The 71,485-nt window shown below is 46.1% G+C and overlaps 1 protein-coding gene across 3 annotated transcripts; it reads left to right on the top strand.

Moving 5' to 3' along the window:
• The first annotated feature begins 13,744 nt into the window (after window positions 1–13,744).
• On the top strand, window positions 13,745–59,341 carry CLIC6 (chloride intracellular channel 6). 3 transcript variants are annotated; one of them, XM_041734708.1, is made up of 6 exons: window positions 13,745–15,112; window positions 48,500–48,609; window positions 49,276–49,401; window positions 49,997–50,103; window positions 50,628–50,809; window positions 57,054–59,341. In XM_041734708.1, the coding sequence occupies exons 1-6, from the start codon at window positions 14,180–14,182 to the stop codon at window positions 57,213–57,215; spliced, it is 1,620 nt and encodes a 539-aa protein (XP_041590642.1). In that variant the 5' UTR covers window positions 13,745–14,179; the 3' UTR covers window positions 57,216–59,341. The 3 variants fall into 3 exon arrangements, with proteins under 3 accessions (XP_041590642.1, XP_041590644.1, XP_041590643.1); XM_041734710.1 differs by having other exon boundaries at window positions 13,752–13,872; XM_041734709.1 differs by lacking the exon at window positions 13,745–15,112 and adding an exon at window positions 48,250–48,376.
• The last annotated feature ends 12,144 nt before the right edge of the window (window positions 59,342–71,485 follow it).

The following is a 71,485-nucleotide window of genomic DNA, read 5'->3' as shown; positions in this document are numbered from 1 at the left end:
GCTTTTTGAGTCTAGCTTCCTCCATTTTTCTTTTTCTTTTTTTCCCTCCATTTTTCATAATGCATTTGAGATTCATCGATGTTGTTGTACGTATCAATAGCCGGACCTTTTGATTACTGAGGGGTATTTCCTCTGTACGGATAGAGCACAGTTTGTCTATCCACGTCTTGGTGCAAGCGCATTTAGATGGTTTTCATTAATGGTATAATTTTGACAAATAAATATACCTGTGTAACTGGTACCCCTCTTAAAATACACATATGTGGCTTATTTAAAATACCACCGAGAAATTCTAGTTCAAGGGTTCTTGACCTTTTCTGTGAGCGATGGATCCCTTTGCTAGCCTGGTGAGCTCTCTTTGAATGATTTCAATGCCTAAGATAAAAACGCATAGGATCTCAAAGGAAGCCAATTAAACTGAAATGGAATGAGCAGACAGCAAGAAGAAATGTGTGATTAAGAAGAAATATAAGAAGAAATGAAGGAGCAATACAGGCATTTCTTTATGAACCCATTACATGAACTCCAGAGGCAGGTCTGATAACTACTGAAATTTCGAAGTAGTGAGGAATGGAAATGACACTTTAAAATAGCTCACGTCTGGAATGAGTTACAAAAATGTCTCTGATTTGTGTTGGGGATAAAGCCACAGCTATAATTATTGCAATAGTTTCTTCCTTACATTCACCATGGAAGGAATTGGCAAATTTGAGTTTTGTGCATATAAAAATATGATTTTTCCCCCCAGCAACCTCCCAAATTCTGTCCGTGTGCCCTTTGGGGACTTCGATTATGGTGCCTTGTTGTAATTAGAATATTCAGCTCATGTGGTTGCTACAACCCTAAAAAGAGGATGGCTGATCAATTTTATTTTTTTTCTGACTTCCATATTCACAGAGACAGGGCCCAGGTCTGTCTCTCCGCTGGCTCCCAGCTGTTGTTGAGTGCATACGCTGCCTATTTCAGGCAGGTGCCTGGTCGTGAGCTGCTTCTGTGACTTCAGAAAGTGCTCAGCTTACAGCAGTGCAACAATTATGCCTTCAAATCCCATGAAAGAAAATTTGAACAAAGCCCCCAAAGTCCTTGGAGAGGTGAAACATCTCCTCATTTCAACCTAGGGGAACTGCCACCTGAATTTATAGCAGTGCACACACACTTAAAGCAAAAGAAAAAAAAAGGGAAGAATCGGTTAGCGAGGGGTAGAGAAATACACCCGGAACCCGTATTTTGTGAGCTTGGAGTTTCTGTTGAAACATGAGCCAGTGTGATTCTGGGAAAATTCAACTTCCTGGTTTAAAGACAAGCTTATAAAACAGCTTTCAAGTTTTGTGTGTATCGAATGCTCCTGCACTCACCCAACTGGATTTTTTCAGGTGTAATGCACATAAGTGCACCAGAGACATGCAGACCAGTAATGCCTTGTAAACCACTTAGATTTATAAGGAAGAATAATTACATCCAAAAAATGCAAAGTCTTCTCCAAATAGGGTTGCTTTGAAATCTAGCAGTTCACCCCTTTTCTCACTCTTACAAATAATCCAGAATTTCCTCCCTCTCTGACTGCCACGTGTCCAACAATGCTTTCACACGTACCAGGTTCCTTACTTATTTCTTCACTATAAACACCCAGATGGCCAAAATATACCTTCCTTTTATTCTTTCTTTTTTTTAAATTTTTTAAAACTTTTTAAAAAAATTTATTTATGATAGTCACAGAGAGAGAGAGAGAGAGGCAGAGACATAGGCAGAGGGAGAAGCAGGCTCCATGCACTGGGAGCCCAACGTGGGATTCAATCCTGGGTCTCCAGGATCGCGCCCTGGGCCAAAGGCAGGCGCCAAACCGCTGCACCACCCAGGGATCCCTCTTTTATTCTTTCATTGAAGGTCCCAGGTGGGTTAACTTCAGGGAACTGTCAGATTGTCTACCTGAAAATGTCACTTGCTCTTGGGTGCCTTAACATCTTCATGGGCGTGGAGCTTTTATTTCCCAAATAGAGGTAGGGACCTGAAGTGTAAATGTTCCTTGGAGTGGTAGCTCATTGACCCAGGTTCACACAAAGGTGTAGATGTGTGATCCCAGGGCATTCTTCCCAAACCCAAAAGAACATGAGACAACGAACAGAACAGACATCAGGGCCTCCAGTCTGACCCATTGGATAAATCATTTCTGGAGACAGAGCCAGGGGGCCTTTCATTTTGGCACACTCCCTCGGCACCCCTGTCATTGTGAGGCACAGCTGGGGTTGGATACCATTGCCTGTGACCACTACTAGACTGATGCAGATGACTTACCCAAATTTTGTTCACACAGACTTCTTGTTTGGCCCCAAATAACCTTGTAATTTGTGAGAGCAGGGCAGGGGTCACTTCCCAGTTGTAAGGCTGGGCAACTTGTCCAAAGACACCCAGAAGCCAAGTGCAAGTGAAAAAGGGAGAAGGAAAGGCTGGTCTGCCCTGGACTTATTCTGAAATTTTGTTTAAAGACAATCCTGTAAATAAATGCCATGAATGTCATCTGTGAAATCAGAGACTTAAATATGAAATGGAGTTTTGAAAAAAAGCTGGTTTCCATTTACAAATGTAGTCAGGAGCCTTCCAGAGGGAATCTTCTAGATGGATGATAAGGATGTATTTCTTTTTTTTTTTTTTTTCTTGGTGAGAAAATTGCTATCCCTGTTTCAGTAGAAAAAGGGCTGGTGAATTGTCGGACTAACTTGATTTTTGGGTTATAAATATTCACAAGTACAAATAGGGCTGCAAATGTATACAAATAAAGTTTTACCATGTATTTAAATCCTCAAATAATGAGGATCGGTGATACTTTGTACACATTGACTCATAACATCCCTAGTAGGAGGACCCATACCATGGAAGGGGAAAGCACATAGGCTAACTTGCCCCAAGTAACTTGCCCCAGGTCCTAGTAAGAAGGAAGTCAGGACTATACACCTGTTGACAGTGCTCTCCAGAACCCACCTGCTGCTTTTGGACATGTTAAGAGTTCCAGGTGCCATGGAGATCTCCATGTCACTTGGTGTTTTTCAAATTCCTCTGCCAAGAACACCTTTGGCACTGGGATCTTTCCAGAATATTTTATTGTTTTAGGGCTACAGTATAGGGTCTGAGGAAGGTACTTGTGCCTCTCATCACTGCTTCTGGTGGAGCAATTGTTTATAAGCTAAGGAACAGGGAGGACCTCAGATTCTGGGGCACTAATAGGCCCCATTTTTAAGGGAAAATAAATAAACAAGAGAAAAGAGAACAAAACCTAGCAGCAGTGTTCACAAGGCTGGCAGGGATAGGAGTGGGATTTGGGCAGCACTCTTCCTGGTGAGCCTGCAGGATGGAGGCTGTGGGCCAAAGCCAGCCGCCTGCACACGAGGGAGGCAAGGTCCCCTAATAGAGTTCTACATAAAAGCAGAGCACAACCTCACTTCTATGTAGAATCTGCAAAACCTGAACTCACAGGAACAGAGAATACACTGGTGCTCTCTGGGGGCTGGGGGTGAGGAAATGGGGAGATACTGATCCAAGGGTACAAATTTCCAGTGGTTGGATCAGTAAGTTCTGTGCAGCTAATGTACAGCCAGGTGATTACAGTTAACAGTCCTGAAATATACTTGAAAATATCCTTGAAGTGTACTTAAAAGTTGCTAAGAGGGCAGATCTGAAACGCTGATCATCACACCAAAAAATGGTAATTACGTGAGGTGTTAAGTAACCTTATTGTGGTGATCGCGTCGCAATATATATGTGTGTCAAATCATCATGTTGTACGTCTTAAATCTCACACAATGTGGTGCTTCAATTATATCTCAATAAAGCTGGGAAAAAAGTGGGGCACAACAATCTTATTTTATGACCATCAGGGATGGTTATTATGATTGTTACTTTTATACAAGGCCTGAAAGTGATCAAGTCATCCTCAGGGGAAATATTTCAGAAAAAAATCATGTGAAAGAGTCAAATCTACAACTCATAATTTAATCCAGTTCAATTCCATGTTGTTTCAGTGGGTGGCATCCTCTATTTCTACTTCAGGACAGTGACCACCTCCCGGGGGTTTTGAGATAATTAAATGGTTTAAAAAATATATAAAAGTGTATAAAAATGCTCCAAATAGTGGAAGAATGCATAATATTCTCTTTATAAGAGGGAAATGGACAGAAAAAATTTTAAGGTCTTTGATTTTGCTCCCAGTAACCATACCTGCAATAGAATTATGGAAGAATTTTAAACCTAATTTAGGTTGTCATAAAGGAAGTATAAAGGGCGGAAATTACTGTGTCATGTAAATTTCTAGTTAAATTTCTAATTGGTACTATAATGCTTTACATTCTAGAAGGATAATTATAATATATGCTAAGTAGTTATATATAATTTATTTATATAAAATCACTGTACCCGAAATATTTACATATGGGATTTTGTCCCGATAATGCCATTAATAAATAAATATAATAAAATATATTCCGTTTAATAAATAAATATAATAAAATATAACCAAACATCCACATTGTTTTTTTTCCACCCAGTACACACAACCACCAGCCTGCTTTTGAGATTTTGGTTCATTATTCTGTACTATGTGCCACGCATATAAGGGTCTTCCTTCCTTCCTTTCTTTCCTCCCTTCGTCTCTCTCTCCTTCCTCCTCTCCCTCTTTCCCTCTTCCCTCCCGTGTTCCTTGGGTTCCTCTTTTCTTTTTTTCAATTAAAAAGTCATTTTCTTGGTTCATTTGAAATAAGGAAGCCAACCTCATGGCTAGCTGAAACTTAAAACTGTAAGCATTCTTTTGCTTTTCATTTAAGGATTTTGTTTTCATGAAGATGACTGTTTCAGCCTTCCTTTTGTGCTGTTTCTGATGTGTTCTGGATCAAGACACCAGAAAATAGGTTAGATTGAATTTAGGATAGAGTCATGGGCTTGGTATGAGAGCTCAGTTGCTCATCCTTGGGGAAAAACACTCACACTTTAGGAGGCAAACTCAGTTATATTGTTTTTGGCTCAGGGACACCTTTTCTGCTCACTTCCTGATTCTGAGCTTTGTTCCGCTCTGATTAGTGATTTCCAAATATATGAGATGTGAGATCATAGGTTATAGAATTGGAGTGCTGAAGGAACCCCACAATCATCTGATTTGAGAGCCTCATTCAGGGTGATGTCCCATCAAGTGACAGGAACTCCCCAAGGTCACTGAGTTCACCACTTTCCTGATCACACATATGCACCTCCAGGGGGAATGTGCCGACAGAGCTGAGACCCTGGTAGACCATCCTTCAAAGCCTTTATCTCCTTCTGGTCCAATCAAATTAAACTCAACCAAATTAAAGAGGAAAGCTCAAATGTTAGTAAGATTTGGGGGGGGGGGCGGGTAAAAGTCATGAGCTAAATGATTTCATTCTAAGTGTGCTAAATACATGAACAAAAATACATTTCAAACAATTGGCTCCAAGTTTTTTTTTTATTTTATTATTTATGATAGTCACAGAGAGAGAGAGAGAGAGAGAGAGAGAGAGAGAGAGGCAGAGGCATAGGCAGAGGGAGAAGCAGGCTCCATGCACCGGGAGCCTGATGTGGGATTCGATCCCTAGTCTCCAGGATCGCGCCCTGGGCCAAAGGCAGGCGCCAAATCGCTGCGCCACCCAGGGATCCCGGCTCCAAGTTTTAAAGAAGTGTGTTTCAAAATATGAGCAGCAAAAATATTTTTACAAAACAGGGCCTTGGCATATTTGAGTTTATAGACTGTGGTTAAACATCTTCAAAATAAACAAATGCATAATCAAAGTTACTGATGAAGCATGGCTTGAAACATCAGCAATGAACAAGTTCAGTAAGGTTTTTCCACAGTAGGGTGGGACCCTTGTTCCAGTTGTGTTTATTTCTCCAACACTAGCTGAGTCTGTGTCACAGAAAAAGGTCCTCAGAAAAAGTTTGTAGTGTGGTGGATGATGGATGGATGGAAGGATGATAGTTGGATGAATGGAAGGAGATGGATGGATGGATGGATGGATGTGTGGAAGGATGATGGATGAATAGAAGGGTGATGGATGGATGCATTGGATGATGGATGTATAGGTAGGTCTTCTCAATGCTGTGCGTAGAATAGAAATGGTTTTTCTAAAGGACAGTCTCATGACTATATTATATAGAGGTGATAACTGAATTTTGTGATGTGGTGCTCACTTTTTCACGAACCTATAGTTAGGTAAAATGATAAAAACAAAAGTTTTGAAAGTCTCAAATCTGGCCAGCTGAGGCTTCTCTTAGCCACTCAGAGCTTATCTGGCTTCCCGCAGATGAGGGGTATTTTCCGGATGTGTAGGAACAAGCCATGCTCTAGTATCATCTTTTCTCTTTAGCTCCATCTTTTTTCATTCTGGCAGATAACTTTTTCCCCCAGTGTTTCCTGTAAGGAATAGAAGTTTAGAAAATTGAATTTTCTAAGCCCTTAAGTGTCAATGAATGCCCAGGGCTGGCATTTTGACAAGTATCAAGGGATTAATATTTTAGATAAATGTCCTGTGTTATAGAAGAGGTCCATTCCAATATCTAGACAGTGAAAAACAATAGGACCAGTCAATTGGATCACCACCTGAAAGCAAAGCAATATCACTTGGTGATTGTACAGAAACATCCAGGTTTACAAAATGCTGTAGACATTTTCTCTTTCAATGCTCAGAGAAACCTAGGGCAGTAGGTTTGTCACCAAGAAGTGGCTTGCACAATATAATACAGCCAGTTAGCAGCAGAATTAGGAGCTGGGCCTAGACTTCTAGATTCAAATCTCATAATCTATCATTTTAAAGAGCTTCTCATCAAGATTCATTAGTAATCTGTGAGGAGAAGTTTTGAGGAGTGACAACCCCCAGACACAACACAACATGCCCTCCTCTACTACCCCATGCCCCTAGAACTGTCAATATATGAGATTAAGTCATTTTTTATAGAAATCCTTGTAATCAGGGGGCTGGAGGGAGGCTAGCCTGCCTCTCACCCAACAATTGACATTAAGAGCTGGTTAATTCTCCAGGCTGAGAGGGAGGAGGTGTAGTAGCACACCTGGCCTCTACTCACTAGATGCCAGTGGCAGTGTCCAGTCATACAACCAAAAAGTGTGTTCAGACATTACCAGATGTCCCATGAGAGACATAACTGCCCCTATTTGAAGCTCAGTGTTCACATACACCTCCATCAATCTATTGCTAAGGATTTCAGGACTCTGGAGGACTAGAGGGAGGAGAGAAAAAACTTGGGAATTTAGAATTAAAAGAAAAGTGAGATTCTACAACATATACAGAGGAAATACAAAAGACTGGACAGTTTGAGAAAAATACCAAAATGCTTTGAAAAAACTTTATAGATAGAAGTTGAAGGTTTAAAACTGGCTTTCAAAAAAAAAAAAAACTGGCTTTCAGTCTTGAGTTTTCTTATTGTTTTTATCCGCAGCAGGATTGTTACTGCTCTTCCTGGGGTCAGAGTGAAGGTGATGTGAGAATAAGAGGCTAGAACTGGGGGGCCCAGGAGCCTGCTTGGCATGGGTGTCCACACCTTCCACCCCTATCCTTCTCTCTCTACTGACCATGAGCCCTGCAACATGACTTTGTCTTTGCCTTCCAGACTGTAGGCTGCCTTTCCAGAGGGGCTTTCAGCAAGTGGTTTGTAATATAATTTTGGCGACTTCTCCTCTTCCCTTCCCCCTCCTCCTTTCCCCCTCTCTCCCCATCTTTGTCAAAAATCTCTTCTCTCATCCAACAGGTATTTGTTCCATAACCAGTTTGTTTTGAGAACAGTGCAAGATCATGTGGAAGGAAAACAGAAAAGATTTTCACTAGCTAGGTGAGTTCATGGTAGGGTGACCATATGATTCATTGTCCAAACTAAGGCATATTTGTGAGTGGGATGCAGGGGGTGCTTTTATGGTTATGCTCCTGAGTCAACAGGATAACCCAGGACTGTCATGGGCTAAGTAGGATGAAGTGTCATGGCTTTTCCAACACTTTAATACACTGTTCTGTCAAGATGTGTCCTCCGGGACAATACTAACAATGAGGTCACAATGTCAACAAGTGCTGTGCTGCGTATGATATGTACATTCTCTGACTTACAATGGCCATGGTCCTATTACAATGTCTTCTGTTCTAGATAAAAACCTTAGTCAGGATCCCACAGTTAACACAAGATAAAGTGGGATTTAAATCAGGCAACAGTTTGATCTGAGAACCCACCATGGCATTATTCATGTTGATTTGTGTAATGCCCTTATTGACTTGTAAGATGGTGTATCTGCGCCTCAAACCCTGCCTTCTGGTTTAGGCAGTTTCTTCAGCAATAGCCCTCTCCTTCTTCTTCTTCTTCTCCTCCTCCTCCTCCTTCTTTTAAGATTTTACTTTTTAGAGTAATCTCTACACCCAATGTGGGGCTTTAACTCACAATCCTGACATCAAGAGTCCATGCTCCTCCGTGGCACTCCAGCCATAGTCTTCTTTTTTTCTTTTTTCAGATTTTTAAAGATTCATATATTTTTTTAGATTTTATATATATATTTTAAAGATTTATATATTTTATATATATAAATATATAAAGATTTATATATTTATTTTATAGATTTTTTTTTAAAGATTTATATATTTATTCATGAGAGACACAGAGAGAAGGCAGAGACACAAGCAGAAAAAGAAGCAGACTCCTCATAGGAGACCGATATGGGACTCAATCCTGGAACTCCAGGATCACTCCCTGAGCTAAAGGCAGACACTCAACCACTGAGCCACCCAGGCATCCCCATAGTCTTCTTTTATCTGAAATATACCTTTACAATGAACTGAGTAAAGCCAGAGACATCAAGGCAGGTTTGGGGCCTATCTTAGGGGAGGCAGAGCTGCTGTTTGAAGGGAAATCAGTGCAAGGGGACTTCCATTCAGTCATAATGCATCCTGTGATCTCAATGTTATACATACATTGAAATCCCAAGGGTCTTTCCCAAAGGAACAGACACCTGCTAGAGAAAGAGGAGATCTCTATGGAAATGAGTCCATTCATTCTGGAAAAACAGCAAAACAACAAATCTTTAAGTTGTTCTGTTACAAGCCCTTGAGTTTTTCCTCGTTCATCCCTGTGTTATCCTGCTGCACGAATGCTCATAATCTATGGTAGGAAAGCGCTGTAATTACTAAAAGCTACTTAATTACCAGTACTTTTGCCTCTTGCCCCCCAGCCTGGAATCTGTCACCTCTGTCTAACCCCCCCCTTGGTATTTAAATAGCTAATCTGGTGCTGGCTGCCGAGGTAACGATGTGCAAACCTCTAAGCAACTTCATCTCGACCTTCACGATTCTGTTTATTTGGTATTTCCTTCTGCGTTTCTGTGTATGAACTGACTTGGCCTTTGCTAATAATTAAAAGTATCTGCTGAAGTATTCACCAAAGTCAGTAGATAAGAATTCCTGTGAACAGTGTGTCTTGTGACATTCACTTGTCCCCTGAAGTATAAAACCAACTGAGGCAAGTATTTTTGAAAACCCGTTTGAGTTGATACATATATATTTGTAAGCCTGCGTGTAATTCGCTTATTCAGTATTTATTAAGCTTCTACGATGTGCCCAGTCCTGTTCCAGGCAGTGACAAACAGAATCCCCTGGCTGCATGGCACCACCATGTCCTGGTGGGGTGGGATGGAGGACACAGATATTAAATAAGCAAAATACATGATATGTCATATGGAGATAACTGCTATGGGAAACGTAAGACTGAAAAGGCTGACAGGGAGTAGGAATTGAGCTTTAAAATAAATTATCCATGATCACTGCGGCACTACTCACAATAGTCAAGCGATGGAAACAACGTCAATATCCTTGGATGGATGAATGGATAAACAAAACGTGGTGTGTACACACAATGGAATATCATTCAGTCTTCAAAAAGAAGGGAAACCTGCCATTTGTGACAACGTGGACAAACCCACAGGGCCTTCTAAGTGAAATAAGCCAGAGGCAGAAAGGCAAACAACACATGATCCCGCTTATATGTGGAATCTTAATAGTCAAACTCATATAAACAGAGAGTAGAATGGTGGTTACCAAAGGCTGCAGGGGAAGGGGAAAATAGGAAGATGTTGGTCAAGGGCACAAAGTTCCAGTGATGCAAGATGAATATGTCCCTGAGACCTAATGTACCCCAATGTCACCGTAGTTAACACTATCAGACTGTATATTGCTAAGAGGATGGACCCTAAGTGTCATCACCACAAAAATAAGATAATAAAATAAAATAGGGTGCTTAGAGAAAATAGCTTATGAAAAATCTCAACAAGTTAAGGGGTGAGCTACAAGGACGTAGGCAAGCATCCAGGCAGACGAATGACCAGCAAATTCTGGCAACAGAGAAAGGCTGGCGTGTAAGAAGCCAACTGAGGCCAGAAAGAGATTAGGGTGCCTGATTTTATAGGATGCATACTTGATACACAAGGAGTTGACTTTTTCTTGGTGTGAGACAGGAAGCCTTTGAAAGGTTTCAAGCATAGGGATGCCTGGCTGGCTCAGTGGGTAGAACATGTGACTCTTGATCTCAGGGTTGTGAGTTTGAGCCCCATGCTGGGTGTAGAGATTTCTTAGAAACAAAATCTTAAAAAATAAATTAAAAAATTGTTTTCAAAAAAGGAAAGGATTCAAGCATAAAAGTGGCCTGGTGGACTTGTGATTTCAAAGAGGGGGCCATCTGGCTATGGGGTGGAGAACAGACTGGAAATGCAAGGGAAAACCAGGGGACCTGACTGGAGGTAATGGTGGCTTGGTCCAGTGGGGTAGCAAGTGGGGGTAAAGAGAAGAGGTTGGATTCTGGATATGTTTTGGAAAGCAGAGATAATAGGATTTATTGGTAGGTTGGATGAGGGGTGTGAGTGAAAGGAGTTAAGGTTTTCAGTATGTGTATGTGTGTGTGCACGCACATGAGTATAAGAGTGTAAGTCTAGATAAAGCTTAACATTATGCAAGGGTGTCTGGCTTAATTGCCTACTTATTTCTTTTTTGCTCCATCCTAAAACCCTGCAAGGGAGGGGAACTTCTCAGTTTTATATATTTCTCTATACCCAGTGTCTAGAACAGTCTCTCTCTCTCTCAAAAATGAAAAAAGTATTTATTATGAGTAATGAGATTACAGAAAATTGTCAAGAGCTCTGTTATTCTCTGTCATCTCTATTTTTAGCTTTGAGCCGGTATTCATTTAAAAATAATGCATTTGTTTAATTCTAGAAAATAAATTTGCCGAATTATGTGATGTAAACTTTTAATGATTGTTTATTAAAACTATTTTTAAAATGTGAAAGAGTCGACAGTCTACAGATGGCATGATGTTATTTTGAAAGCCAATGTCAACGTGGGGAAATGAATCCAAGCAGTATGCAAAAATAAATCCTAATCCTATAGAATAAAACCACTTTGTGGATATGCAGGATCAGTTGCTAGGACGGGATAGACTTTATTAATGTTGTTTTTCTACAAGGACACTACCTGGGGCTAGCTTTCAGCCAGTCAGTCAACTGTAGTGTTTGCATTCATGAGTTAATCATGTCTTGGCTTGTTCAAAAGGAGGGTTTTTTTTTTAAGAGATGCCAGCCTTCCTATAACCAAAACATTTCTGTAATCTTTGTTTGAATTAAGGTTCATGGAACATTGTTACTCACATACATATGTGCCTTGAATTTGGTTCTTTGTGGAAACAGAGCATTGGAGACAGTTGGTTTGTTATTAAGAAGAAACTTAGAGATGGAACTAATCTCGGCTGTTTCCAAGTAGAGCAAATAAACCTAGAGCCCTTCAGTGGGTCACAGGACCACAATACATGTATACATTCTGACATCCAAAAAACTCTGAAAACTGCAAGCTTTGGGGGGACGTCATCTGGAAGCAAAGGCCAGACTGGCCAGAACTCATTTGGGGCTGAACTTGAACTAGGGTCCCTAAAGCTATGTGTGGTCTCTATATATTCCATCTAATGTGGATGCTCGCTGGTGTCATTCAGAAATATTAATGTGTCTGATCACAGGGCGGGGTACCGTGTTATGAAATAAACACTGTAAACACTCAATCATCTTTCTAAGAATTCTGTTTTCCGAAACACATGTGGCTTCACAGGGTTTGCGTAGGTCCTGTCCTGTGTTTGCTGCTGGGGGCTGACTGTGCTGGCTTTGTCCTTCCCTAAGAAATAAGGCTGATGGCTGTCTTGCCCAGTGGATGTTGCGGGACTCCCTTTCCAGGCGACTGAAGCTTTTGCAGAGCAGAGTCTCTGTCCCATGTGTCTAGCTCACAGGGTTCAGTGCCGTGCTTTTTTTTTTTTTTTTTAAAGATTTATTTATTTATTTATTTATTTATTTATTTATTTATTTATGAGAGACAGAGAGAGAGAGAGTGAGAGCCAGAGAGAGAGAGAGAGAGGCAGAGACATAGGCAGAGGGAGAAGCAGGCTCCATGCCGGAAACCTGACACGGGACTCGATCCCAGGACTCCAGGATCGCACCCTGGGCCAAAGGCAGGCGCCAAACCACTGAGCCACCCAGGGATCCCCCAGTGCCGTGCTTTGAGCAGACGTGCCATGCTTTGTGGTGACGAAGCTTCTGGCCCCTTCCTTTCCAGGTAGGGCGCAACCTTGGAGAAAGGTAGGGTGAAGCTAGGTGACATTGGGCTCCTGTTTTGTCACTGTGTGTGGTGATGGGCAATAAGGATTAGGAGATGTCATCCTGGTGATTGGCCAAACGGCGATTCCAAGCCACAACAAGGATACCATCTGATCTTTTAGTGATGACACAACCCTCTGCGGACGCGATGGACTGACGTGTCTTAGGGCAGCGTCAAAGCCACTAAGAGCTGACAACTCGAATCAGTCTTGAGTTGGGCTCCCCACTGCACCACACTTAGACTGGGCCATCCTTGGCAGCAAGGTCCTCTCTGTAACCCACACGATTCGGCTTAGCTCATAATCAACTTACCACATAATTTTCACCATAACTTCCTTTCTTGGGGAAAAGGTGTCCACTCTGTGATTCCCGGAGATTCCTAACCCGCTGAATTCCACAGCACCCCTTCTTCAAATCCTGTATTGTCACCTCCCCACCTCCCCAAGCCCTGAACACATAACTCAGGCTAAAGCAGCGGCCGTGGGTTTAGAAAATTTAGGAGACTGCAAGATAGACTCTTAGAGTGTTCAGGAAACAGGGAAATGAAGGATCTAACCTTTCCCCACTGCAAGGCCCCCACACTTGTCATACCTTGAGGAGGGGTCCCCTCATACACAACAGAGCCCATCTCTGGTCAGAGCAGCTCAGTTGGCTCCTCTTACTCCCATTTGGGGGCCTCAGGAACTTCTCAGGAAGGGCCTGCAGAAATTGGAAGGTGGTCTCCCTGTTTCCTTTCTTCCAAAATTTACCACCCTTGCTCTTGGACAATGAGGCAGGACAGGAGCATTTGCATTGGGTACCAACTGAGAAGCTTAATGCCCGGCTCCCTGGGGGAAAGCGGAGATTAGGTATTTGGGTGTCCAGTGTGGGGTGTTCGGGGGGGGGGGGTGTGATTTAAATGGCTCTGGAACTTGATGCCGTTACCGAAAACACCCCAAGCTGCCAGTAGAACCGGGATCTTTTCACCGAAATCCACAAGGGCCGTGAGAAAGGTTGTCATTGGCCAGGCTCCCAGGCTGCCGAACAGGGGGAGAGGATGGGGTGCAAACCCCGCCCAAGCCCCAGGGGGATGGAGTTGGCACCGTTGACTTCTGGGCAGCCCCGGACGGCAGGCCAGGCATTTCAAAGGGTGCAGGAGCTAAGAGGCCTTCCCCAGCCGGGTTCGGCTCCTCCGTGGCCCGCGCGCCTCCAGGGGGCCCCAGGTCAGAATTAGAGTCTGGGTGGGAAGCAGACGTGCAACCGGGGAGCCGAAGTCGCGGTGGAGGAGACACCAGAGAGCGTAAATCCGGGAGGGGGGCGCGGTGTCTTGGGGTCTCGTCACTCTGCCCCGCAGGTGCAGGTCCGGGCTCCTCGCAGAGCGCCCTAGGAGGGGGCGCAGCGGCCGCGGGGCACCTGCTCCACCGCAGGGTCGAGGAGGCTCCCCAGGGGCGACAGGGCGCAGCGGCCGCGGGGCACCTGCTCCACCGCAGGGTCGAGGAGGCTCCCCGGGGGCGACAAGGCGCTGCGGCCATGGCCGAGGCCGCGGAGCTGGAGGGGACCCCCCCAGGGCCCCCGGGGCCGCCTGAGGTCCCCGCGCCAACGGCGGAGAAGGCGGGCGCGGAGGCGGGGCGGGCGGAGGCCGGCGAGGGCGCCGCGGGGGCGCCGCGGGGCGAGGGGGCGGGCGCAGCCGCCACGGCCGCCCTGAGCCCCCCGGGAGGCGCCCGTCCGGACGCGGGGCGCAAGGGCGAGCGGGGCTCGGGCGCCCACGGTGACCCGGGGGCCGAGGCGCGGGACGCGGGCGCAGCACCGGGCGAGGCGGGCGCCGAGGAGGGCGCCCCGGGGTGCGCCGAGGTCCCCCGGGGAGAGGAGGGCGAGGCCTCGGGGGAGCTGCGGGGGGACCCCGAGGAGCCCGAGGCCCCCGACGCGAAGGAGACAGCGGAGCAGGGGCCGGAGGGAGCGGGCGGCGGCAGTCCGGGGGCGCAGGGGGCGCAGGGGGCGAGCATGGCAGCCGCGGAGCAGGCGGGAGGGGCGCACGGGCCCCAGGGGGAGCCCGGGGACGGAGGGGACCTCGGCCCCCAGCCCACTGAGGGGGCCCCCGGGGGGCTTGCAGGGGAGCCTCGGGGTGCAGCGGGGACGGAGGAAGCGGGGGACGCGAGGGCGGCAGCCGTGGAGGACCTGGGGGGACCCCAGGAGGGGACGGAGGAGCAGGAGAGGCGAGAGCGCGGCCCGGGGGCGCCGGGCGGGGGCGAGGAGGAGCCCCCCGACGGCAGCGCGCAGGTGGAGGAGCCGGGGGAGCCGGGGGAGCCGGGGGAGCCGGAGGCCGAGCTCGGCAACCACCTGGCGGAGGAGGGCAGCGTGCAGGGCGCGGACGAGGCGGCGCGGGTGAACGGCGGCGGGGAGGACGGCGAGGCGTCGGAGGAGGGCGCCCCGCGGCAGGAGCACGACATCACCCTCTTCGTGAAGGTACCCGGAGTCCGCGGCCCCTCGCGCCCCCTGAGTCGGGGCTTCCAGGGGCGCTGGTCGTGGCTCTGTTCGCGGGAGGGAGGGGGGGGAGGGAGGGAGGCGGCCTGGCCCGGTCACCCGGAGCTTGCGGGGCGCTTGGGGAGACGCAGGGGTTTGGAAACAAAGAGGTTGGGCGGGGGTAGTGGGGGGGGGAGTCGGGGTGCGGGCCCAGCATCCCACTGTCCTTTGTTCTGAAAATCCTAACTGGCCCTTCTAGTCTGGAGATTATTGGAGAATAAATTAAAAAAAAGAAAAAAAAGAAAAAGCGAGCCCTATTGATGTTCAAAGCATTTCATCCCGAAGGAAAGCTCTAATAGTTGAAATGGAAAAAAAAAAAAAAAAAGCTAACAGGTTGTAAGGTGAGAAGTATCCCCAGGACTCAAATTTCAGAGGCACCGAGCTGGCCAACGTTTTCAGTTCCAAAAAAGGTATCTCCCTCTTTGGTATGTAGAATCCATGAGGTGCATTTGGAAGGGAAGTGGAGATTTATTTAAATATTAAATTGTTTGTTGAGCGTTTTAGCATTTGTTTTGGAGGAATACAAGGTGCCGGTGACTTGAACCTCATCTGCCTTTATATTTCATATTTCAGTCTTGCTTCAAATGTGAAGGGAGCGATGATTTTGTTAAAGAATCTATAGGACATGACTGAGAAAGTTTTGAGTTTAGGCATTTCTACAAGGCATCGGAAATATGGGGCAAGGTCTGGCAGTAGCTCACACACGTCCTGATCTTTGTTAGAAAGAAAGAAAGAAAGAAAGAGGAAGAAAGAAAGAAAGAAAGAAAGAAAGAAAGAAAGAAAGAAAGAAAGAAAGAGAAAAGGAAAGGAAAAAAAAAAAAAAAAGAAAGCCCTTTCTGGAGACCTTTGGCCAGACCAGGAAAGCAGCAGATAATAAGGTCAAGAATGTGCATTGCATGTTGAATCGTAATCCTTCCAAAATACTTTCAGGCTTATAGAAGCCAGTGAGGACCTAAAGCTCCTTGACGGGAATGTAAGCAAATTCTAATAAGCAAAAAGAGAAATGTTTCCAAAGTGATTAACATCAGAATTTGAAGAATTGCCTAGGTGGCAAGGGGGTTGGGGAAGTCAGGGCATGTGTTTCTTCACTAGTGGGAAGGTGCTGTTCTGAGCATTTTTGAAGATCCTGGAGCATTTTAAGATTAAGTGTTGGGATATAACCTAAGGGCACAGCCCCTAGGAAGGCCACTGGGAGCTGGGAGTCTGCAGGGAAGGGGAAGGGGGAGGGAAGGGGGAGAGCTGAACACAATGCTGCTGTGTGTGCCTCAAATCTGCTCTTCATTTAAGACATTTCCCCGTTGCTCCATCTTATTGCCAATCTGCTTCCAGCGCATCTTTCCAGTTTCTTGTTACAATTTTGAAATACAGTAACGTCTTCCTAAGACTGTCTTCCATGCTCCGAGCTCTCCAGTCTAGGCCTTTGGGGATAGCCAGTGAGCTAGGAAATGAGATCTGGTCACTTTGTTTCTGCAGCTAAAATTCTCCAGTTATTTGTTGTAGACTTTCAGATGAGTCCACACTCCTTAGCCAGGCCACAGGCCACTCCTGATGTCATTCCTGCCTCTTCGGTATTGCCTGGGTGTCCCCCGACTTTGTCACCCATGGTACCACCATGCCAGCCATATTGAACTGGTTCCATTCCTTGAGAGAACCACATTCTTTCCCGCCTGGAAATTTTGCAGGTGTTGTACCCTCTGCCAGAATCAAGTTTCTCCCCCCTCATCCCTCTCCCTGGTTATCTGCTGTGTGTCTAGATCCAGCACGGGCATCATCGCAGTGTGGGTTGGATATCCCTCTGTTGAAAGTCCACTCACACACTGTAGATTTTGTCTCTTTCCTTGACTGCATACATTTTATCTTCTATCCTCCATGTGGAGCACAGATCTGGAGCATGATGAAGGTTTGAATGGGTGGTTTCCTGCACGAGATAGTGTACTTTGGTGATCAGTAGCATGGACTTTAGAGCCAGTGGGATCAAATCCTGGCTCTGCTTCTTTCTTGCAGTGTGCATCCATTGATTTTGCACAGAAACAATCCCCTGCCCATTATATCCCTGTCCCCCTCCTCTTCTAAAGGAAAATCTCTCTAGATACCTAATTATCTCCATTCTCTGGGGATAAGAATTTTATGAAAAATAAAAATAAGTTGTGTGGGGATTTTTGTTTTGTTTGCTTTTTTTTTTTTTTTTTTTTTTTTTTTTTTGCTTCTGCTCAGGAGTAATTTGTGTGGGCAGAGGCAAGGGGCTAGTCATAGACAGCTTATCCAGAATGTTTTATTCTGACGTGATCAGCTTGTGATCAGTTGCTCCTGCTACTTTTTTTTTTTTCTTTAAGAAAACAGATCTCCAAATAAGGGGATTGTTGTTGTTGTTTTTTTTTTTTCCTTCAGGTGATTGGTTTTTAAGCAACTACTACTTGATATAAATTCTGAGAGTCACTGAAGAGGTGTCTCGTAGGATTGTTAAGGCATCTCATTTTCTTTTTATCCTACAAATGATTCTCCTTAAAAGCAAAAAAGACCCCAGAGTGAAATCCATCAAAAATTCTTTAGACGTTTATATCTTTCGTGTTTTGTGATACTTGATTTAAAATCCTTAAATTAGTTTAAAAGAGGATTTCTTTGCCAGATTTAGCCTTCTTGAGTTCCTTCTTTGGACTCCACTTATTTGCACTGTAATCCATGTACAGTAGCAGTAGACATCTGACCTCCTGGGTTTTATAAACATGTCAAATTTTTCTGTGCCATCGCTGGAGTGCAGAATTCAGATTTGTTCTTTAAGGGGAAGTACGGTAAACATTCCAAACATTCCCCTTGCCTTCATCTGACAGCCCAATAAATACCATTGTAATTAATTAGCCCATATTTTATTTGTCAGTTTTTAACTTTTACACTTTCCCCCTATTTTAAAAAATATATTGGTTGCAAATATACTGCAAAGTAATGACATACGACTCAGTAACAGGTGCAAATACTTTTAGCCACCTGGTGGTTTATCGTCTCCATCTTTGGAATTGCCATCTTACTAATTTGCCATTTTGTTTTATTCCATAAGTATGCAAGAATGTACTCTTGTAAAAGAGCCGAGAACATATATAGAACAGGCTGGAGAAAGCTTCCCTGAATTATTGTATGGTAAATTAATTGCTGATCATGCTAATTCTTACTTTTGTTTTTTACAAAGAAGTATTAATTATTTGTCATCAAATTATAGGGTAACCCTGCAGTATATTTAGTAAGAAATATTCTTTTCTTCTTTACTCATAACAAAGAGTAACAACATAATAACATACCAACATAACAATAACAAACGACAAATAAAATACTGACAACAAAGGATAAGGTAGGGACCTCACCAGCTGTGGGGATTTAGTCACTAGGGAAGTCTTACTTACAGATTTGGTGCTTCTAATCCAGCGTGTATACTTTGAGGCAAGGTCTAGGGGTCGGATAATCTGAGATATGGATTTCCGGGCGAATTTCACAAGACTTAAAACACTTCAATGTGACCAATGAATAGTCTTGGGCCAGAGTCTATGAATTTCTTAAACTAGACTTTGGACACCATATATTTAACCATTAACATGCAGCTGCTGTGGAGCTCAAAAACTTGCATTTGCCATCACATTTGGGTGATGTCTCTAGACAGGTGGAATTGGTGATGGAACAAGTCCAACGCAAGGAAGATATGACCTCTGAATAGGCATTGTCATTGAGAACTGTCCCCCAACATACATACATATATGAATGAGTGAATGAAGCCAGCCAAGCAGTGCCACACCACATGGTCATGGCAGGATGGGAAGGTTAGATATGTGTCTAGGAGCTGCAGCTGAGTGACTCCTGGTAGACCAGTTCACTGTACTGATCCATGCACCTTTCTCCAGGAGAGAGCACAGTGAGACCATTCTGTGGGGGCTTGGTGTCCAAGGAGCTTAAGGGGGAGGTGGGATTCTCATAACTATATGTGGACTATGACCATGTGCTCTAAAGGGAAATGAACACAGATGCACTTCTTTGACTTTATCCCCCCAAAATGGCATTTTTGTTATTTGTTTTTTGAGTGTCTTATATAGCTTGCTTGCAAACACATTTATGAAATTAGTAGAGTTAGCAGGGGTGGAAACCTCTGACACATGTGTGTGCACACGTGCACACTGGGGGTAGTGGTTCCTTTCCCCGCGCTGAGTGAGATCCACCTTCTAATTACTTCTCCACATCATGTCCTCCTCACCTCATGTAGTGGTGGGCTTGTTGTAAGCTCTGAGTCAGTGCTTTTTTGTAATGATAGGGAAATAGCGGATGGATGCATACTCAGTCTAAGGTGAGTGAGCAGCTAGTGAGCAGCTGGACACAGACCTGTTTCTCATTGTCCCAGTCCAGTGTCTCTTCTGAAAGGGCCAGAGCCACTCTTCTCCATGAAGACATTTTGGCAGCAGGGCTGCAAGATGATGGAATTTCCTCAGGGCTATGGGAATTTGTGGCTCTGCTTTGCTGGTTGCACATAGGCCACAGTTCCTGCCACTCACTGGGCTGATGCCTCATGTGCTCTGGACTCATGGAAGTAAGTGAGCAATCATTCTTTACCCTCAGCATGAACTCCTCCTCCTCCTCACAGTGGGTCTCCTTAATAGCCTTGGTTTCTCATGGTCAGCTCTTCTCCATTAGGCCATTCCATATCCTAACTCCCTGTGTATCTGAAGATCTGTAAGATACCTTCAGAAACACCACCCTGGATCTGTCGAACATGCAAATTTACCCTTTAGTTTCATATACATAGAAAAACAAAACCTAGACTTTGGAGGAATGTATAAAGTTCAAGTGGGTGAGAGTGATACAGATTAATCTCTTAGCACATGTGGATTTATCACCTCCTATATGTTAGTCAACATGTGGATTTATCACCTCCTATATGTTAGTCATTGTGCTAGAGTTGGGGACCCAAGGTCAAGCAAGAGTGACAAGGTCCCTGCCCTCACAGAGTTTACCATCTAGCACAGAGGCGAGAGACTGAGCACTGAAAACATGTGGTAGCAGGAACTACATCGATGTGCTCACTGTTGTCCTTCTAAACCCTAGCACAGGTCTAGCCCATAGTAGGCTCCAAGTTAACGCTGGCAGGAAGGGGAGGAGGGAACAAAGATGAGTAGGAGCCTGTAGGAGTAGATAGTAGAAGGACCTATAGATACAGTGGGGATCACTGAGTTGTTATCAATTTGATTGTATTTGGGGAGATGCAGAGACTAGGACCCTCTGATAGTCCCTAGTACATATTCTTCAAGATTTTTGAAAATAGGGGTACCTAAGTGGCTCAATAGATTAAGTATCTGCCTTTGGCTTGGGTCATGATCTCAGAGTCCTGGGATTGAGCCCTGTGTCACGCTCCCTGCTCAGCGGGGAACCTACTTCTCCCCCTCTCAACTTCTAATCACTTGTGCTTTCTAGACTCTAAACTTGTCTCTCTCTCAACTTCTAAAGACATCAACATGTTTTCTGGCAACACATTCTCCTCCCCATAGGGAGATAGTATCCAATTCCATTTCAGCTGGAGACTGCAAAGCCTAAAATATTTATTGTCAGGCCCTTTAAGAAAAGGTTTGCTGACCCATAGTTTAAACTTCCTTTGGTACCTGACCTGGGGCTAGATACATTGCCTCTGGCACAAAATTGGAGTTTTATTCAGCAAGGAAGAAGGGGAATGACTGCTGAATAAATAATCAGCAGTGTCTATCACAGTGAAAAATATTTTAGACACTGAACATCTTATACATATTGTTAGAAATGTAATTTTTCTGTGAAGTCCTTAATCTTGATTTAGGTGAGATTGAAATGAAACAGATTATAAATATAAAAAGATACAATGCAGTGCAACTTAGAGTAAGTATTTTTCTACCCTCGAGATCTTGCCTCTCAGTTTTTCTTCCTGGAGACAGCCACTGGATATCTTTCCAGAGATACTCTGAGTATATTTCAAGGTTACATGTAAATATTCTCACTGTATTAGTTATCTAACACATAACAGAGTAATAAATTACTCTAAAACTTAGCACCCTAAAACAACAAAAGTTCATTATTCCCAGTTTCTCTGTGTCAGGAATTTGGGTCAGCTTGGTTGTGTAGTTCTGGCTCATGAGGTTGTGGTTGAGATATTGGCAGGGCTGTGGTCTCATCTGAAGGACTGGTTGGAGTGGTGGTGGTGGGGATCCACTTTCAACATGGCTGATGCACATGTCTGTTGGCAAGACATTCAGTTCCTCACCACTTGGGGCTCTCTCCATGGGCTGCTTTGGTGTCCTCACAACATGGCATCTGGCTTTCCCCAGAGCAGTGATCCAAGAGAGAAGAAGCCCCGATGACTTTTATGATTGAGTCTCAGAAGTCACTGTCACTCCTGTCTTATTTTATTCACAAAGTCCAATACTCAAGGATATCAAAATTAAATTCTACCTTAAAGGGAAAGTCAGAGGATCTGTGGGCATATTTTTTAAAAAATACCTCACTCACCTTTTTTTCATAAAAAGTAGGACACTGGTAATACATTGGGTTATATCTTGCTTTCATTGCTTAACAATATATATTAGAAATCATTCCCCATTGGTACCTGTAGCTCTATTTTGTTAAAAATTTCATAGTTTTCTAGTGATGGATACACTCTATAGTCAGTCTTCTATGGGTGGATGTTTAGGTGGTTTCTTCTTTTGGATGTTAAACCATGATGTAGTGACTATCCCGCCATGGATGTGTAATCGTATATGGAAGCTCACTTCTTAGAAATGACATTGCTTTGGGAACGGATATGTCTGTTTAAAATTTTGATAATCTTCACCAAATTTCCTCTTCAAAGAAGTTCCACCACATAATGTCTCCCTGACACTATATGGGTTGCATGTTTATTTCCCCAACCTTCCCCACTCAGACTTTTATCAAACTTTTGAATCTGAGAGGTGAAAAATGATGCCCATTGTCATTTAATTCACATCTCCTTTAGTGTGTGTGAGGCTAAGTATACTTTTATTGATCTAACAACTCTTGATATTTTTTTTGCCGAAGCAGCTTGCTTATGTCCTTTGCCTATTTTTCAGATCTACATTTGGCCTTATCCTTCCTGATTTTTATAATAAGGAAATTAGACCATTGTCTGTCATGTGGGTTGCATATATTTTTATGGGACTGTTTTGACTATTTGTACCGGAGTAATTTATCCTTTCAGTCTTAGTAACTTGTTGGATGGTATTGATGTGTGGGGAAACAAAGCATAGGCTGTGACAGCGTTCTTAGAATCTCCAACTTCATTTACTAGAATCTTTAAATACTCTGTTTTACTTTATATTCTATAACCTCTTAAGTCCTGAGGAATTAGGTATTTCAAGTCTTGCCTTTCTTCTTTTCTTTATAATTAGCAGCTTACATTTTACCAAGCACATGCCCTTTGAGAATTGCATTCTTTCTTACATGGTAAGAATTGCTATTCAAAACAAGATTTAAAATATCTTGATAGCAGGATCATTTCATGCCACACTACTCCATCTGAATATGTAAGATATATCACTTTGATCTTGGCATGCCATCTACTGGGACGAATTTGAGTCCCACAAATAAAAATCATAGTGAAGAGCAATCATCTGTGGTGCTGTACTATCAAAATATTGTTTCTGAGGTTGTCTCTTAGCAGGATGTTTCTATTTATGCCCCCATTTGTCAAAAGAATTGACCAAAATTTATGGAGAATGATGACATTCTCTCTGTTCGTAGAGATCCAGTGAATTGTGGCTGACTACCAGAACTTATGTTTAATTAGTGGGGCAGGGGTACTAAAATGCTCAAATATGAAAGATCATTCAGAGAGATACTTTTTGAAGCTTCTCGGGGGGCAGCTCTATTTAAAACAGTTGAGAAATACTCAGTGTGCAAGGGTAAGTCTAATCTTATACGTGTAAGAAATCATCAGATTAGAAATATTCTCTAATTCCAGATTTTTACTAGGTTCATGAACTCTACCCCCAATTCAGGGCTTCTCCTTCCTTCTGGGCTTGGTTGGCCACATGAACATTGGGTCTTCTGCAATGGGGAGAAGTAAAAGCTACTTTTCAGTCTTCCAAACTCCTGAATGGTGTTTTGGACCACAGTGGCTATTTAAAGCAAATATCTATTGAGTTTTTGCCAAGTATCAGACATTGTGTTTGGGGCTGAGGTACGACAGCAACAGTGATGAACACAGCCCCTGCTTTTCTAGAGCTTTCTGCCTACAGAGGGACCCAGAGGGAAATAGCTAGAGTGCAGTGTGAGGAAGGGGAGCATGGGGTGGGGAGGGTTGCTGGAGCAGGTGGGAGGAGCAGGATGGCAGGCTGCGCAATGAGCCTTAAAGTGGGGGGGGGGAGGATTTGGCCCCTAGATCTCTGACAGCCCGGGCTCTGCCCTTTTGCAGCAGTCTCTTCCCTTTGGAAGGTTGTGCTGTGCACGATGGATGGGTAAGTGAATGAGCAACGTACAAGGCATGGCCACTGCGTCAGGTAAAAAGAATGGGGTGGTCAGATTTAATGATGTATTTTGCAGAATGTAAATTTTATAATCTCATGAATTCTTTCCATCTAAGTTAGCATCACGCATCACACATATTCACAGACATTGGCTTATGTCTGAGCCCAATAACTGAACAGCTATTAAAATTCTGAGCATGTTGCAAATCGTCTTTGGCTTCCTCTTTCTATCGTGGAGACAGGTGGAGAACAGAGAACAGGGGAGAGAGACCAGGGCCGCTCAGTGGCGTTCAGCTGGTGGATGGGCCCATCTGAGGGGTTCCAAGGCCGATTGACACACTTGTTGAGTGTCTCAAATCATTTATTTATTGACCCAGTTCTTTGCCAACTTGAACTGGTTTAAGACCATTTTAGCAGTGCCTAAAAGCAGCGGAGTTGTTTCTTTTATATCCAGTGATGGGCAGAGCGACGTCTCTGCAGCATTTACTACAGCAAATGTCAATACCATATAATTACCGTAATTACAACACATGGGCAACGAGAGCCTCGTGCTGAGATCTGGGCCACTCCATGTGCCCCCTCTAGAGTCACTTCTCTGTCATCTCTATGAAGCAGTCATTTATCCTTATGAAGGAGAAGGGACACAGTGCCAATGAAGTAGAGACCCGGCCCAGTGCCCCCTTTGGTTTCTGAGTGTAGGAGTCTGGAGTGGCCTTGGAGTCACGAGAGACTAGGGTCCCCTTTCACAGAGCTGTGTGATTCTGTCTTCTGGCCAGCAGGACTCTTCCCCAGGAGGGGTGGTCAACCACGGAGGGAGGAGAAAATCTGGACCCATTCTGCCCAAGGCTTTATCATTGTGGTTTTCCAACCTTCCTGGGGGTTAGGATGTTGTGGTCCAGTAGGAAGAGCCTCAATTATGCACCCCCAGCAGCACCCCCTGGGTGCTCCAGGCCTGCCCCTGGCCACAGTGGGTGGAGGGAAGAAGAATCAGGCCTGGAGGTCATTGTTCTCTTCCCAGAGTGGGGGGTACATCCTGGATTTTGATGTGCATGGCAGCCCCAAGCACGTCTGACACACTCCGCCCATCACAGACATCACGTGCTTTGAAGGCCACACAGAATCAAAGTGTTATTGGTCTGGAGATCTAGGGACATGGGGCTTTCTTCCTAAGTGGGGGAAATTAACACTTTTTTGGTGTCTTAGGTGTCAGGGGAGGCAGTGGGTTCGAAGAATCTTGGGCCTCTTGGGCCGACTCAATTTCTACCCCAACTTTGTTCCCTTTGTTTGAGCTCCAGGCTGGATGCCTTTGACTCTATTCCCATAAACGGGCAGACGGGATGAAGTTCAGGGTTGCAACTCAATGGTTTCTTTGTGTCACTTAACACTACAGAGAATTTGGTGCCTAAGAAAATTCAAGAGTTATTAACACATCAGATATGAGGGGCACTTTTTTTTTTGTTAACTGCCACTTTAACCAATATATTGTGACCCAACGTCATAAACAGCAGCAGTAAAATGAGACTGCTCTGTCATTCTCCAGATATTGATGTTTGCTGTAGTAAATGCTGCAGAGATGTCGCTCTGCCCATCTCTGGGTATAAAAAAATATAACTCCACTGCTTTTAGGCACTGCTAAAATTTTCTTAAACCAGTTCAAGTTGGTAAAGAACTAGGTCTAGAAATTTGAGATTTGAGATATATAAATTTGAGATTTGAGATTTGAGCATTTCTGCACACCCTGAAATCACATCACCACGTGGTGGGTAAAGGTGGCTGGGGTAAAGGTGGCTGCAACTTCTTTGATCCTCTTCCCATTGGGAAATGGAGGCTGATTCTCTCTCTTCTCTCTGAATCTGGCCGGAACCTCGTGACTGCCTGGTCACCAGTAGAATATGGGGGGAGTGATGCTGTGTGGTTTTCACTCTAAAGGGCTGTGCAACCTCTGCTCTGTTCACTGACCTGCTTGAGGCCACCAGCTGGACAGGCCACCTCTGGGTGCTCCATCTGACAATCCCAGCTGAGCCCAGCCTTCCAGCCATGCTGTCAAGACCCTCAACAAGTGTGTGAAGCTGTCTTGGACTCCCTCAGATGGGCCCACCCGCCAGCTAAACAGCACTGAACGACCTTTGTCATTGCCACATGGGACAGAAGGATCACCTAGTCCAAGGCCTGGTCCTGATTCCTGACTGATGATGAGGCATAAAAAAAGCAGCCCTCCCTGCTACATCTGGGTACTTTGCTACTTGGCAATAGGTAACCGGGACGTATGGCTTATGTCTCTTCTAAGCTGGTGAAATCTGAGCAGGTCACGATGGGAGGTACAGAGGAATTTAAGGCAAGTCCAGGAGTGGGCAGTGCAGACAAAAGGAAGGCTCCGTGTGGCCGGTTCTTCCGTTTGCTGCGTGCAGTTTTTTTCCCTCTGCGGTCACTATAGGGACTGGAATATGCTCAGCCGTTCAAGAACGCAAACCACCAGGGTATATAAAAACAGGCTGCATTCTTAAGCAGGCTTTCCAGAACAAGATGTTCCTTTGTTGTAATAATTCCTTGTGAGAATTTTACAAGGAAATAAGCTTTTCATGTCTGTGTAAAAGCTTCAGTTGGTATCAGGCCATATTATTAAAAAGGGATTAAAAATAGTCCTGGAGTTTTTAAAGCACACTTCGTATATGAGGATAAATAGTAAGTTCCATTTCGTTCGCCTGTGTACTTCTTATGACTGGATTCCACCCACTGTGACAATGAATGCTCCCACGACTAAGCCTTTGGCCAGAATTTAAAGCTAAGGGCAGTTCGATTCAGCGATTAAGCCATGTGGGTCGGGGGTGGTCAACCACCTAATCCATCTAATAATACATTGATTGGTATGATGGTGGAGAAGAGTAAATACTCTACATGCTTGGCAACGTATTTAGGATTGACAGGCTTCTGGAAAGGTTCAGATCTATGTTTCAGACTTTGAAGATCTCAAATATATTTCTTAGGATCTCGGTAGAACGATGAACTAAGTTGTTCTTACGTTCTCGGGTTATGGCAGAGGGAGGGGCACGTTTCAAAAGAGGCCTGGAGCGAGGGACTTAATAAACATAATCTATTAATAAAGTGCAGACAGGAGGCCTATCTCTCCATGCTGCTGGGGACAGACAGCCTGAGCTGGATGTGCAAAAAGCCAATCTTGAAAGCGTTATCGATAGTGCAGGCTGGTATTTATTTAAGAAAAAAAAAAAAACACTCAATTTTTCTTTTCTAGAATCGGCCTTGCTGCACTTACGGTACCTTTTTCCTTTATAGGCTTTACAAGGAGTGGGACGTGCCGTGTTTGTGTCGCGGGATATGCTAGTGTAACCATAAACCGTACCAACAAAGATCTGAAAAGGAGGGGCCGTTCCCTTCATTCCCTGGAAGTGTGGTCAAAGAGGGGCTCTACCCCTCTGACCCCCATTCTGCAAGGAGCCTTACTGCTGCCCCAGGGTGCGTGGACGCTGGCATCACCGGCCACCTTGCTGCTCCACTAGATGGCAGGAGAGGGAAGGCAAGAGACAGGACAATGGGCGGGAGGGGTGGTGGCCTGTCCCGTGAGCCTTCCCTCAGCCTTGGGAAGAGTTAAAGACCAGAAGCCTGCAGAGGGTCGGTGCTACACAGGTCATGGCAGTGGTATAGCTGTTATCATTGGAATCATTGGCCGGTTGCTTGCAAGCCGCCGATGCAGCCCTTTCTGTTGACCTTGGCAGTCACCTTGGCTCTCTAATCGGAGGTGCTAACAGGAGTCCAGCAGGCCAGGGTCGGGCTCTCTGCTCAGCTCCCCGGTGGGCCCTCATCCCTCCCAACCGCAGGTGGCCTGCTCACCCCACTCCCCCCTGCACGGCCCCATCCTGCACCAAGAGGTCGGGGGAGGACCAGCGAGGATTGTGCTTCCCACATGAAGATGCGAGACGGTGATGCTGAGCCGAGAGAAGCTTGCACAGACGGTGCCTGCACACAAAAAAATCATCACACCTCAGTAAATGGCTTGTCTTGTGACTGACATGCCCACGATTGGCTTCCCTCCAGCTTAGGGAGGCTGGAAACCAGGAATTCCAGCACTGGAGCTGGGGTGTCAGGTTCTGATGGCTGCAGCGTCGGAATCTCCCCCAAGCAAAGCCACTTTCCTGCTTTCCTTGCCCCTTACAGAAATTGGGAAATTAGGCAAGAACTTGATGCATTAGGGACTGGAGCTCTGTCTGCCACATTTCTATTGATTTTTCCCTCCTGTTGTCCCTGCCGCCCGCTGAAGGGGTTTATATATCTTTTAGAACAGTTTATTTTTCATAGGCTACTCCTTCCCCAATTTTGTGGTTGATTGGGCATTTCCATAAAAGTCGTTCCATTAGTTTCTGGCAAAGTAAATAATCTGTGGTATCATTGTGTCTGTGGGAACAACCAGTCAATAGATCAATTCAACTCACGTCATCTTTCCCAGGAATGAAGTTTCCTTATTAAGAATGTCCTTCCCCCTAAAAGGTATCAGTGAGTCGTTTTTCAGTAATAATTTTTTTTTTTTAAACGTGTAGTCCAGATTTTCAGAACTATAGGCCTGTGGCCTACCTTGTTCCGATGAATCGGGTTGATGAGCTGGGCAGTGTTTGTAGAGGGTTATGAAACCCTGGCTGCTTGCACCAATAGCATCTGAATAACGATGGAAAGAGTTAAAAATCCCCTAAAATTACTCAGAATAATCCTCAAAAATATATTTCTTAGGATCTCACAAACCACCATGGTTTGTTTCTCTGTGTTTCTCCAACACCATCATCCATTACGAGTGGTGTTCTGGAATGTTCTCCACACAGTGAGTATCCATCTCAGGTTGAATTCATAGGTGTTCAGGATGGTTTGAAAGTTATCTAGCTAAATTTGGGGGAGCAGATGAAACGAGGACCCCACTCTTCCACCATCTTGCTTCCTCCCAGCCTACACAGTGGGTATCCAAAACTTGACTCGGGAGTAGTCAAACAAGCAAGCACAACTCTAGAAGCTGACCCTACCCTGGGTTGGGGCTCTCTTTCCACCCTATTGTCACTGTCTCCTAAACCTTGAGGATGTGTTGACAAGTCAAGAACACTGAATGCTTCTGTGCACGCTGTGGTGGGCGGCTAACCACCAGTGTGCTTTGGGGATCACTGACCTGTGGATCCACTCCTGTGTTCATTCACTGGCTCAGCAAACATTAAGCATCCCAAATTCCTTAAAAGAAAATCTTCCTCTGTTTTTCCCCTACAACTTTACCTTGTGGAATGGGGTCTTGTGTTTTCCAGTTGAGGGCACCCAGTTTTTTGTGCCATTTTTTACTTTTGTGCCTTATTTGTCGAGGGGATCTTTCCTTTATTGAACAGACTCCCAGATTAGTCAGTGGGATGCCAATCCCCTCAAAGCTCCTTCTTCTCTGGGCATTAGTTGAAGGATCGCTATACCCCGGGGGTCTCAGCAGTTAGTTAGTGTGGACTGGGATGGAAATGGAGTCCAGGGAACCAGAGCAGGGCTGGGTTAGATGGTGCTCAAGGGTGAGCTGGACACGCTGAGGCATGAACCCACTTCAGGTCCCATATCTAAGACCCGGCAAATCCTGCCCCATTTTTAATTCCCCGAACGCTCCTCTGTTTGTATCTGTGTAGATGCCTTTATTTCAGCCTCAAGTGAGAGTCCACCCAGGGGCCTGAAATAGGGCATTGGCTTTTATTCCCATAGGACCTTTCTTTCTGATAACTTGGGACACTTTTATAAAATTGTCTTCAGTGCCGGGTATGGGTGGGTGGGGTGGGACAGCTCCATGGTGGTTCAGAGGGAGAGCAAATGGCTCATTTTGTTGTTTCTCCTTGTCTGAGGGACAATTTGCCTGCATGCCCATCTCTACATCCCTCTGTCCTCCTTGTTTCTTCCACGTGGGAGAGAGGAGAGCCCAGGGAAGGGTCTTCATTTCTGGATTCTCCCCTTCCACTATGGTTTCCCATCCCTCTAGGGATGGAGGTCAGACCCACTCTTGGGAAGAAGTCAGTCAACACACAACCCAATATGGGTGTGTTGCAAAGAAGGCAGCCTCTCCTCAGAGAAGGCCAAGTTAATTGGTGTTATCAGGGATTTTGCTGAAGAGGGATGTTTTTCCTTTGGGGATTGGGAGGTGGGTGCAAAATAGAGCCAGAGAGCGCTTCCAAGGTCTTTATGTTTCAAAGCACATGCTGTGCATTGTGCTATCCACTCTGAGTATTATTTTTTATGATCCCTTTCTGCCAATTCTCCTTTCTGGTTCATTTTCGTCAATGGAAGGTACTCTTTCAAGCTTTTGGCTCATTAAGGGGTTTGAAGTTCATCCTTTTTCTGAAAACCATTTGGGGAGATTGATGTTGGTGTCCTTCCGAGTTGCTTGGCACCACGCCAGGGGCACTAACCCCTTCAGCATAGATGGGTTATGAATGTGTCCATGGCTGTGGCTCTATGTGACAGTCCATGGCCTTCTCTGGGGGTTGTGGCGACTGGAGGTTCTTCTTTTGAGTTCACTTCCTTGGGTTTGGCAAAAGCTTTCAGATGGTCCCATTTGTTGGCTGTGACATTTCCCTGGTGCTTTTTGAATGTTGATTCTCTTTCGATGCAGCATAAAATGATGTTCCTTGCTTTCCCTCAATCCTTTCAACAGTTGCCCATACTCCTTTGGCCAACCATCCTGATTCTGGCTGTGCAGTCATGGGGTAAGACAGGTTTCTGCTTCCTTCTTCCTACAGAAGACTGTCCCTTCTCTCCAGATTCTATTTCCTGTAAATTGATCACAGGAGCTTGTCTGGGGTTCCAACAGAGGCATCTGGACCCTTATATGCTCCCAAAGGGCAGACCTGGGTATTGGAATTGGGCGAGGGGCTTCTCTGATCCTGCTCAAGCTTATGGTGGGTGAGGGAGGAACATGCCTGGATATCCAGGTGCCCAGGATTGACCTCCAGTGATCAGTGGCATCCCCCAAATCACAGCCAGATTATCCTCACATTCCGTGTTCTTCCTGAAATGGAGAGCACTTGGCTTTTCCTGTGGGGTTACTTACCTACAGGCACCTTAGTGTGAAATATTTTCAAGTTCTATGCAAAAAGTAGCATTTTGTTGCCTCCTTTCTGAACTCCAGTTCCCAAGCCTTACTGTGCCCCTCAACCTAAAACTGAGACAGAGCAATTCTTAAGGAACTGGACTTGCCTTGATTGGACTTAGGACAGTAAGGGAACATCTTTAGAAAACCCCAGCCTTTCCTCCTGCGTCGGCATGGCTGTCTCCAGGGGGCAGATGAAGTGACTCATCACCTCGATGTTGGATTTCTGCGGCCACAGTATGATTTGCAACAAATTAGGGACATCGGTTTCCTGGCCGCTTACCATAACTGCCCCTTTTAAAAACAGGAGCCTTGGAATGGTTTGCGCCTTGACTGGTTTGTGGACAACTATGTGGAACTGATCTCTGGCTCACTGTCTTTTTTGAGCTAAAAGGTCAGGGTTAGGGAATCCTGAAATAGTATAGGCCCCTCCTTCTCTTTTCCCAGGGGTAAGGGTTGGGAGGGAGTTACAATATTTGCCAAAAAAAGCATGTGGCACAGAAAAGACTTCCTTATAATAAAGCCAGGGTGTTAGTCTTAGCCTTGGCCAGCCCATTTGGTGTCTCTCCTTGTCTGGAGAGCAGCTGATCCCCTTGGCCTTAGGCCACCAGCCTTCCCTGTTGTGTGGGTCAGGCCAGGGCATGGAATATAGTCCTCGGGAGTAGCGATGGAGCAGTGCGGGCAGGAAAGCTTCCAGATAATTCTGTAATGTCTGAAGCCCCCAAATCTCCCAGATTAAATTGTGAACATCTGCAGGTCGGCCCTGCGTGTCTGCTCACTGACAAAGAACTTCAAAGTTCAGCACATTTATTATCCACGACCTAGGAGCCCCTGAACTTGTATGGAACTCATCAGAGACTGCAAGGACATGCAAAATAAAAATCTAATTGTTACAGTTGGAGTAGTTAACCTTCCCACGCATAGTTCCGGTAGCATTTTTTTTTTTTTTTGGTTAAATTCTGACTCTGATTTTCTTGTTTTTGAAGCTGAAAGCCAACCCTTCCTAAGGTATACCTGATAGGATTTTTGTGTCCTCCTGGTTGATTTTTCTGTCTCCTCTCACCAGTGCCAAATGATAGGCTGGTTTTTGAAGCTTGTGGGAGCCTGAGACCTCTCTTTAGTAACTCAGGCTCACCTTCAGACCTCAGTGGGAAAACAGGACGAGTCAGGGAAAATTAGCTCAGGTTTCTTATTAACCAGGATACAGGACAAAGTTGACTACATTTGCATTTAAATAAAAAAATACCATCCCATTATACCACTGATCTGGCCTGGGGTCTCATAGTGTGCACTGCAATCACCTCTCGCCTTTATAAAGAAGTTGCGCTTTGTGCCGGGAGCTGTTCATTTGTTTGCTATTCTTGTTGAAGTGCAAAAGCCATTCGGGGATAATCCATTATTCCATTAGGCAGGACAACTGCAGGAGAAACTGATTACCTAATGCCTAGAAATGGCTCTGTTCTATTTGTCCTGCTTAGTACCCTCCGCTGCTGTTTTTTAGTATACCAGATGTCTTTTAAAAATTATTGAAATATAGTTGACATCCAATGTTATATTAGTTTCAGGTGCACAACGGAGTGATTCGACAAGTCTGTGCATTATGCAATGCTCGCCAGGCTCAGAGTAGTCACCATCTGTCCCCATGCCTTATTACAATATTATTGGCTATATTCCCTCCGCTGTCCTTTTCATCCCTGTGACTTATTTATTTTTATTACAGGAAGTTTGTATCTCTTAATCCCCTTCGCCCACTACTTCTCTGTGTTTCAAAGTTTGGTTTTGTATGCTTGTTTGTTCATTTGTTTTGTTTTTTAGATTCCACCCATAAGCGAAATCATGTGGTATTTGTCTTTCTCTGTCTTTTTTCCCTTAGCGTCATACCCTCTAGACCCATCCACGTTGTGGCGAATGGCAAGATCTCATTCTTTTATGGCTGAGTGATAGTCCAGGATAGTACACCAAATGATTTAATTAGAAATTGTGAATATTCTCCGGAGCTATGGCTTCTCAAAAAGTGCTCGAACCCTTTGGAAGGAGATCTGTCAAGCATCAGTTTGCAAAATGACATTTAATAAGACAAGAGCATTGATCTGGTTTTGCCACTTGAGCGAACACCTGTAGGAAGGTGTAGAAAGGGGACATTTTCATGTGTACGAGGATATGGACAGTGTCAATTTGTGGGAGGGTTGGCGGTTGCCCTGGCTGGTGTCCTCCCTGGAAAGAGAAGAGTAACCACTACCACTTAATCTTAACAGATGATGTTTTTTTTTTTTTTTTTCTAGATGATTCTCTGAGATGTAGGCTTTTGGGGAAGGCTGGTGTGGGCATCTTTCGCCAGGTGGACTCTTCTAGATCTCACAAATTATACTGCCCAGGTGATCTTTGCCTTTCACCTGAAAGGGTAACCACAAAGTTTCTGATTTCTGCCATCTTTTTAAATATTAGAAAGCATACTAAAGTCCACATTCACCCTAAAGTCTGTCTTTCAAGAATTCCCTCAGTAACCCTTAAGCTATTTCTGATTAATAAGCTAGGTCCATCTGAACGAAAAATACTATAGAATTCCCAAATCCTCTTCCCTGTGCCCATCAATAGAACTTTCATGTTGGTCATTGAAACCAACCTGAGTATCTTTTTTTTTTTTTTTTAAAGATTTTATTTATTTATTCACGAGAGACACAGAGAGAGGCAGAGACTCAGGCAGAGGGAGAAGCAGGGTCTATGCAGGGAGCCCGATGTGGGACTCAATCCCGGGTCTCCAGCAAGTCTCCAGGATCACACCCTGGGCCAAAGACAGGCACTAAACCACTGAGCCACCCAGGGATCCCCCAACCTGAGTGTCTTTGAGGCACTAGGCTTTCTTCTTTGTAAATAGATAGTTCTAGGCCTTTGGCTTCCTTAAAACTTATACACATTACAAAGAAAAATCAAGAGAAAGCAAATACCTTTCTTGTTTTTCAGGAAGCTACAGGTTTCTAACGATTTTTTGCTAAAGAGCAAATTAAGAAAGCTGAATCAGGACACTTGTAGAGGTCATTAGAATTTTTTTTTTCATGTTCTGTTCTGCCCAGCAAATGGGTTGACCCTCTTCTCTCACCCACTGTGCCTCTTCCCTCCTCTTTCTGTTGCTCTTCAGTGAGAATTGATAATAATTGACAAATCATAAGTTGCTATTTTCTTAACATGAGCAAAGTATGCGCAGTTCAGCTGCTGATCTCAAATCAAGATGCCTTTTTAAAGCCATACTGTTCAGATCCCAATTGTGTTTGGGACCTGGTTGGTTATTCAGTGCCTAGGACAGAAAGATAATGCCGTCTTTGGTGGTTTTAATGTGGGGCCTAAGAGGGAGCTCAGGGGTAAGGAGACCAGTGAACTGTAGTTTACCTAGGACTTTACTGGTTTTAAAACTGAAAATTCAAGTAGCAAGAAATCTTGGAGTCTCTTATCTAGCAAGTCGGAAGGGGAAAGCTCCCTACAGAGGCTAAAAAAGAACTTGAGACAATTTCCACCAGAACCTATTTGGATGGATGGGGTAGGAGTGAAGGTGGGAAGTCTGAATGTGCATCTCATGACCACTAGGGGGCGCCATCAGCCTCTTGACGTTGTTCACACCTTGATGCCACAACTTGGCCTTTTGAAAAGGTTCTAAAAACTAGAGTAAGGAGCCAAGATTCTCAGGGGCAAAATGTACTGGGTGGATCCGTCATCCTCTAGACGTGATGATCTGTGGCTGTGACCAGTTAGACTTTTGGCCGGATGAATCCTCAAATTGGAATTTACCAAATAAAAAATTGGGAAAAAAATACAGCCAGGTGAGTCCCAGTAGAAAGCTACATTTGGGGCTTGTCCGTCACAGGCTGCGACCCCAAAGGTGACATGGAGGACTAAGCAAGACTCCCCACCATTCGGGTCAAAGCATCGCTGTCTCACAAGTCCATGTAGAAGAATTGTGGTCTTGGTTTGGCTGTTAGTGGGTTCAACATGGGCTTTCTTCAGATGGTAGCCTTACTCATCCTCCTTGGTGTCTGTGGCCATCAAGCAAATCTCTGGCAAATGAGAGGAGTGTCTCTATGCAGGAAGTTTCTAGGAATAGGCCAAGTGCCGCTTGTGTGAGGGTTTGTCCCTCTACATTTAGTGGTTGATCCACTCAGCTCTCTTGAGAAAAGGTTCGGCATTCTCATAGGGAACCATTAGCTGTATTCATCCCATTGGTGTTGTAAACAATTACCCCAAACTTAGTAGTTTAAAACAACTTAAATTTATTATCTTATAGTTCTATTGGTCAGAAGCTTGGCCTGAGTCTCACTGGGCCCAAACCAAGGCGCTAGCAGGCCTCTGTCTCTTTTGGGAGACTATGGGGAGAATCCGTATCTTTGCCTTTCCCAGCTGCTGGAGACCACCTGCCTCCTTGGCTCATGACCCCTTTCATCCATCTTCAAAGCCAGCAACGCTCATCTCTCTGACCACTGTTCCCTAGTTAAATCTTTGCTGACCAGTCACAACCCGCATCTTGCAAGGGCCCATGTGATCAGAGTGGGCCCACCTGGCAATCCAGGATAGCGTGCCCATCTCGAACCCACAGCCTTGATCACACTTGCAGAGCTCTTTTTGCCACGTGAGGTATCATATTCAGTTTCTGAGTACTGGGATGTGTGGGCATCCCTGTCTTCTCCCCACTGCCCCCATCCCTGCCTCAGCACATGGGGCATGTATTTTTGATAGCCTTAACTCAGCTCCAGTTTCTGTGCCAACCACTGTTTGTCCTTTGTACCTGCTTCTAATATGCATTTCCTTATTACTATGGATTCTGCAAGCCACCTCCAATCCTTACTGAAAAGAGATGGGGGTAAAGCCAACAGGCAGACCTTTACTTTGAGGGAGGACCTTGCTGGACTTCCATTGAAACATAGGTCAGTGTCCAGAGTGGGGTGAAGAGGATGGACTCTGGCCGACTCCTGCTGCGTGACCTTGGGCAAGTCAGCCTACCTTTCTGCATGTCTTAGTTTTCTCACCTGCAAATGGAGATAGTAATAGTACTTAAAACTGGGGATCCCTGGGTGGCTCAGTGGTTCAACGCCTGCCTTTGGCCCAGGGAGTGATCCTGGGATCCCGGGGATCGAGTCCCACACCAGGCTCCCTGCATGGGGTCTGCTTCTCCCTCTGCCTGTGTCTCTGCCTCTCTCTCTCTCTGTCTCTCATGAATGAATAAATAAAATCATAAGAAAAAAAACCTAATAGGGTTGCCATCAGGATTGAGTTAATATAAGTGAAGTGTTTAGAACAGTGAGTGTTAATGCTGCTTCATAGTTACCCTCATCATCACTGTTTCACAACACAGCCGTTCTGTTTGCAATGATACTTGTAAAAGAACTGGGATCTGGGGATCCCTGGGTGGCTCAGTGGTTTAGCGCCTGCCTTTGGCCCAGAGCACGATCCTGGAGTCCCGGGATCGAGTCCCACATCGGGCTCCCGGCATGGAGCCTGCTTCTCCTTCCTCCTGTGTCTCTGCCTCTCTCTCTCTCTCTTTCTTTATCATAAATAAATAAATAAATCTTAAACAAAATTAAAAAAAAAGAACTGGGATCTGTGACTTCTTAAGGACTCAGGTGAATTATTTTGAGACGATGCATCTAATTATGTGTCTTCTTTTTAGATCAACAGGCAGGAGAGAAATTCTAAGGTAACACTTTCTTTTTTTTTTTTTTTTTTTTTTAAGGTAACACTTTCTAATCACTGCTGACCTAGCAACTCAAAATTCCCATGAGGCAGACACTCAGGTGTGCCAGACTTGCTCCCCTCCTGCTTCTGACTTAGGGGATACTGGGAAGGTTTTGCTATTTGACTGGGATGGAGGTTCTTGCTGTTCCTTTTAATCCCAACGGTAATAGGGAGGATCAGAAATTGTGGCCTTTGCTGGGAGCGATGCAAGGATTTACAAACGAGGAGATCTTGGTGTCTGGTCCATTTCTGTGGTGCCCTTCGGTCTAGGATGTCCATCGCGCCCAGAGGTGGGCAATTCTGGGGGAGGTGTGCCACCCCAACCCCACCACTGATATTTAACTGCTTCTCTTTCCCAAAGGCAGCCCAACAGCTGGGAGGGGAAAGGCTATTCTTTATTAGCTGGCTCTGCATAACTTGGGGAGTTTCCCAGGCTAGTTCCCACCTCCTTCCCGGACCCCTGCAGACCTCACCCCCTGTTTATCTGTTCACTCTCTGAGGGAGCTGATTGTTCTAAGCATACAAGGTATCAGCTACCTAATCTGATCAGTTGATTACATTAATCTAGCCTGATGTTCTGGTTAGGGAGGAGCAAAGTCCTGCTTCTGGGTAATCTAGGAGGACATTTATAATGTTTTTCCTCCCCTAAAAAAAATAAGACTCTCATCTGGGCAGACAGTGTGGTGACCAGCTGTTCCACTTTGTCTAGGGCCTGGGGGAGGGGGATGTAGAAGTTACAGTTTTAAAATCAGGACAGTCCTAGGCAAATCAGGATGAGTGTGTAACCCAGAGAATGTTATTTTGGGTGGGTGGGGACAGGAGCCTCATGACAGGCAGACTGGGGAGATGCTTGAGGACAGATGAGGCTGATGGTGGATGTTCTCCTCAGAGAGAAGGTGTGGTTTCTCTGTCTTTAAAGGAACTGTAGTTGGTGAGGAATTTGCTAGAACTTTGCAGGACAGCGACCATTTATTTGCTGCATCATAGGAGTTTTTGTAAGGTGACTACCGCAGGCCTGGCTCTGTTCTGCGGCCGCTGTCAGGGGAGTAGGCAGGAAATGAACGTGTTACAGACGCTGCAAGGGAGCCGTCAACCACCTGTTCTGCTCACAAGGCTGACATGGTCCGCCCTGAAGGAATGCAACCAACAGGAAACAATTAGTAAACAATTTGGTGCTAAGTCAGGCAGAGCCGTGTATTGTGAGCAGAATTCAGCAAAGGGCAAAAGAAATGCCCAGTGGACAGTCACAGAAAGGGATCTAGAGTGGGAGCACTTACTTAGCAGTCTGGAGGCAGGAGTTAGACTGTAGGAAGGTGGGCAAAGGGTATCGTAGGAGGTGACATGGGATAATTAAGGACACAGCAGGTGGCCAGAGAGAGAGAAGCATTTGAAAATAACTGGCTTGACTGACATTTGTTAGACAGTGAAAAGTGTCTAGTGCTTTGAAAACAAAGCAGCCAGTTATTTCACCAGTAAAATGGATATGTTCAGGAGCGGTGGAGGGATCAAACTTTGGGAGATGCATGCTATGGCACGACCATAGATAACTCCAGAGCACAAAGGAGAGGAACATTACTTTAGAGAGAAAAAGGACGCGGGAAAGGCTGCTTTGAATAAAATCTGTTGGAGAAAAGTGAGAATTTGGGGGAGATGAGGGTTTCTCATTGGCTGAGTTGTGGCTGTTTCTCATTGGCTGGGTTGTTGCCGGGTGACGAGAAAAATCTTCCTTCCTCCTGCTCGGGTAGCAAAGCTGGCTTCTTCCTGGTGGAAGATGCAGGGGATGCTTCTTTCTGTTGGGTCTGCCATGGAGTTGGTTGAGCAGGAGGACTTTAGATGAGGTTTCCTTCATTCAGTTTCACAAAAGGAGAAGAAAGAAGGAAGGCGGGAAGGTGCAACAGATGATTGAATGTTCCTGGGTGTCAGGTATTCTCTGTAACATCTGATTTTCACCCAACGTGGAGGGGTAGGTATTGTCATGCTTACTTTGTGTATGAGGACGTTGCTGCCATGAAGGTGAGGTACTTTGCCTTGGTCACACCCGGTGGGGAGAGCAGTGTCATTTTAATTTGCATTTGAACAACATTCCAGCTGGATGATCTAAGATTTAAGGAAAATGGCATCTTATCTGGGTGGTCCAGGATATAGAAAAGCTCGGAGGGGCTAGCAGCCCTAGGCTGAGAGACGCAGCAGGGGGCTGCTGCAGGAATTTGGGAGGGAAGCTCTGAGACCTTTGCTGTGCTGCCATGAAGGGGAGGAAAGACTCTGGTTTCCACCGTGAGGACCTGGGAAGAAGCTGGCACCATTAACTGGATCCTGTTCGGGAGGATAAAGAGAAATCTTTATTTACCCAATCCTATCTGTGGCTTTGGGCAAGTTCCTTAGCCTCTCTGAGCCTGTTTTCTGCATCTGTGAAATGGGAGTAGTTCTAAGGCATCCGCATCTTATGAGAGTTTGAGAGGATTAAATCTGATAATGACTATCAAGGGTTTAGAACCGTATCTAAAATCAGAGCAGGTATTCAATGACTATTTGCCCTTATCGGTTTTGAAAAATCACCTTAGAAATCGCTGATTTGGGGGCACCTGGGTGGCTTAGTGGTTGAGCGGCTGCCTTCAGCTCAGGTCATGATCTCAGGGTCCTGGGATTGAGTCCCATATCTGGTTCCTCGCAGGGAGCCTGCTTCTCCCTCTGCCTATGTCTCTGCCTCTCTCTGTGTGTCTCTCATGAATAAATAAATAAAATCTTAAAAAGAAAAAAGAGAAATTGCCCATTTCGGAGGGCATGTTCTTCAAAAACCTTCTCATTTGACAAGAAAGGGATAGGCTAATTTGTTTCTCTCCTACTTGGGTATAATAACCTTTCTTCATGTGGATCTGCAGTTCTAGCAGGTGGAACTTTAAATCCTGATGTGGATTCTTCTCTATATAGCATGGAATCCACTCTCCCACATTGACTGGACAAAAGACAGCCCACTGGTTGGGTTCCCTTAGCACCACCTACAAAAGGCAGAGAGGAAATCCGCTTTACCTTTTACAAATAGAGGCTTTTGGTGCCATTTCTTGAGAAGGAAGCCGTTCCCTTGGGCTTGCCAGCCCTGCCATTGGTCAAGGTACACACAGCTGTCCGGACACTCTTGCCTCTGGACCTTTCCCCAAAAGGATGGTGTAACTCCCAGACGTGAATGCCAGCCCCAGGCCCTGCCCTTTGCCTCCTGGCTGAAGATGTGTTTGCTTTTGCAATTAAGAAAATGACTTTGCTTGTTAATTTTCACTTGGAATAGATAGAGGAGGCGTTACTTTTGGGGGGTGGGGAATCTGTGGCTTTTAAAGGACTATACAGTTTGGCATGAAAATCACACTAATTGAGCCTTGTTAAAAAGTTCCCTCAATTCCATAATTGTCCGTTCAGATGTGCTCCCATTTGGTGGAGTAATGATGTTGATGCTGCTGACGATAATGACAATAATAGCCTGCCTTTATTGGGTGCCCCGGAGACCCAGGTATATCACATCAAATCCTGCATGGCGTCAGTCTCCTTATTCTTGTTTTGGCTTTTTTTGTTTTTTAAAGATTTTATTGATTTATTCATGAGAGACACAGAGAGACAGAGGCAGAGACACAAGCAGAGGGACAAGCAGGCCACATGCAGGAAGCCTGATGTGGGACTTGATCCCAGGACCCCAAGATCCCGACCTGAGCCGAAGGCACATGCTCAACCACTGAGCCACCCAGGCAGCCCTTTATCTCTGTTTTTAAAATGGAGAAACTGATGTCAGGGACAACATGTGAACTGCCCAAGGTCATACACCAGTCAGTAGTGGGGCCAGAGTTTGCCCAGGCTCTCCCTGGCTTCAAGGCCTGCACTCGGTCCCCTTGACCATGCAGCCTCAAAAGAGAAACTTCGACTTATCAGGCAAATGGGAAGAATTATACATTTTTAAAAAAAATTTACAGAATTATTCAAAATCAGGAAGTCTCCAATCCCAGGACCCTGGGATCATGGCCTGAGCCACCCAGCTGTCCCTGGGAGGCACTTTCCAAAGCCAGCCAGGCTCCAGGTGTATGGCAGTGACTGGACTAGGGTCCCCACTCACTTTTTGAGTGTTTACTGTGTGCCGAGAACTCTGCCAAGACCGGGGGAAGTTGCCCTGATGAATGAAGATGGGTCCCTGACTCCAGATATCCCCATTTTGAGGGTTAGAGGGATCCTAGTTCTCCCACCTGCTTCTAAATGGGAGCAGGAAAAGACCCAGTAGGAGTGCCCCCACCTTCTACTACTTCCCACAAAGCCTCCTCTCTGGGAGGTGACAGGTTCCCCAGCCCCACCCTGCCCCAAATGGCAGGCCTGGGTGCAGAGAGAGGGTGGGTGAGGGAGCAGTCACCGCTCCCACGTTTCTGTTACAAGCACCAAGGATTGCAGGTGCCATGTGCTGGTGGCAGAGAACTGTCAGGTCCTCAGGGACCGTGAGGGTCCTTCAGGTCCCGGGGTCAGCCGTTGGTGCAATGGGCCTGCATGCGCCAAGGGAAGGAGCCCTGGCCTCGGTGGAAACATCCAGGGTAGAACCAGGGGAGGGCTGAGTACAGCTTGAAAGATCTCTACTCAGCCTTGCAGCGTGTGTCTGATGGCCATGTCCCAAGTGTGTGAGGCCATCGTGCTTCCAGCAAAGGACACGGGAGGGATTCGGGGAAGGTCGTAGGTGGGACCTAGGGAGGGAGTCATCGCCCGTCTGGTTGGCTCTGACTCGTTCTCTCTGGCGACGTCGTGTCCAGCCTTCTGTTGGGTCAGCTGCCAACAGAGGAGAGTCCTGGCCCATCCCTTCGAGCACACTGTTCTTCTGGGAGGAGAACCGGCCCCCGGGGGGCTGCCCACCTACCCCCCAACATCACACCGCGCCTTCTGACTCCCACCTCCTCTGGTCAGCTACTGTTTGGTTCAGCCTGAGTTCCTCCAGGACGCTGGAAGCAGGACGGCCCATCATTACTCACTGGTTTTCTCTCCAAGTCCCTGTGACGGAGCCAGATGAGCTGTTCGCCCCCCAGTCTCTCCTGGTTTCCTGCAGGGACTCGAATACTTGCCCACACTCAGGACGCTGTCCTACCTCCTGGGGTGAAAGCCAGCTATCAGAAAAGGGACACGTAGAAAATTACTGCTTTATTGCCTCTTCCTTTCTCTGCCCTCTGCCTGCCCCAGGTGTCTTTCATTACATTTGGGCAGAGGAAGGGAGAAGTGCTTACTTTACAGAATGTGTTTTTTTTTTTTTTTAATATTTTATTTATTTATTCATGAGACACACACAGAGAGAGAGAGAGAGAGAGAGAGAGAGAGAGGCAGAGACACAGGCAGAGGGAGAAGCAGGCTTCACGCAGGGAGCTTGATGTGGGACTCAATCCCGGGACTCCAGGATCAGACCCTGGGCCGAAGGCAGGTGCCAAATCACTGAGCCACCCAGGGATCCCCCAGAATGTGTGTGTTCTTTTTTTTTTTTAATTTTTATTTATTTATGATAGTCACAGAGAGAGAGAGAGAGAGAGAGAGAGAGAGAGAGAGAGAGGCAGAGGGAGAAACAGGCTCCACGCACCGGGAGCCCGACGTGGGATTCGATCCCGGGTCTCCAGGATCGCACCCCGGGCCAAAGGCAGGTGCTAAACCGCTGCACCACCCAGGTCCCCAGAATGTGTTTTAACGTTGAGGCCCACATAGAATTTTCTAGACAGAAGGTAGAGCCAGATAGTTGGAAAATCAAGGTGGCAGGTGTGTGTGGCCTGCTCTGGTGGAGAGGAGAGAGTGGGGTGCTGAGGAGCTGCCAAGAATACCTCGAGGGGGTCGTCACCCCAGTGTCAGGTCTGGACCGGGATGCCAGGAGTCCGTGTGGCCCCCCAAAGGCACTGGCAGGGAGGAGGCATTTTAGTGGCAGGTGGGGTGGGGGTGCGGGTAGGGCCCCTTCCCTGTAATCTTAGCACAGCCCTGGAGAGGTTATTTGCTTGAAGCAAAAAGCAGTGAAAGTAGTGAAAAAAAAAAACTATCCCCCACAAATTCTGAATGACGTTAGGTGTGTCCAGGGTAGGTGGGAGAGGGGCTGGTTCAAAGAGGCCCGCGGGGAGGAGGGATGCCAGCCTCTGCAGCCACAGGGGGTCCCTTCGGCCCCTGGGGGGCTCTGCGTGGAGGAGGTGGGCGCAGGCCAGGACCCGCAGAACCATAGCCCCGCAAGGCCGTAGCTGCTCCCACGGGCAAAGGGAATGTCTCGGAGCATGTCAGAGGCATTCACGTTTTCCTTTGGAGAATTACCATCACGGGCACCCGGAAAAGTCACGTTTGAAAGGCAGACACCCAGTTCTGGGTTATCCGAGCATCTGCGTCTTCACTAGAAACAAGACACCCTGATCTCTCACACCGCTTAATCTGATTTTATCAGAAATCTATACATAAATACAAAATGTATACATAAATACAAAAATCCACCCCCCCCCCCCCACCGGGGGTTAGAAACGCTGCTGAGAAATTTTAGCCCAGAGTGTAATTAGCCCGAGAGAATTCTCAGTAACGGAAGATAAAACTTGGTACCATAAAACATCTCGATTATGGTGATGGGGTCGGTTTTTCACTCCTCCCGTGTGCATATTTATCCATCATCCTGTCTGGTTAGTGAACATGACCAAGACCATACCCTCCCAGTATTGCTCAACCCCGGGCTGTGGAGACGGCCTATCCCGGCCTCTATTTCTGCTGGTGTGTCCCGGCTCCGAAGCACATTAAAGCAACCAAGGCAGCAAGGCGTCCCGGGCACTCCCACCGCGCTCCGGTGACCCCCTCTTGACCGCAGACCGAGGCTGGAAGGTGTTTTCAGAGCCACTTAAGATGAGGCGACATCATCAAGATAAGAAGCTTCTGCACAGCAAAAGAAACAGTCAACAAAACTACAAGACACCCTACAGAATGGAGAAGAGATTTGCAAATGACCTATCAGATAAAGGGCTGGTATCCAAGATCTATAAAGAACTTACCAAACTCAACAGCAAAGAAACAAATGATCCAATCATGAAATGGGCAAGACATGAAGAGAAATGTCACCAAAGACGACCTACACATGGCCAACAAGCACATGAGAAAATGCTCCGCATCACTGGCCATCAGGGAAATACAGATCAAAACCACAGTGAGACACCACCTCACACCAGTGAGAATGGGGAAAATTAACAATTAACAGGAAGCCACAAATGTTGGAGAAAAGGGAACCCTCCTGCACTGTTGGTGGGAATGTGAACTGGTGCAGCCACTCTGGAAAACTGTGTGGAGGTTCCTCAAAGAGTTAAAAATAGAGCTGCCCTACGACCCAGCAATTGCACTGTTGGGGATTTACCCCAAAGATTCAGATGCAATGAAACGCCGGGACACCTGCACCCCGATGTTTCTAGCAGCAATGTCCACAATAGCCAAACTGTGGAAGGAGCCTCGGTGTCCATCGAAAGATGACGGATAAGGAAGAGGTGGTCTGTGTATACGATGGAATATTCCTCAGCCATTAGAAATGACAAATACCCACCATTTGCTTCAACGTGGATGGAACTGGAGGGTATTATGCTGAGTGAAATAAGTCAATCGGAGAAGGACAAACATTATATGTTCTCATTCATTTGGGGAATATAAAAAAAGTGAAAGGGAATAAAGGGGAAAGGGAAAAAAATGAGTGGGAAATATCAGAAAGGGGGACAGAACATGAGACTCCTAACTCTGGGAAACGAACTAGGGGTGGTGGAAGGGGAGGTGGGCAGGGGGTAAGGGTGACTGGGTGATGGTCACTGAGGGGGGCACTGGGTGTTATTCTATATGTTGGCAAATTGAACACCAATAAAAAAAAAATAAAAAAAAAAAAAGAGGCGACACCGCGGCTGGAAATGCTGATCGGCAGCCACAGCAGCTGGCTGATTGTCTAGAAGAGAGCGGTTCTCTAGAACGCCTGCCAGCCCCCGGCCCGCGAGCCCTGCCGGCCTGCAGCAGCCCGGGGTGGGGGCCGAGGGGGGCCAGCGCAGTCCTGGCTGTCCATCACTGCTCCACCCTGCGGCCACCTGTCTCTGTCACCGGCTGTTCCAGAAAGGAGCCTGGTTACCCAGTGTCTGTGTCTGCAGAGCTGGGTGACAAAGGCAGGTTTTACTTTATTTTTTTAAAGATTTTATTTATTTATTCATGAGAGACATAGAGAGAGGCAGAGACACAGGCAGAGGGAGAAGCAGGCTCCATGCAGGGAGCCCGACAGGGGACTCGATCCCAGGACTCCAGGATCAGGCCCTGAGCCGAAGACGACACTAAACTGCTGAGCCACCCAGGGCTGCCCAGGTTTTACTTTTAAAGACTGTATTGCTCCTAACCGCTTTCTTCTTCCTGGAGAAGGAGCTGCCGGGATTTAGGAGGTGGCCGGGACAGCAGTCGCAGGGGGAAAACGCGGGCCTGTGCCGGGGGCTGCCAGAGACAGGGAGCCAGGCGAGCCCCGGCCCGGTGATTCCTCTGCAGATGCCGGGGCAGAGGGCGGCCTGGTGCCCACAGGCCCCTTCCCAGACACGGAGCTCTTTGTCAAGATGGGCTGCGTCGGGGCACCAGGGGGGCTCAGCGGTTGAGAGTCTACCTTTGTCCCAGGGCATGATCCTGGAGTCCCGGGATCCAGTCCCATGTCGGGCTCCCTGCATGGAGCCTGCTTCTCCTTCTGCCTGTGTCTCTGCCTCTCTCTGTGTCTCTCATGAATAAATGAATAATAATTTTTTTAAAAATGGGCTTCGTTGATGCCCCCCAAATGATGGCAGAGACACACAGGCTGAGGGGCCGATGGGGCCGCATGCAGAATGAGTTATAACAGGATCCCCAAGGCCGCGGGGAGACCAGGGAGATGGAGAAAGGAGACACTGGCCCCGCTGTGCAGAACTTATCTTAGACTTTATGGTGCTTAGTGTAACCACTCTGAAAATAAGAAGTCTCAAAGCTTCGAACAAGTCAGGACTGGCCCAAATATGTGGCTTTCTGTCCCTGTGCTTTCATGTCCCTGCCGCCCTCTTCTTGGCCTGCTGCTGCCCACACCTGCAGTGGTTAAGAGAGAAGCGTTATTTAAGAGGGGTCCTTGCAGCCAGCCGCTGGGGGTTTTATATAACTCACTCTGCTCTTCTCCTCCTCCTCCTCCTCCTTCTTCTTCTTCTTCTTGAAGATTTTATTTATTTATTCATGAGAGACACACAGAGAGAGAGGCAGAGACACAACTAGAGAAAGAAGCAGGCTCCCTGCAGGGAGCCGGATGCAGGACTCGATCCCAGGACCCGGGATCACACCCTGAGCTGAAGGCAGGCCAACCACGGAGCCACCCAGGTGCCCCTCACTCTGCTCTTTTTGCTCCAGAGCAGACTGAGGAGAACCTGGGCAGCCTTCAGAATGGCCCTGAGGAGGCTGGACCCTGAGGCAGGGAATCGCCTCAGGCGGCCAAGCAGGGTGCTGTCCCGGGCCCCTGTGCAGGGGAGTTGTAAGGACCACTCGGTGGGGGGCCGTCCTGCCTGTCCACCTCCCCACCCCTCCAGCTCCCGGGAGCTTCAGACTCCAGCTGGGGGAAATCCTCAGCCCCTTCCCCCCTCATGCATCTGCCTGAGGGGGAGGGAGATTTGGAGGGGGCGGACGGGTGTCCAGCAAGGGCCCGGAGCTTCCGGGACCCTGAATCCAGTTCCCTAAGTCAGCTGGAGCCTCTCGATGTGCAATAGGTCCACCTTCATGGATCTCTGGCCACCAGCATGACCTCGCCTTGGAAGAGCTTCTTAAAAATTCATATCCCTGGGTCCCAGGCAAGACTTCCTGAATCCAACTCTGCGATTTTTCAATTCATATTTTTACTTTATTTTTTTATGTTTTAAAAAATTTATTTATTTATTTATTTATTTATTTATTTATTTATTTATTTATTCATGAGAGACACAGAGAGGCCTAGACACAGGCAGAGGGAGAAGCAGGCTCCATGTGGGGAGCCTGATGTGGGACTCGATCCTGGGTCTCCAGGATCACGCCCTGGGATGAAGGCGGCGCTAAACCGTTGAGCCACCCGGGCTGCCCACTTTTTTCTTTAGAGTCAGTCATGCAGTTGAATAATGCAAACATAAGACCCTGCCACTTCAATATATCTGTGTCACCACCATGGAGATCAAGATCTAGAACATTTCTACTGCCAAGAAGCCTCCCTCCCATCCTTCCCAGATAACACCCGGCTTCCGGGGACAGCTGTTCTTCTGACTCTCATCACCCAGAGAGGTTTGCCTGTGTCTGAACTCCTATGAGCCCGGTTTCTTTCTCTCGTGGGTGAGACTCATCCACATTTGTTGCTTATGGTGATGACTATTTTTTTCCCTGTGGCAGCGTAGCATCCGATTGTATGGATATACTACAACTTATCTACTCTTTCTACTCTTGATGGTATCTGGGTTGTTTCCAGGTCTTGACTATTATACCAGAGCTACTAAGAACATTCCTGTGTGTCTCTCTCGTGCCCATCAGCGCTCCCTCCTGTTGGGAGTGGAATGCCGTGTTGTAGGGTTTATGCTGCACTTCGGTAGCTCACTGCCGAACACTTCTCCAAAGCAGGTGTGCCATTTGCACTCGAGTAACAGTGAATGGCAGTTCGGTTGCTCTGCGTTCTTGTCCACACTTAGTATCGTCAGACCTTTTCGTTTTAGCCGTTCTGGGAGGTGTGCAGCGGTATCTCTTTGTGGTTTTAATTTGCGCTGCTCCGCTGCCTAAAGAAGTTGGGAACATTTTCATGTGCTTATCGGCCGTTGGATTTTGTCTTTTGTTAAAAGGCTGTTCGAAGCTTTTAAAAACTGGGGGTCTCTTACCCTCTTAATTTCCAGGGATATCTTATCATTAACAACCCCTCCAGGTGACTTAGAGAACACTACCTCGCTGAAGGTCCAGTCTTCGTGGCATCTCTTTCTCCCCTTCTTCAATTCCCAAGCCAGCAGCTCACTTCCTGCCAGGTTACCGACATGGTGCTTTCCTCTCCAGCTTCTCTTGGCTATGTGTGGTAGGATTGGACTTCACGGATTAATTGTGGCTGTGTGTCCTTCACTCAGGTCTGGCTGCGTGTGGGGCTTGCAGTCTGGAGATGTGAGGGGCACGTCCAAGCCACCTTTGCCTTTCCAGCAGCATTCTAGTAGCACCAGGAGCTTGTCAGAGACATGTGGTTTGGGGGAAAGATGGCAGGAGAAAGAAGAGTTTTGGAACTTCCTTTGTTGGCCTTGAGTCTACTGCTCCATTTCCTAGGGGTTGGGTAGCCCCACCTCTCCCCTCTTCCCCATCACCTGCCTTTCCCCTCTGCCACAAGCCCAAGAGAAGGACATATATTTAGTACGTGTCTGTCTAGGTCTGGGAGAGGTGTGGGTGGATGTGACCCACTTTGGGTCACCAGCGAGGAGCCTCCCCACCCTCAACACCAACTGTGCAATAATCCACCTTCTGAGGACGAATGCTCCCCATCTCTCTGCCACCCCATGAATCGGATGAGGGGAATCAAAGTTTTATAGTGTCCAGGGATCTAGAACACGCATAAGGCACCCCTGTCACTCTGCAGACAAGCACTGCAGAGACCGTGAGGGATGGTGTCTCGGTGGGAGAGTCAGCCAGAGCATTTGCAAGCCTGCTCATCCCGGAGAGAGGCTGTTGCTTCTGGAGAGGATTGAGAGACAGAGGGAGGGAAAGAGCATGTGTTTCTTCTGTGCCTTTGGTAACAAAGGGAGTTCCCACTTGCTGCTCTTTCCCTGTGCACGGTGTCGCGCAGAGGCCCAGTGTGGCAGGAAGTGGTGAGTGGTGGCAAGGAGGAAGGAGATGCTCGGTGCAGCCCCTCCGTGTGCTTCCCCCACCGTCACCCCGGCGGGGCTGAGCGGCTCAGTGAAATGGCCCCAGGTGGGTATTTACAGGGTCATGATCACGAACACAGATTTGTCATGGTTTTGTGCCTGCGCGTGGTGGGCACTGACACCGATCATCATGAGACTGGCTCTGATGAAGGTTCCTTTTTCCACCTAGGCCGGGTATGATGGTGAGAGTATTGGGAACTGCCCCTTCTCCCAGCGCCTTTTCATGATTCTCTGGCTAAAGGGCGTCATATTTAATGTGACAACGGTGGACCTGAAGAGGTAAGATGGGGTTTCTGCGTTATTGAAGTAACTGTCCTTGATTCCTGGCCCACTCCCACCCCGACACCCACACCCATACTCACACCCACAACCACGCCCAGCTCATACTCACACCCACACCCCACACTCATACCCACACCCCACACTTATACTCACACCCCACACTCATACCCATACACCCCCAACACTCACATAACACACCGTGCACTCACACATTCAACACTCAGGCACAGTCCCGTGTGCACACACTCACACACTCCTAGGACCCACGGCCAATCCCATGGCACAACCACCCTCGGTCAGGACTCTGAACTGAAGCTCAAGTCTGGGCTCATCAGTAATTACAGGATTGGATCAGACACGACCAGGGAGGCGTCGGGGGCATCATAAGGAACCTGCTCCCCCAGTTACTGGTCAGCTGAGAACCGCTCCAAAGCCTGGGTGAGCAGCTCTCCTGCGATGACGCCGGGGAGAGTTAGGCTTCTCACTTCCGTATCCAGAGAAGAACCACACTTTCGTTGTCAGTAGGACATTTTGCAAACCCCCGGTCGCCTTTGAAGTTGTCAGGGGTTGCTCCTCGTAAGCTGGGGAGGACACGGCTAAGCTTGGGAAATGAATGCAAACCTTGGCAGCCGTTTACAGAAGCTGCCGTTCGCTCCCACCCAGGAAACCCGCAGACCTGCAGAATCTGGCTCCTGGGACAAACCCTCCCTTTATGACTTTTGATGGCGAAGTCAAGACGGATGTGAATAAGATCGAGGAGTTCTTAGAGGAGAAGTTAGCTCCCCCAAGGTAGGCCTCCTAAAACCAGCATTCACAACCTGACAGTTTTCCCCCTTCACAGACCATTTGAAAGCTCCTGGCTTCGTGTATTTGGTCTTCTGTGGCCACGGTACTTACTTCCTTAGCCGTACTGCGGTGTGCCGCAGAAAACACAGAGCAAGATTAGAAGCCTTGAGTGATGGTAGGCCTGGGTCTCTCTGCTTTGCACCTGCAGTTTGGCAATTACGGTTTGACGGCAGGAAGTGGGGAGGAGGTGGGTCGATGGCGCATGGGTTGGCCATCTCTTAGGTCCACTGCTGGAAGCTAAGGAGTGCATGTGAGCCTGCGATGTCGCAGAGTCCCTCCTAGTCCACCACCTTCAGTTTTCTTGGAAGGGAACCAAGACCAGGGAGGTCTGAGCTGTGCCAGGACGAGAACGGCAAGGGCTTTCTCCCTGGACTGTTGCTTCCGAAGCTTGAAGAGTACCAAGATTAGGAAAACATTCAAGGGGGAAATTTTCACTTTTATATCCACTCAGAGACAGACGTGTCCACCCTCCCACCACTTCTTTTAGCCCAACTCAAACATTGCTCATCCGTGATACTCCAATTCTGAATCTTTCAAGGTACCCTAAGCTGGGGACCCAACATCCAGAATCTAACTCTGCAGGAAATGATGTGTTTGCCAAATTCTCCGCATTTATAAAAAACACCAAGAAGGATGCAAATGAGAGTGAGTACCTGTTGTCTTTCTGTCCGGTGTTCCACGCAGACTACCCCTTGCTCAGCCTCTGGTGTGGCTTCTTCTAAGATCCTGGGAATTCTGATTAATTTCCCCAGGGGTAGGGACCTATATCTAGAAATAAGGAAGAAGTACCTCTAATGGTGAATCTGCATATGGGTTTCAGGAGATCGATTGCTTCTAGAAGTTGGGAGCCCAGAAAAGAACATTTTTAGGGGCAAAAGAATCCCCAGGAATTCCCTGCTGCACCATGAGAATCGGTTTCAATGACACTTCTGCCAGTCTTTTCTTCATTATGGGCTTCCCATACATATTTTTGAATGAGTGGATGAGTTCAAGAAGGAGTGTTGTGTAGCCAGCAGAATTATTATCCACATCCTTCCCTCCAATTCCCTCATGCTGACCCAGCCATGTGTCAGGAGTGAATAGAAAGGCAATCGACCCCTTCCCTTCATGTCTAGAGAAAGGTGACACTAACTCGTGTGACTTAGTCATTTTTTGCCTTCGTGTTCTAGTTTACGAAAAGAACCTGCTAAAGGCCCTGAAAAAGCTGGATAATTACTTAAATAGCCCTCTGCCTGACGAAATTGATGCCTACAGCACTGAGGACATCACTGTTTCTGGAAGGAAGTTCCTGGATGGGGATGAGCTCACGTTAGCTGACTGTAACCTCTTACCCAAGCTCCACATTATAAAGGTTTGACGTTCTTCCTACCACGGGTGCTGCAAACATGAATGGGGCTTTGTTTTATTTTGGCCAGACATCAAAACAATCTAAAATGCAGATTCTTGAATTAAAAAGTCAGTTTGTTTCTGTTTGAGGCGGTCAAATCCCAAGTCTCAGATACATGGATATTCTCAGGTATTCTTCAGGTGGTCCCAAGAAGCATTTGGGAACCTGGCCTCCCACCCTTCCATCCTCACTGCTTGTTCCAGGTCTTACCCCCACAGCTGAAAGAAAAGTTATGTGAAGACAGTATGAAGGCAACATTGACTACACCTGGCATTTAATACTTGAGGCTTGGAGACAATGCATAGAATCTGGAAATACCGCAATGTGAACTCTGTCAGTTGTTGGTGATTGGCAGGGGAAATACCTCTGTGTAGGGATGACAGAGGTGTGTCTTCTTAGCACTTAATATTGACCCCCCTATAGCTAGGGAGCAGCTCCTTGGCTGGGCCTCTGCCAGATTTGGCATCGTGTCTTCCCAGATAGTTGACCAGGAAGTCAGCATCATGGGTCACATATTTTAGGATTTAAAGACTCCCTAGACCAGTGGTTCTTCAACATTAGTAGGCATAAGAATTTTGGGGGGAGCATTTTTAGAATTATAAATCCCCTGATCCAGCCTCTGGTCAGCTAAATCAGAACTTCTGGGGGTGATTTCTGGGGGATTCCAAAGTAGATGGCCCTAGACTTGGACTGCAGTACAGCTGTCTCTCAGTAGTGCCCCCAGACTTCACATCACTTACAGGTGTTAGTTGTTATCATTATTACAACTGCAATATTCTTGGCCCTTGTAGCCTCGTCGGCCCCAGGAAGAAGCCCAAGCCTTGTTCTAGGGCACCTTGATGATTAAAACCCCACCAAGTCCAAATCTAGGTTCTGGGTACAGGCTAGGGGAGATGGGTGAGAAGACACAGGTAAGTACAAGTCAAGGCCCCTGTGATCTAATAAAGCATTGGTATTTAGAATTGACAAATTAGGGTCACCTGGGTAGCTCAGTGGTTGAGCGTCTGCCTCTGGCTCAGGTGGTGATCTTGGGATCTGAGGATCAAGTCCTGAATTGGGTTCCCCGCAGGGCACCTGCTTCTCCCTCTACCTATGTCTCTGCCTCTCTCTCTGTATCTCTCATGAATAAATAAATAAAATCCTTAAAAAAAGGAATTGACAAATTAGGCTCACCTAATCTGTGGTGCTGATGCTCCTACAGGCTACCAGCTATCCCTGGTTACTCCCTGTCATTGCCTTGCCTTTTGTTCCTGCACTTCTTTTTCCTTTCTGATTCCTTTCCTAACCCTTGTCCCATTTCTCTTCTCTCTTCCTGGTGTGTTCAAGGGATACCAGCTGGAAATCCAAGCCTTGAAGATGTGTCTGAGCCCCCAAGTGAATGTTCTTTTCAATAACTTTGCCAGTTCCCCAAGATCTAAAATGTAATGAAAGTATCTCAATTCACCATATATAGGAACCTCACATATTTGGTAGCCATTTTCCAACAAGATATTTATGTAGTTGCAATTGGTTTAGTCCCTTCGGTGGGTGTGTTGTAGTCATTGTCATGACTAATGTAGCATCACAGAAGTACACGGAGGTTGGGGAAGAGCAAGAGAAGTTCCCCAGCCATATAGCATCGATTGCCACTTGATTAGCTCCTGTAAGAAAAGAGTATTTAAAATTTTAGTAGATGGGGTAAACTTCAGAGTAAAATAAAACAGACCCTCATATAAGACCTGAGAGCAACATCTTCAAAGCGATTGAGCATTCAAAATACCAAGCAGCTTATTAATCTTTCAGGATGGAGCACCTTCAGAAGGGAAATGAGACTCTGTCTAAAGGAATTTATGATAAAAGATGAGAGACTACAGGAACTTATAATCTCTTCTCCTTCCTGAAACCTAGCAAAAACAATATGAAAAAATAGAGCAAAGCTTCCTCTTTCATAAAACCAGAAAGGGACAGAATACCAATTCAAAAACTAAAAAACTTGCTCCAGTGTGAGGTGTCACAGCCAATGCCTGGTTCCCTGTATCTTCAGCAAAGCTCAGATTTCTCTAAAAGTAAATAGTTCAGCCCTGAAATGCCCAACCCAAACTTTTTTGAGGACTAGGGCTGTAGAAGAGAAGCAGGGAATAGCCCCATAGAGATCACTTTTGAGTTGAGATTCTCTGGGGGAGGGGGAGCTGAAGGAGGAACCATACAGAGGCACCATCTTTGTTTTCTGCCACCCATCCCCTAATCTGTAGGAACAGGGAGGGAGGGGAGGTGGAGAGAAGGGATGTGGCATTCTGCTTTGTGGCTGCTGAGTGGAGAAAAGAAACAGTCCCTGAAGCAGGCAAAAGGAAGACTGTGAATTGCCTGAGCTTCATTTTTAGCCGTGGTGACCTCCTGCCTAATCCATGAGTCTCAGAATGGAGGATGCTCTACCCCTAACCTTGACTCTGATCCTGACCTAAACCCTAATGTGTCTGTGAGACAGAATATAGAGCAGTGTTTGGCAAGAGAATGTTGGAGGGTAAACTTCCACATTGGTCAGGACGCCTTGGTGGCTCAGCAGTTGAGCGTCTGCCTTTGGCTCAGTGTGATCCCAGTCCAGGGATCAAGTCCCACATTGGGCTCCCTGTAGGGAACCTGCTTCTCCCTCTGCCCGTGTCTCTGCCTCTCTCTCTGTGTGTCTCTCATAAATAAATAAAATCTTAAAAACAAAACACATCCAAATTGGTCTACCAGCTGCCATGTCTCATTCCCTTTGCCCTCCATACTATTGTTAAGAAGTGTGAAGTCCAATAGATCTGCCTCATTAAAAGATTAATAACCAGAAAGAATCTAAGTGGGACCTGTATGTGGATAGAGATGATCAAGAAGAGGAGGGAAAAGGAGAAAGAGAAGGAACAGAAAAGGAAAAGGCAGATGAGAAGCACATATCTGATGAATTTCTCCAGTAAATGAAAATACATTCTAGTCAGATTCTTCTCTATGGCCTCTAAGACATGAAAGAGAACATGGATCTTTTGAGAAAAAGCTCAGAGACAGGTCCCATCAGGGACCTGGAGGGACAGGCCTGAGGACACCATCCAAAATCGAACAGAGAAGAACCAAGGGATAAAAAGGGATTAGAGATTTCCTAGATGTACATAATCAGGAACCAGAGAACAGGAGAGGAAAAAGAAAAGAGAGGAAGGAGGGAAAATTATTTTGTACTAAAGGCAGATCTGAATCTTCAATTTGAACAACATGCCATGATTGGAAAAATATAATCCAGAATAATTAACACACTATGACATACCTGATAAATTACTGAACTTTGAGGATCAAAAGAACGCTTTGGGCATCCAGATGATATGAATAATAATAGCAATAATAATAATAATAATAATAATAATAAAATAATAATAATAAATAGTAAAGCCACCTGTGGAGGCAAGAAATTCAGACTGGCCTCATATGTTTCCACATCACATTAAAACCCAGAAAACAGGACACCTGGGTGGCTCAGTCGGCTAAGTGTCCAACTCTTGATTTGGGCTCAAGGCATGATCTCATGGGTCATGGGATTGAGCCCGTCATCAGGCTCCACGCTCGGCAGGGAGTGTGCTGAAGATTCTCTTTCCTTGTCTCTTCCTCCACAACATGCTTTCTCTCTAAATCTCTCTCCCTGTTCCTCTTCCCCCACCACATGCTTTCTCTCTAAAATAAATAAATAAATCTTAAAAAACAAAACAAAACAGGAAACAGTGGTTTAATAGTTACAGAGCATCGAAGGAAACAATATGTGATGTAAGAATTTCATATCTAGGTAAATTGTTGTTTTTACCTGGACTTCTGGTCTTAAGAAAATCAGTATTCCTGAGCCATTTTTTAAAATAAGACTTTTCTGTGATGAAGTAATAAAATGATCATCAAAATAAGAATCCAGAACAGAGAAGGCGTATAGCATAAAAGGCTGATGATAAACATAGAACCTATTTAAATCCAAAGACAGAACTAAAGACTAAACAATGTTGGGAATTATAGTTGCAGAACAGAATCGGAACATGGTAAACTTGGATGTTTTTACAATTAATGGAAGGAGGATAAAGGAGAAGAAATGGGAAAAAAAAAGTGTAGTTGTAGTAATTTCCTCATTTGCCATAATCGGGAGTAAATAGGTATTATCTAAACTTCACAAATTAATAGAGAATCTTTATTATTTAAGGTTATATCGGAAACCATGGGAAAAATTAAAATAGACCATAGCTTCTGTATTACCAGAAACACACACACACACACACACACACACACACACACACACACACGCAAACACATTAATATGCAGAGAAAGATAGAAAACAAAGTATTAAATTCAGAATATGTACCATAATAACAAGATTATATCTGTAGGAGGCATACACTTAATAAATGTGCTCAGAAATGTTAAATGAAAGCATATTTAAAGTTTAAAAAATGTTAAAATTTAAAATTTATTTTGCAAATGAAAGGAAAGAATTCTTAACACTAATAGCAGTAAGGTTGAATTCAGATAAGACATGTTAAACAGTTTAGGAGGGTTTCTGACGGTTGTATCATCCTTTTTTTTCGCTGCATCAATGGCTCCTGGCCTGCAAAATCTGAGTAATAGGTCCCAAAGATCTTCTAATTTGTGTTAAGTCCCATGTTCACCTCATCCATACATCCCAGAAACCAGTGCAACGGGAGGCAACAAAGCAGAACAGACCTTTTTTTATTCTTAAAGATTTTATTTATTTATTCATGAGAGAGAGAGAGAGAGAGAGGCAGAGGGAGAAGCAGGGTCCATGCGGGGAGCCCGATGTGGGACTCGATCCTGGGTCTCCAGAATCACACCCTGGGCTGAAGGCAGCGCGAAACTGCCGGGCCACCAGGGCTGCCCCAGAACAGACTTTTGTAGCCCTGGGTCACTGTTAGGGGATGAATTGTATCCTCCCAAATTCATGTGTTGAAGTCCAAATCCCCAACACCTCCAAATATGATCTTATTTGGAAATAGGATTTTTGTAGATGTAATTATTTAAGATGAAGTTGTATTGGAGTAGGGTAGGCCCCCAATCCAATGGGACTGGTGTCCTTATAAAAAAAGGAAATTTGGGCACAGAGACCCACAGAGGGAGAATGTCATGTGAGGACTGCAGTTATGCTGCTGCAAACCAAGGAACTACCAGAAGCTGGGGAGAGAACAGATCTTTCCCTAGAGTTCCCAGAGGGAATGTGCCCTGCTGACACCTTGATCTTGGAATTCTGGCCTCCTGGTCAGTGAGAGAATAAATTTCTGTTGTCCTAAGCCACTTGGGTTATAGTATTTTGTGACAGCAGCCCCAGTAATCTGATAGTCCCCAACAGAATATACCCTCCTTTCTGATGAATTCCCCAATGATGCCCCTCTAGCCAAAGAAAACACTGTTTTCTGGAAAACACTGTTGTGTTTCCCATGATGTTCACCCTCAGGTGCCCTGTCCTCACATCCACCACATCCACAAGGATAGGGATTTGTGTCCATTTGTTGACAATGAGATGATCTCTTCAGTGACAGAATGATGGAAATCTGTAGGAATAATAGACACAGATATCTGGGATTTCAGGAGGTGAGGCTCAGCAAGTAGGAAAAAGAGAACACTTCACGGTGAATCTGACACAATCAGAACTGAATATCTTTTTTTTTAAATTGTTATTTATTTATGATAGTCAGAGAGAGAGAGAGAGAGAGAGAGAGAGAGAGGCAGAGGGAGAAGCAGGCTCCATGCACCGGGAGCCCGATGTGGGATTCGATCCCGGGTCTCCAGGATCGCGCCCTGGGCCAAAGGCAGGCGCCAAACCGCTGCGCCACCCAGGGATCCCAGAGCTGAATATCTTCATGAATCTTTAGGCACCAAACAACACAGCCCCAGAACACACAAAGCCCAAACTGTGGGCAATACAAGGAGAAGTCCATCGAAGTAGAGACCAAATTCATAACAGTGGATCCCAAGGACTATCTGGGATACATTGGTGGGCAGGACTGTGTGGAACCACTGTTTTGAGCCCAATATTTTCATGAACTTTCCTGTTGCGAAGTTGAAGTGCAGCTTGGGGTAGCCTGACTGACTGTAGGAAGAATACATCAGAACTTGAGAAAGAGAATATATCACATGCCTCAAAAGAGTGGATTGTCTGCCCTAATAGTCTACATTAGTAGGTTTTTCCTTTGCTGATTATTTCCTCTTGATTTTCAGATCGTGGCCAAGAGATACAGAGATTTTGAATTTCCTTCTGAAATGACTGGCATCTGGAGATACTTGAACAATGCTTATGCTAGGGATGAATTCACGAATACGTGTCCAGCTGACCAGGAGATTGAACATGCATATTCTGATGTTGCAAAAAGAATGATGTGAAGCCAGAGTGGTTTCTGTCTTACGTCTCGGCTGTATGAGCTAGGCTATGACAAAGGTGTGTCCTTTGTGAGTGCGTCCTTTATATTCCTCCCAAGAACCATAATGCCCATATTTTAAAAATACCGTATCATAGATCCACTCAACACCAAATGGTACCTGGCCTTGTGATTTGTCAACTCACTTGTGTATCTGAATAACACCAGTATCTATTGTGACACACGCCAGTGGTCCAGTTGACTTCTTAATTTACTTCTTTGGCAATCACGGACACTATAATCCATGATATTAGGGCATGTGTTTTGCAGTTTTAAGTTCCAAAGCAAATTAGACTTGGGTTCACGTCCTCCTTCAATTTTTAAAAAATTCGTCTGTCTCTGAGAGTTTTCGTAATCATCATATACAGCTTATTCTTCTCTAAAAGAGTAGCTTAAGTTTTTTTTCGGAACGAAAATACCGTTTTTGTAGTCACAAGATGATACATGCGTATTTCAATATTTTACAGTGATGTCAGAGTTTAAGGAAACCACCTAAAATTTCACTTCACCTAGATAATTGCTGATAATTTATTGGTGGACATCTTCCTGAGTCTCTCGACAGACGTTCACACTGCGCACAACTCCTCCATTCCTATGAAATAGGTCAGGGGATTGGTGATGCCTTGATGATCATCTGTAGAGGACCTAAAACAGAAAAAAAAAAAAAAAAGATTCAGCACTGCTGAGTTAGAGAATGCTCGCCATCAGGTTTCACAGGTGAAGAACTGGAGTCCACACACCTGTAGGGACGCACAGGGCCCACAGAGACCAGGAGCTATGGGAGGTCCCCGCTCTGCCTTTACCACATTGGTGATGCCAGCTGCCTCTGGTTCAAGGGCAGGCAGCAGAGGAAAGTGCGCATGGTATTTTGTTGCAGCTTCCTTTTGGAAGCCTCCTCTCACTCCCTCCCCTCTCTTGAGACCTGAGGATGCTCAACATGAGCTGCAAATTGGAGAATCCTACCCTGTGGTGAAATGTGAGCCAAGTGCACTTCGATTCCTTCTGAGGGCCACCCTCCCTCAGACCCAGCACTGCATTTCTACAGCGGTGATGTGGTATGGGGCTGGCCTGGTTCTTGCTGCTTCTCTGCCTTTTACCCTGTCACCTTGAGATCAGGCAGGGAAAGTCCAGGGAGACTGAGTTCGTGATGACTACTCTTGGGTAGTTCTGGTAACCAGTCAAGTTGGGGAGGAAGTAGAAAACCATTGGCTCAAAGAGTTTTGGTTTATCTGTGGCTTCCCCACCACCTTGCCCTACAGCTAACCTCTCATCTTAGGGTGTGTGGGCTGGGTTGCTGGGCTCCAACCGAAGGCATGGGAGACAGTGCGGAAGGCTGTGTAGATACTCATCAAGACCCCTCTGGGTCTGAGCATTCTCGAGCAGGCTGCGTTCCTTTGACATTTACGTACATCTTATAGAAACCCTCTTGTCCAGTTGGTTGTAGCATGTGGTTGATGCTAAAAGCTCATTTTTAAAAAGATATGCATTTCCTGTATGGGTGATTTATTGGAAAAGAGTAAGATGTGGGGCACCTGGGTGGCTCAATCAGTTGAGTGTCTGACTCTTGTTTTTGGTTCAGGTCACATGATTTCAGTGTCTTGAGATGGAGCCCCGCATCGGGCTCTGCACCCAGCATGGAGTCTGCTTGAGATTCTCTCTCCTTCTCCCTCTCCCCCTCATGCTTGTGCGCTCTCTCTTTAAAAGAAATACTTTTTTTAAAAAAAAGGAATAAAATGCGTTAACAGCAACTCTTGTGGGATTTAGCAAGAAATGTCCAGTGAGATTAACAAAATCCATAATCTGGTGGCTACTTTGTATTCCCTCTTACTGGCTGCTACAGTGTCATGCAGGGGCTGCCACCGGGCAGTGGGCTTTCTTTGTTAACCCTACATTTTTGGAGGTTGTATCTAGCATTCACCATCATGCATGTTTCATGTCTGTTTTGAAGTCAGATTTTCAAGTCTAGCTTTATAATGGTACATCTAAGTGTGGCAAATGAATAGGCTACCACTTGTTACTAGTGCAAACTCTGTGTTTTTAGATATTAAGATGATGTACATAAAGTCTGTGTGCCTTAAAAATTAAACACATAAAAATGTTTACATGAAACCCAGGTCTTTCATTTTTTTTCCCCACTTTGCATTCTCTACTTAGATTTAAAGAAAGAAAATGAACAGAAATGGCTTTCTTTAAAAACAATGAGCGCAATGTCCGACCAGAGATTATTGGTAATTGAATTGGAAATAATCTGTATTTGAATTGTGAGCCACAAAGACATTTTAACAGAGACTTAAAGAGGTCTGAAAAGACCTGTTCTTGTGACCTGTCCTTGTCCAGGTGGCTACAGTAGAGGTCCTCAGACTGTCCCAGTTTTCAGTGTGGTTGTAGGAACATGGGTAGTCCCTGGCCAGCCCCACCTTGGCATCCCACCCCTACATCCTGTTCATGGGTCCCTAAAAGGCTATTCCTTTGGGGAAGGGGAGAAATATTCCAGAGCTAGTTCGCTGGCTTAAAGTCTTTATTTCTGTGTGGATTTGAAACAAAACGTGTTTGTTCTTCAAAACATACTGTATAGATGGCAAATACGGACACTCAGTGAATGAATCTTCGCTTCGAGGCTTCGAAAGAGAAGCTTTCTCCAGGTGGAGAGGATCCAGTCTCACTTCTGGTTGCCCCAGAGGCCCTATAATTAGAAAAAAAAAATCAGCTTTTCTTCTGGACACAGAGTTTCCATGTATAAGCTAGAAAGGATATGGGAGTGTCACAAAATTATACTTTCTGGTTACTGCCCCGTGATTGGGGATGGAAGGAGGGAATTCAGTCCAGGAAAGGAATTCTGGAGACTGGATGTGTCAACAGATAATTTCTGATCTACAGGTCCATCCCCATCTGAATGTATACCCAAGCCACCCGGACAGACCATCAGATAGACACGCACACTCACGGCTGTACACACAGACACACAGTCACACACAAGCGTGTTCACATACAACACCGTCACAAAGTGTGCTCTCACACACACATAACACAATATACTCATACATAAGCACACACTCACATACATACACGTGTGTACCCCCCCAGCACACACACGGTGAGTGAGGTCAGTGTTCCTTTTCATGTGTCCTCCAGGCAGTGACCATAGCATCTCTTAGCAATGTCCCACCTATGCCTCATCCCCGCCTCCAGTGGTTCATGATGAGGCTTTGGAAGAATGTTTAAAAGAATGTCTTTTTTTTTAAATAAGAAAAATCCAACATTATTTTATAGTTAAGAGAGCCAAGAGGTGTATCATCCTAAGAATATGTAATTCACAGGACCCTGGATACCTAAAATGCAGAAATTGGGATACCTTTGTTTGCATTACAAAATAATTTCTTTCCATACATTGCTTTAATTCTGAGTTTTTCTGTATGGCCAGTTTCCCTTCAGACATTAACATTTTGGGTTCAGGGACACATGGGTGGCTCAGCGGTTGAGCACCTGCCTTTGGCCCAGGGCGCAATCCTAGAGTCCCGGGATTGAGTCCCACATAGGGCTCCCTGCATGGAGCCTGCTTCTCCCTCTGCCTGTGTCTCTGCCTCTTTCTCTGTGTCTCTCATGAATAAATAAATAAAATCTTAAAGAAACCAAACAAACATTTTGGTTTCATGTGTTACCACATTTCAGGGCATGGCCACTTCATAAGACAAGGTGCATGTGTGTGGCCCCTGCTCACAGAGGGACCTGACCTACTCTGGGAGACCCTGCTGTCACCTGCCTAGTGTCCTCAGGGACCCAATGCAGCACCTGCTTGCTATTGCAGCCTGTGCTCTGACAATGTCTCTGTCCCCAATACGGAAGGTTTTGCCCGAAGTCTCTGATGCCCCTTGCCCTGAAGAAGGCCAATGAGTCGAGGGGAGAGCCCAGACCTGCTGTTTTTGGGTCAGGTCACAATCCAGGGGAAATTGTGTTGAAAAGCAGGGAGGTGCAGATTTAGGGGCAAAAGGCATCTGTTTAGGAAGTAAGGAAGTAAGGCCTGGGATTGGGCCCCCCCTGAACCTGCTGTTCATTCTTCCCCTTTCAGGGACTACTGTCAACAGTGTCCTACCCCATGCCTCTCCTGCGGCTCCTAAGCATTTCAGTGGTCTTAACAACCCTCTGGAAGAAAGGCCAGTTGTTTTTTTTTTTAAAGATTTTATTTATTTATTCATGAGGGACACAGAGAGAGAGAAGCAGAGACATAGGCAGAGGGAGAAGCAAGCTCCCTGCAGGAAGCCCAATGCAGGACTCGATCCTGGGTCTCCAGGATCATGCCCTGAGCCGAAGGCAGGTGCTCAACCACTGAGCCACCCAGGTGTCCGGAGAGGCCAGTTTCTTGATGACATTCCATCCCCATTTCTTTCAGCTCCCCCACTTCTGTAATGGATTCCCTGCTGTACTCCTGGGTGAACGGGCAAGGACAGTGGCCCATCAGTGACTAGCCTGGGGTGACCCACGAGTCAGCTGACCTGCTGGGCTCTGTCCCCTGCAAAGCTGCCTTTCCAGGTGGCTAGCGCTTGTGAACCTGTCAGGCCCCTCTCTGAAGCTCCAACCTTCTCCTACATACGTCACCTGTACCTCATAGAGTCTTGGGAAGCCGTTACATCTTGCAGATCCCCTCAGGGTCCAAGATAATCATACCAGGAAGAGGGTATGGCCATTGCTCAGGACATTCCTTGGTTTTGTAAAAGGGTGTTCAAATAACATCAAGGTTTTTGTTTGCTTGCTTGCTCTTTTCCCTTATCTGGCATTAAGTGCCAACAAGTTAAACCTGTAACTAGCTTCTCCCCTCTGAGGAACTTCGAAGCAGTGTGTTGTTTAAAAAAAAAAAAAACAACCCAAAATCATATAACAGCAAGATACTGAGTTCCATATCTGCCTCTGACACATCTGAATAATCATTTAATCTCTCTGAGTCTTGCTGTTCTCGTCTGGAATATGGGAACACCATCTCAGGGTCAAGTAGAAATTGGTCTTTAGAAGTTCTCTATGAAAGCTGTAATGCAGCTGGCTGAGTACACATTATTTTTCCCTGGATTTTGCTCTTTTTATATGGGTCATATCAGAATGGACAGGTTTACAGGACCTTGAACTTTTCTCTGGAAGTGGAAGGCAATAATGCCCTGACCTCCTGTGTCCCTGCAGTGAAGCACCACCTGTGGGATGGTGGCCCCTTAACTGCTCAGCTGTCCCCTCTGGTCAGTCACTGTGGGCGGTCTGGTTGTCATGCATCCTGTGAACTGACAGGCTCCACGGCGGACTGATGGCTTCATGGGGACCCCTCCCATCTGGCTTGGAGACACAGTTTTCAGTTGTGTGACATGTACTTGAGGCTCTGAGACGTGGAAAAGCAAATAAATCGATGTGAGTGGTATTCAAGCCAGGCCCAGCTGCCCTCCTCACCACTACGCAGGGCTTCCTTCCATCCCCTGAATCCCACCTTCCACAAGAATTGGGCTCCAGGCAGGTACCAGTTGGGTTGACACCCCTCCGACCTCCTCCTCTAGGCCTGATGCCAATTCAGCTTCAGGACTTCATACCCAGTCCAGCCTTCTTGGTGTCATTCAAGATCAGCTTGTCAAAGGGTGGCTTTACTTGTCAAAGGGTGGCTTTACAGGGTCAGAGAAGCAGAGCATAAAATGTTCCTGCTGGTAGCAGCCCAGCTTCCAGAAGGTCCACACCTTCTGGAAGTCAGGCTGTATTTTCTGATGTGCTGCAGGATGTCCATGGTGGGGCTTTGGCCCTCTCCTGTGGCTTTCTGTCCTACCACCGGAAGTCCTGGCAAGGACAAGAAGCTCCTGGCCAAGCCTACCTCGAACACAGCTCAGCCACTTCCTGTTTGTGAAACCACATGGGGGTGGGGTGGGCACTGCCTTGAGGCCTTCTGCAGCTAAGAGCCCTTGGGCCACTCCTCGGCTCCTTCCTCTCCAAGCCCATGAGCTGGGCGCTCCCCCCTAGAGTTCAACACACTGATGTCTTGGAGATGCATGAGGGTTTCCTGCAAGGGGCAAGTTCCTGGATCCTAAGAAACTGGGAGCAACTGAGATTTCTCCTTCCCTTTCTCACCAGCCTTGGCTCTTGGGCCCAGCCACCTCTCTGAGCCACGCTGTGCTCTGCTCACAGCCCAGAGCCTGGAGGAAGGTGGTTGTGGCTGGTGGGCAGGCACTGCCTCTCCTCCATCCTGTGGCTGTGTCCCCACAAACCTCCTTTTGGCCATTCGCCTGCCCCTGAGGGTGGAGGGGCTGCTCACTGTGGGGTCAGAGGATAGGGGAAGAGGGTCCTGCTCCTATGAGGTCGATGCTGGACGTCTCCAGGCCAGGGGCAGAGTCAGACAACCTACTTAATTCTTCCCCAATCAGTGGTCAAGCAATCAATAAATCCATCCATTGATTTCAGTGTAGAACGAGATAAAAAAGCAGCCAGATTTCTGGACACGGGGTCTTGCTGACTGGTCCCCAGTCCCCAGATTGCCATGCGACCCGGAGCTCAGCTGCTGGGCTGCCTGAGAAGGCTGGTGCCGGTATTATTACCGTGCGGTGCTCACTTTCTATCCTCACCTTCGACCTGACCAAAGCCCACCTCATGGCTGGCTCTTTTTTGCACCCTGGAGCACTGACTTTTCGAATGTGCAACTTCTTTTGTAAAGGAAGGGCAGCCTTTCATCAAACCAGAAGGCAGCTTCCTTACAACCCCACAGAAAGTGGGCCAGGAAGATTCTGTATCTTCCTTCTCAGAAAAAGATTAAAAAAAAAAAACCAAACCCAAATAGAGATAGACTTCAGATTTTCCTGGAAGAGGTCTCAAAGAAAGGAGAGGGAGGAGGAGAGGAAAAAAGGGGGATGGGGAGAGAGGGAGGGGCAGGAAGTCAAGGAAGGGGGGGAGGAAGAGGCAGAGAAGGGAGGGGCAGGAGGGGTAGGGGAGTCCCCCTGGGGTGGAGGTGACTGTGGCTTACACCACAGGTGCAAGTACTTGCTGGTGCCTGAGGGGGCTTTCGGGAAGCCCACGAAGAAGACACAAAAATCGAGTTTAGCCACAGCTACAAATTGTCTGCAGTTGAGGTTGGCAGATGGCGGGTGGCGGATGCCAGAGGTGCTGCTGGGCCTGGGAGCCCTGGGCAGTGCCGGCCGCCGGGCCTCTCCAGTTGCATCACGTACCAGAGCTTTTTTTTTTTTTTTTAATTTAAATTATTTTTTTTTTTATTAGAGTTCAATTTGCTAACATGTAGCATAACACCCAGTGCTCATCCCATCAAGTGCCCCCCTCAGTGTCCATCACCCAGTCACCCCCACCCCCGCCCTTCTCCCCTTCCACCACCCCTAGTTCGTTTTCCAGAGTTAGGAGTCTCTCATGTTCTGTCTCCCTTTCTGATAGTTCCCACTCATTTTCTCTCCTTTCCCCTTTATTCCCTTTCACTATTTTATATATTCCCCAAATGAATGAGACCATATAATGTTTGTCCTTCTCTGATTGACTTACTTCACTCCCATAATACCCTCCAGTTCCATCCACATTGAAGCAAATGGTGGGTATTTGTCATTTCTAATGGTTGAGGAATATTCCATCGTATACATAGACCACATCTCCTTTATCCATTCGTCTTTCGATGGACACCGAGGCTCCTTCCACAGTTTGGCTATTGTGGACATTGCTGCTAGAAACATCAGGGTGCAGGTGTTGTCCCAGCGTTTCACTGCATCTGTATCTTTGGGGTAAATCCCCAGCAGTGCAATTGCTGGGTCATAGGGCAGGTCTACTTTTAACTCTTTGAGGAACCTCCACGCAGTTTTCCCGAGTGGCTGCAGTTCACATTCCCACCAACAGTTCAGGAGGGTTCCCCTTTCTCCACATCCTCTCCAACATTTGTGGTTTCCTCCTTGTTAATTTTCCCCATTCTCACTGGTGTGAGGTGGGATCTCATTGTGGTTTTGATTTGTATTTCCCTGATGGCCAGTGATGCAGAGCATTTTCTCATGTGTTTGTTGGCCATGTGTAGGTCTTCCTCTGTGAGATCTCTTTTTGAACTTGGCCACAGCAACTTCTTGCAAGGTACATCCAAGAAGGCAAGAGAAACAAAAGCAAAAATGAATTATTGGGACTACATCAAGATAAGAAGCTTCTGCAAAGCAAAAGAAACAGTCAACAAAACTAAAAGACACCCTACAGAATGGGAGAAGAGATTTGCAAATGACCTGTCAGATAAAGGCCTAGTATCTAAGATCTATAAAGAACTTCTTAAACTCAACAGCAAGGAAACAAACAACCCAATCATGAAATGGGCAAAAGACGTACCAGAGCTTTTGAAATGTATGCACTTGTGGGACGCCTGGGTGGCTTAGTGGTTGAGCGTCTGCCTGGGGTCGAGTCCCACATCGGGCTCCCTGCATGGAGCCTGCTTCTCCCTCTGCCTATGTCTCTGCCTGTCTCTGTGTGTCTCTCATGAATAAATAAATAACATCTTGAAAAAAAAAAAAGAAATGTATGCACTTGTGGTCTTCTTAAATAAGCGCACACACTTGCCCCACAGTGTGGACTGAACTAAAAGAAGTAAAAGAAAAATATAGGTTATTTTAACAAGGATCTTTGTCTCTTGGTTCTTAAGTCTGGACAAGGCTGAGGTGTTGAAGCCTGGTCACATGATGGGGTTTCCTTTCCTTGTGATCCTGGGTTCTTCCAAGTTTGGAGCCAAGAGGAAAGAGAAAATAGGTTAAGGAGTCATCTAGGATTCTAAAGGAGACTGAGCAGCAGGACCAGTCTTGCCTCCATCTGAATCTTTCCATTTCTATTTTATCTTATTTTAGGTATGTGTGCGTGCATGTATGTATGTATGTATCTCGTGTAGCTCGCAAATGACTTGCTGGTCCTGAAATAGAACATTTTTTTTAAACATACATATATTTTTTTTATTGGAGTTCAATTTGCCAACATACAGAATAACACCCAGTGCTCATCCCATCAAGTGTCCCCCTCAGTGCCCATCACCCAGTCACCCCCACTCCCCACCCACCTCCCTTTCCACCACCCCTTGTTCATTTTCCAGAGTTTGGAGTCTCTCATGTTCTGTCTCCCTCTCTGATATTTCCCACTCATTTTCTCTCCTTTCCCCTCTATTCCCTTTCACTATTATTTATATTCCCCAAATGAATGAGACCATATAATGTTTGTCCTTCTCCGATTGACTTACTTCACTCACCATAATACCCTCCAGGTCCATCCACATTGAAGCAAATGGTGGGTATTTGTCATTTCTAATGGCTGAGGAATATTCCATTGTATATGTAGACCACATCTTCTTTATCCATTCATTCTGAAAGAGAATATTGTTTGAAAGAAAATCTTAGGGTCATTTGGCAGTGGTTCAGGTGTTGGGAGGCCTCTGGTGCATACTTTGGTATTTTTTGCTAGCTCATTCAAGGGAAAGAAGAATTTGTTGTATTGAGTATGGTACTGGAATACACAAAGATTAAAAAGAAAGATTAAAAAGGTTAAAAAGGTTCTTGCTTTTAAAAATGTATAGTTACAGTGAGAAAATGGAATCGTGGCCAGAAAGATGCCCAAGAACACACGTAATGGAAACCTAATGGGGAGTGGGCAAGGCATATACTTAAGGGTTTTTACAATGTTGCCATGGGGATGCTACCACAAATGAAGTAATAGAATAGTTAAAGCACATTTGTATAGCACTTTACAGTTTACAAAGCCTACACAAGTGTATGTGGTCCCATGGGCCATGGATGTGCACTGTGACAGCAGTGAGGTGGCTGCCATTTTGCTTTGTGGTCCTAGAGAGCCTTACTTGTGTCTCTTTCATGAGTGAAGGTGTGGGCTATCATAGAGACCTTGTTCTGTCAACTTCAGGGCCTTGTGCCATTTAGAGGGAATGGGACATTCCAGTTAGGAAATTGGCAGCTATAGATTTGGAGATAGCAACAAATAGAGGGGAGGCGGATAGGGAAGGGTTTGTTGGCTCTAACTCTTCACCCAAAAATTAAGTACTTGGGCTAGATATCTTGACTGCATGTTAGCATCACCAGGGTAGCTTTAAAAATTATTGATGTACAAGCCACACCTCATACCCAGTGAATCAGAATATCTGGGGTTGGGCTTTGACATTGGTGTGTTAAAAATATTCCTATGAAATGAGGCCTCTGGGTGGCTCAGTTGGTTGAGTGTCTAACTCTTGATTTTGGCTCAAGTCATGATCTCAGGATCGTGAGATAGAGCCCTGCATTGGGTTCCACGTTGAACATGGAGCCTGCTTTGGGATTCAATCTCTCTCTCCCTCCCCTCCTTCCCACTCTCTCTCTCTAAAAACAAACAAACAAACAAACAAACAAACAAACAAACAAACAAAACAACTTCCCAGGCAATTCTCTTGTGCAGCCAGGACTAACAGCCAGTGGCTAGATGCTCCTTGAACTATTTCCAGCATAAACTCTCTCATTTCTGGGTCTGGGTTATGAGTCCTGGTGGGGCTGGGTGAGGGAGAGGAGTGATGGAGAAGGTTGCACATACAATCTATCTCTACTCTTCAGGCCATTGGCTGAGCCAGCCATGGGTATACATATAATATCAGCGTACTGGGTTTCAGAGTGTCCCCCCAAGTTCATGCTCACTCAGAGTCTCAAAGCGTGACCTTATTTGGAAACACAATCTTTATAGATGTAATTAGTTAAATTAAGATGAGGACTTATTGGATTAGGGTGGACCCCCAAATCCAACATGACTAGTGCCTTTATAAGAATAGCACACCCTGAGACATACAGACACAGAGAGGAGAGGCCGTGGGAGGATGAAGGCAGAGACAGGAGTGGTGCAGCTACAAGCCAAGAGATGACAAGGCTTGTCTGCAACCAGCAGAAGCTGGAAAAGGCAAGGAAGCGTCCTCCCTTAGAGCCTTCAGAGGGAACATGGTTCTGCCGACACCTTGATTTCAGACTTCTGCCTCCAGAACAGTAAAAGAATTAATGTCTGTTGTTTTAAGCCCCCTACTCTGTGGGTGCTGTTACTGCAGCCCCAGGAAACTTCACCCAGTGATGCTTGGGTCTTGGAGTGACTGAGCCATTTCATCCTTACTTAGCGCTCAGAGATTCCAGAGCTGATAGCGCACCTAGGGTGCCGCAAGTCAGCCTCTGCTTCCAGCAGAGCAAGGACAGCTTGGTGCAGACTGAGCCAGGATCTATTTGAGGGACTTGGTGATTTAACCAAAAGGCAACACTTGCGTCATTTTGTGCTAGAGGATGGGTGACCAGACAGGAAATAGTTGAGAGCCATGCATGTTGGTCTTGCCCCCTGCTGCTTCTGGCTGGGGTCTTGGGAAAGACAGCTAACCTTCCTGGGCCTCAGTTTCCTCGGCTGTCCAATGCAGGGATTGGATGATAGGTGATTCCATGTAGATTCCCACTACCGAGTTGGAAACCCTGAGCCAGTGAGGCAGTTAAACACCAGTGGTGTTTGGGAAGAGGCCCCTGGGCATAGATGAGCATCACATTTCCCACAGCCCTTGACCCAGGTCTGGTTCTAAGTTCAGACCCTACCAGCTGCCTGCTTTGGGGATTTTTGTTAGATGTTTTACATGCCGGTAGACACATTTGCCCTATGTTGGAATCTTTCTGCAGTCTGAGACTAAACTAGCAATATCTAAACATCTGATCATGTAATATGAAGGAAGGATTAATCACCCACAATTGGTCTAATGAACCATGTTTTCTCAGAACACATTCTATATCATCAACCAGACTTTCTATAACCCCAACTTCCAGGAGAAGAGATCTCAGGAGCCTTTCTCAGTACCCCTCCCTGATTCATGCCACAGCCGGCTTTGCCTATGTGTAAAGCAAGCCCTGAATTTGGATATTCAACTTGCCAGGGAAAAGTGGGCACAGAAAACATGGTGATGGGGAAACAATGGATAAAATGTGGGCACATTTCCTCTCTGCCATTCTAGGGCAACATGCTCATTTTCTCTGCTGCCAGAAAATTACCCCAAACTTGGCAGCTTAATGCAGCACGTGGTTACCATGTCACAGCTTCTGGATGTCAGGAGACCAGGAATGGCATGGAAAAGTTCTTTGTTCAGGGTCTCACAGGCTGAAATCAAGGTGTCAGGCAGAGCTGTGATTCTTATCCGAGGCCCGGGGTCCACTTCTAAACTCGTTGGTTGTTGGCTGAATTCAGTTCTTTGCAATCATAAGCCTGAGGCCATCTGCTTTGAGAGACCCCCCCATCATGGCTCACTACATGACCCTCTCCTTCATGGGGCTGTTTGTGTCTGCCAGGCCAAGAGAAGAACATCTCTGCTGCTTGAGATCTTTCTGACTACTAGTCCTTCTCTAAAGGGGCCCATCTGATTAGGCCAGGCCCACCCAGGATGCTCTCTTTTTGGATTCAAGTTAACTGATGAAGTCAGGCCCACACAGGATAATGTCCTTAAGCAAAGTCAACTGATCAAGGCCTCTAATGACACATGCAAACCGCCATCATTTTTGCCATGTACCATAACCCAATCAGAGGAGGGATATTCCACTGTATTCACAGGTCCTGGCCTCCTTGAGGATAGGGGAATGATACAGGGTAGGCACACTAGGGTCTGGGGATCTTGAGGACCATCTTAGGATTCTCCTGTCACTGATGAGTTGGAGAACCTGTAATGGCCATTCCAAAGGAAGTCTGACTCACCGTACAAAACCCAAGGATTGAGATCAGCTGAGATGATATTTCCAAAAGTCTTAGATGGCCTCAAGCCACACCATAGCATTAAATGTCTGATGCATATATTTTTGGCAGGCTTCCCTCAGATACTTCTGTTCTTAATCCTTAAGCTCAAACACCCATGGAGAGAGAAGGTATGACATTTCTGTGAAGTCCACTGACTTGATTTCCAGGTTCCTCTGACAAAGCAGGAGTTTGTTGACCTTCAAGTCCTGGCACCAAATGTACCTATTTACTCAAGCTTTTGCCAAAGGGTGGGGAGAGTGGGTGAGGGAAGGATTCTTTGCAGTTGGTCAATACTGTACTTTGTTATAGCTTCGCTCTGTGTTGCACAGGTGGCCAAGTGTCCCACATACAAGGCAGACAGATTTCTCCTCCTTGGCTTTCCCTGCATTCAGCTCCAGTGCCAACTGTAAAGATTAATAAGAAAGAAAGAAACAAAGAAAGAAAGAAAGAAAGAAAGAAAGAAAGAAGAAAGAAAAGAAAGAAGAAAGGAAGGAAGGAAGGAAGAAAGAAGAAAGAAAGAAAGAAAGAAAGAAAGAAAGAAAGAAAGAAAGAAAGAAAAAGAAGAAGAAGAAGAAGAAGAAAAGGAAGGAAGGAAGGAAGGAAGGAAGGAAGGAAGGAAGGAAGGAAGGAAAGAAGGAAGGAAGGAAATAGACCACAGTTCCTACAGTGGTAGGAAAAGCTATTCTTAGAAAGAAACAAATAGGTGTTCCTGGGTGGCCCAGTTGGTTAAGTGTCTGACTCTTGATCTCAGCTTGGATTTAATCTCAGGGTCGTGAGTTCGAGCCCCGCATTGGGCACCATACTGAGGGTGGAGCCTCGTAAAAAAGAAAAAAAAAAATGAAACAAATAATCTGAAAGAAGTTGCATGGAGTTTGGAAAAAAACAAAACAAAAAATACCAAATTCTCTTCTATTTTCTTTTTTGAATTTCATCCCGTGCTGTTTGTCAATGTCTGTTTGACGGTTGCACATTGCGATGCAGGCGTATTGTCTATCTTGCTCAGGGGTACTCCTGGTTTATCTGTCCAAACCAGGCAGTCTTTCAAGGGACAAGAGCTTCCAGGGGAATGGATTTGCTTTCTCTAGCTTGTATTGTGGGGTCCTTGGGAGCCCTACGGGAAGGTGAGCTCTCTGCCTAAAGAGGAATGCTGAGTGGGGGAGAGGAGGCAAAATGGAACTCTGAGCTTGTGTACAAATGAGGATCAAGGGAGTCCTCCTGGCTCAATGGTAGGTCACCAGAGCAAATGTCAAGTGGCTGGAACGTTGGTCCTCAGGCCCCGGGGTTCTTATTGCCAAGAGTGGAATTCGGTCTATGTAATCTCCAACATTGTTTTCAGCAGTAAAACGCTCTGATTCTGTTCAGCATGCAGCTCTTCACGTAGCCTGGCAGCTATGACATGATTTCCCAGCTTTTACAAGAGACCACCTCCAAATAAATCATGGATCTATCACACCTGGAAGAGCTGCAATGCGACTGGCTTTTAAACTGGGATTGGCTTGT

This window comes from Vulpes lagopus, chromosome 20 (genome assembly GCF_018345385.1).
Source record: "Vulpes lagopus strain Blue_001 chromosome 20, ASM1834538v1, whole genome shotgun sequence".
In the NCBI taxonomy this organism is placed as follows: Eukaryota; Metazoa; Chordata; class Mammalia; order Carnivora; family Canidae; genus Vulpes; species Vulpes lagopus.
This window is presented reverse-complemented; position numbering and strand designations above follow the sequence as displayed.

Excerpts from the sequence above, each read along its gene's own strand:
- CLIC6 (XM_041734708.1), top strand. The coding sequence starts at position 14,180 with ATGGCCGAGGCCGCGGAGCTGGAGGGGACCCCCCCAGGGCCCCCGGGG. Across the intron at positions 50,104-50,627 it reads CAAGAAGGATGCAAATGAGA|TTTACGAAAAGAACCTGCTA; the intron begins GTGAGTACCTGT and ends TTCGTGTTCTAG. Across the intron at positions 50,810-57,053 it reads CCAAGCTCCACATTATAAAG|ATCGTGGCCAAGAGATACAG; the intron begins GTTTGACGTTCT and ends CTTGATTTTCAG.